The 72,089-nt window shown below is 35.5% G+C and overlaps 3 protein-coding genes across 3 annotated transcripts; all 3 read right to left on the bottom strand.

Annotated features, from left to right (window-relative positions):
* Positions 1–15,214: 15,214 nt before the first annotated feature.
* On the bottom strand, positions 15,215–26,036 carry LOC117317935. Its single transcript, XM_033872904.1, has 5 exons — positions 25,951–26,036; positions 23,791–23,871; positions 22,738–22,875; positions 16,429–16,623; positions 15,215–15,354 (listed from the first exon to the last, which is right to left on the bottom strand). The coding sequence occupies exons 1-5, from the start codon at positions 26,006–26,008 to the stop codon at positions 15,260–15,262; spliced, it is 567 nt and encodes a 188-aa protein (XP_033728795.1). The 5' UTR covers positions 26,009–26,036; the 3' UTR covers positions 15,215–15,259.
* A 2,087-nt stretch (positions 26,037–28,123) lies between these two features.
* On the bottom strand, positions 28,124–35,457 carry LOC117317967. The gene is made up of 6 exons (XM_033872937.1): positions 35,315–35,457; positions 34,978–35,146; positions 32,557–33,014; positions 32,115–32,252; positions 31,777–31,883; positions 28,124–28,395 (listed from the first exon to the last, which is right to left on the bottom strand). Exons 1-6 carry the CDS (start codon positions 35,418–35,420, stop codon positions 28,216–28,218), a joined length of 1,158 nt encoding a protein of 385 aa, XP_033728828.1. The 5' UTR covers positions 35,421–35,457; the 3' UTR covers positions 28,124–28,215.
* A 5,955-nt stretch (positions 35,458–41,412) lies between these two features.
* Positions 41,413–46,805, bottom strand: LOC117318161. Its single transcript, XM_033873179.1, has 6 exons — positions 46,640–46,805; positions 45,324–45,492; positions 44,540–44,994; positions 43,804–43,944; positions 42,178–42,284; positions 41,413–41,676 (listed from the first exon to the last, which is right to left on the bottom strand). The coding sequence occupies exons 1-6, from the start codon at positions 46,722–46,724 to the stop codon at positions 41,482–41,484; spliced, it is 1,152 nt and encodes a 383-aa protein (XP_033729070.1). The 5' UTR covers positions 46,725–46,805; the 3' UTR covers positions 41,413–41,481.
* Positions 46,806–72,089: the final 25,284 nt, after the last annotated feature.

Genomic DNA, 72,089 nt, shown 5'->3' with positions numbered 1-72,089 from the left:
GTTCTAAATTTACATATTATTATTCTAACTTTTTGTTTAAGCATACATGTAGTTAAATATTTTTCAATCTGGAACTGATGTTTAAATACTGCATATGTTTTACCACAGGAAGATTTATCAATATCAGCATACCACTGTTGTATAAATTGATATTGCAGGATGGTTTTTAAAGGTAATTTTTATTCATAGTGCAGATATTTTGATGTAACCAAACGTAACTTAGTCCTGTACTATTAAGTATATCCTTGATATAAGAAATCCATTTGAAATCAGCAAAATCATTTACTTGTAAATTCAACATAAGCTTGTACATTAAACTTGATAATTTATTTTCACCTGTAATTAATTTATACCAGAACATTATCATTTTAGACTTAATTTCAACATTTAGGGGATATCTACCCGTTTCACCATATACTATTATATTTTCTGTGGAACTACGAACATTTAAAACTTTTTTTACAGAATTGTACATGTACAGTAACTTCTCACACACATTAGCATTTTCAAACCCCCAAATCTCTGACGAGTATAAAAGTATGGGAGTGATTAAAGCATCAAACAATTTCAACTGAAGGTCTATTGGTAATATAATATTCCTAATTTTTCTGTATAATGCATATGTTGCTTTTTGAGCCTGCTCGACGATTTTTTCCTCGCTTTACAGAAACTGCCATTGCAATCAAACAGCCGTCCTAGAAAGGAATAACTGTCCTGGGTATCTAATACTTCACTAAAAAGGGTAAAACGAACATTTTTTACATTACTTTTTCTTTTTTTCACTTTTGTTTTATTAAGATTTACCTGAAGTTTCCAAATGTTACAATATATTTCGAATTCACGAAAAGCTTTCTGAAGACCTTCTGCTGTTTCAGAAATAACAACTGCGTCATCTGCATATAGCAGAATTAATAATATAACGAATATGCCCATGCGTTCCTGGAAGAGAGTATCGATATAGTGAAGTTGGTCAACATTATTATGCATAAAAAAATATTCCATGTCGTTTAGATATATCGAGAACAAAAATGGGGAGAGATTTTCCTCTTGTTTTACCCAGACATGACATGTGAAGAAATCGGTCATACCATTGCTAGTTTTTACACAAGATTTAGTGTTATCATAAAGACTAATTATAACATTAAAAATTTTCCCCGTGATATTGCTTTTTAACAATCTCTTCCATAATCCTACCCTCCATACAGTATCGAACGCTTTTCTAAAATCAATAAATGAACAAAATAGTTTTTTTATTTTTGGAAAGGTATAAAGATATCAAAGCGTGCAGGATAAATATGTTTTCAGTTGTAGAGTAACCTTTTCTAAAGCCAGCTTGGACATTTGAAATTAGATCGATTTTTTCCGAAAATTTGTTTAATCTTGAATTCAAATTAGCAGTACCGACACTTCATCACTAGCCCTCCATCACTGGGTTGCGAGTTCGAAACCTACGTGGGGCAGTTGCCAGGTACTGACCGTAGACCGATGTTTTTCTCCGGGTACTCCGGCTTTCCTCCACCTCCAAAACCTGGCACGTCCTTAAATGACCTGGCTGTTAATAGGACATTAAACAAAAACAAACAAACAAACAAACAAATCTCTGGGGCTATTTATTGCCCCGGGAACTATAGCCATCGGTCGAAAATTTTGCTGCTTTGCACCTTGTAAACAGATTTTTAGCCTCACTGTGCATTCATGGCTGTATGTTGTGATGCCAGATAATAGGTATTGTGAAGTTGTTGAGTTGATAACAATAACAATATTCGATATCAACTGGAATTCTTTTGATTTAGAAAATTTAATTTGTAATGTCTGTTTTTAGTAACAACTGTGAAGCATATTTATACCTATGTATGTACATGTACCATGTAAACTATACCTCCTACTAGACTTGTACACATGTATACATGGCCTTACTATTTCTCCCTTATCAACCACAATTAGGAGCGTACGCAGTGCGCCAGCTCAAATACGGGTCGTTTTGATTGTTGTTCCTCGCTATCTGATTGTTTTCTATAAAAGTAGTAAATATGAACTTATTTTGAATAATTTTAATTCCCTCAAATGTAAACATGCAGATACTCAAAATGTCCACTATAACTATAGTTTATAACATACAAATATTGACAACATTAACATCATTCGGACGACGACAGCTATAGAAATAAAAATAATCATAAATGGAACGAGGTTATAGGACTCTTGTTTATCATCAGAAAGTTCAACGTAAGAATATAGCGGGCACATAATTCACAAGGTAATACTGCGATACATGATAATAACCTTTTTAGCAATTGTTCAAAACAGATCATTCGTCGAAGATCAATTATTGATTTTCTTCAGTTATCGATTTTTGATTGATGATCAAATTTAATCAGTTATTCGGTTACAGATACATTGATGGTCGGTTGGTTGTTGATTTATGGTTGCCGACTGAGCGGAAAGTTTGAAATTTTAGCTGAGAAAGTCGTAAGAGCTGCACTGTAAAAGATCGTTTGCAGTTGAGATGTTGGTTCTGACAAACAAATTACAATTACCAAATGCAAGAAAATTGAAAACAATAAATAGAAAAATAATACTATGCCCAGAGAACTACGGGCCCGTTGACCTCTTGTTTTGTAATGCTGTCATATTTTAGCCTTTGGCAGCATAGTCATGTCCCAGTTGTTCAAAAAGGGATTAGGCTAGTCACAGTCTAACAATTTTAAAACCCTGATCAAATAATTTCTGGTAAAATTAACTTAACAAATTTTTATGAAACTATAACACTCGTCAGTTTCATCGTACCTGTCCATTTTAATGAATACATACACACAGGTCTTTAAGTGAACATGTTGTTTTCAATAATGAAATGATTAAGCTAATCACCTTTTGAATAACTGGGCCCTGACTGGAGGGTCAACAAGTCTGGTTCTTTCAAATAATATAATGACATGCAAAATATAGATCATCATATATCAATAGATAGGTCGGAATGGAACTGTTGTAAATATATATTGTATTTTAAAAACTTATTTGATGTACATATCCCTATTCTCCATTGAACTTGTATGTGAAAAAAGGGACTTATATTACCCCTAACATGCATATGGTAGTCACCTCTATTCAAACATAACAAAGGTGCCTTGATAGCTTATAAGGTTGGATGGTCGGGTGGCAGTGGTAACACACTTTCCTTTCACCTAGGCGGCCGGGGTTCGATTCCCCGATCGGATGTGAAAAGGTATGGGGTCACCTGCCCCGACCACGTGGGTTTTCCCAGGGTACTTCGGTTTCCTCCCACAGTAAGACCCCTCGCGCGCTTCCATCCGGGCCAACAAGCGTGATTAATATAAGCTGATATAACTTGTTTCGCAATTGTTGTGAAATAAATAAAGTTTACAAACATAACAAATTGGTACGATTCATGCATAATATGGTGATTTATGTTATAATACCCCCACGAGACACAAGTGTACACTTGCTTGTATTTACTATGTGCGGTTTATAATTTTTGGAGACAGAAATTTGGTCCATGTGACCTCGTTCCTGACAAGTATTTTGATATTACTGTACATTGTACATACGTGTGTAAGTTGATGGTTCCAACAAATAGATTGAAATGGTAAACTGGTAGGGAAGCAGTCCGTGGACATACATTATGCCTTATATCATTAACAGCACTCTGAAATGAACTACTGATTTGTGGTTGTATATTTTGTTTTTGACTTTATATGTAAATATTAAGTAAATAATTACTGAATCCTTGGCACCCCCATTTCACCTTCGTAGGGCCTGGGGGTTTGTTTAACCTTATAAGCTATCATAATCAAGGCACAAGTACTTAGACCGAACACCGAGTCCGCGATTTGAGAGTAGAAACTGATATAAAGAGCACCAGTCGTGTAAATATATTTCTAAAGCGATTTCTGACACGTTTATTTATGCATGGCATATTATAGTTTATGCATGGCATATTATAGTTTGTACCGCAGCATATTTACAACGTAGGGTCATTCAATCAATTCAATAATGCTATCCTATTTAAACCGTTGTTAATATAATTTGACTGCGTCCGGTTGTCAGCTATCCTACCATGATATTGCATTTCCGTGTGACAGCACTATAAAAGCGTCCGTCAGTAGCCGCAATCTCTATTACCGATTCCTTACGCTAGCTCATACACCTCTGTAAACGCCGCACGGACTTCAACACTTTACGACGAGGTCAAACGTAATTATATGGAATTGTAACCTCTGCGACAAATTATTGTAAACAGGAGTGATTTCATTTTGCTAGGACCTTAAATAAATCGCGGAATGTCAGAGAATGTCCAGGGGTGTTGATTCTGGCCAGGGGTGGTGATTCTGGTTTTGCATTATTTAAAGGTGCTACACCTGCGACAAATAGTATCTTTTTGCCCCGGATATGACGCAAAAGGTTGCGTTACTGGTCAAGATGAAGTATGTGATTGGTCAATGTAGCGGTAAATACAAAATGCAGATATGCAGTTAAAAATGAAACAAAGTTAAGAATGCAAGCTGAATAACTGGATGTATCTTTTCAAATGACACATTAATGAAATTATATTCCTGATTCAAATGCAGTGTTTTTATCACCAAATATGGTTCAAACTGATATAATTTTGTAATCCGTGCTGAAACGCATTAGTTCATTAATTCATTTCACCAGCAGTTTTACATTATAACTACCAGCATTAAAACTATGCCGTTTATCTTTTTTAAAAGATATTTCTTGTTATCAATTAAAAAAGCGAATTGACTGTTACCAATGGTCTGTCTCTAGATGTGTGGCTTATATATGTAATGAAATCATATGTACTTTGTAACACCAATTATAAAAAGTTAATGTGTGTTTGTTCATGTAAACGTTGTATTACTGGGGAATGTCTTTTGTAATTGTGATAATAAGTTAAAAATGGTAGTGCACTAATAACAAGGTTAGGTTAAAGCCCCCTAACTTTTCTTTTGTAATTTTTTATTTTTTGAAGTTTTTGATACATTGAAAAAACAAACTTTCACTCAGACACATGCACACGTGCATACACATAAGACATCAAGTATCATTCATCATCCTAAACCTTATTATCATAGAGTCATCCTGATCACACTCATCATTGTCACACTGCCATCATCATCATCACTCTGCCATCCTCATCACAGTCAAAATAATGTCATCATTATATTGTATCATTATAAAATTGCATGTAATATCAACCACGTCATACTGTCATCATCATCATATCATTATCATCTTCATATCATCATCATCATCATCATCATCATCATCATCATCATCATCATCATCAATGATCATTATCAAAACCTTGCCATCCTCATCACACTTTCCTCCTCATCATATCATTGTAAGACTACCATCCACATTCTGTCATCATAATCAAATCATAATGAGACTTTATCAACACATATTCATAGCATCTGTATTAAATTACTCTGTGCATGCACATCCTTACAAAACCCATCCATACCAAAAGGGTACACAACTGGATAATAAAGAGAGAGAGAGAAAAGAGAGAGAGAGAGAAAAGAGAGAGAGATTGTTGGGATGATACAGAATACAACGTTTAAGGTAATGTATATGAAAACTATTATATCGACAGAAACTGTGACAACCATTTCATAATATTACAATAAACACTGATACAAGAAAAACTAGAGATTAGATATTTTTCCCATTTTTTCCACTCTTTCTCGAATTTTTCCCGTACCCTTTCACCCTGACTGTAGGCAATACATTTTTGCAAATTATAGTAATCTTTTATAGTGCTGATCAGACTATTAATATTGAGGGATTTATGGAGGCATCTCATACTGTATATATATTGTTTGATAAGAAGAAGTATTTCGTTGTCAGCTTTGTAGGAAGTTGTCAGCTTTGTAGGAAATAGAATTTGGAGATAGCAATCCAAAAATAAAGGATTGTTTATTAAACGCAAATGGAATAAATAAAGCATCAAGTAAGATTGTGAAACCAACAAGTAAGGTTTGTACTTCTTGGCACTCCCACAAAGCATGTATTATTGTTTCCTTTTCTGCATTGCATAAAATACAGCGAGGAGTAATAGCAAGACGCGCCTTGAAAAGGAAAGAGTTTGTTGTTAAAATGTGGTGGTTAATCCTATACTGGATCCATTGTAGTTTGGTATTTTTAGTGACAACGAAAGGAGTTTTGTATATTTGAGCCCAAGTTGCATCATTCAGTTCAAACTCTTTATTCCACTTAACTTTCCCAGTAGGTATAATATTATTTTGTATTAAAATGTTATAGAAATCTCTGGATCCTTTTCTTTTCCTTAAAAATACTTCTATGTTCAAAGGTACCAAAGGATATTGAAGCTTTGATTTAGGAATTTCAACTGAGGATAAAAATTGTTTTACTGCTGATAAGATACTATGATAATGAAGGAAATTTGTAGTACCCGGTGTAATATTGTATATCTGAAGAAACTCATGAAAAGTGTAGAAATCCCCCAAACTATGATCTTTTATTAAGTCATTAACTGTAAGAACATTTTTCTCAAAAAGAGATTTAGTAAACACTGACTTCCTTCCAATAGTTATATTCCTGTTAAACCAAATGGGTGATTTCAGAATAGAATCTTCTCTAAAAGTATTTTTTTCATTCATAAATATTAGTCTATTCCAAGCTTTAAAAACATCAATCCAGAACTTATTTTTCATTTTTTTTTCCTGACAAATCTGTACATAATCATCACCACAATTGGCTAGCACATCTATGTTTAAAAAACTTTTAAGAATGACTTGCCATTTGGCTGTGGTCTGATAAAGTCTTCGTATCCAACATAATTTTAAAGAATCTACATAAGCATAAGCTTTCAAATTAATCATTTTCAGGCCACCACTTAAAAAATTTTGAACAACTACTTCTCTTTTGATTTTGTCTGTTTTGCTATTCCACAAAAATTCAAATAGAATGGTATTGAGTTTCATAAGAAAGGATTCATCTGGATTAGGTAGAGAGATAAATAGATGGTTAAGTTGTGAGATCAGAAGTGATTTAATAATATGTAATCTTCCAATAGGTGTTAAAGATCTCCTTTTCCAAATTTGTACTAAAGTTTTCAATTTTGTCAATCTTTTATCAACATTCATTTTCGGCATCTCATGTAAATTAACGTGAAACTCAATACCTAAAAGTGTAAATCTCTGTCTATCCCACTGTAAGTTTAGCTCTGGGAGATAAGTGTCATCAGAAAATTTCTTATTTCCAATCCAAATTACCTGTGTTTTAGAAACATTTACTTTCGAGCCAGACATTCGTGCATAAGAATTTAATACAGAGATAGATTCTTTAAGTGATTTCTCAGTGCCGTCTAAAGCCAAAGATGAATCGTCGGCATACTGTGAGAGTAGGATGGGACACTTGTCTATTTCAATACCTTTTATGTTCTTGTTATTTCTTAATTTCAGAGCTAAAATTTCAGCACACATGATAAAAATGTACGGTGCGACCGAGTCCCCCTGTCGGCAGCCTCTTTGTACCTCGAAGAAGGATGATAAATCCCCCCCCCCCCCCCCCCTGATTAATTGTTGCACTGACATTAGTGTGAAATTCCTTAATCCATTTTATTATACCTTCTCCAAAACCAAAAAAAAAACAAAACAAAAAAAAACCTTCTCAACAAAACCCCAAGAAACTGAGTCGAAAGCCTTCTCAAAATCAATCATCAAAAGCATCCCCGGAATATTATTTTCTTCAGAGTATTGCATCAAGTCGTACACTAACCTTGTATTTTCTCCAATAAAACGCCCCGCTAAAAACCCTGTTTGATCGTTATCTATAATTTTGTCTAATACAGTTTTAATTCTACGTGTTATAGTATCAGAAGCTATTTTATATATTACAGTTAGCAAAGTAATTGGTTTCCAGTTTTTTTTTTATAAAATGTCTTGATTTATCACCCTTAGGTATGCAAGTGATGATCCCACGTCTTTGAGAAATAGAAAGTTCATCGTCTTTGAAACGAGCATTTATAGATCTGACAATAAAATTACCTAGATATTTCCAAAAACAAGTAAAGAATTCAACTGTGAACCCATCTATACCAGGACTTTTGTTATTTTTCATATTCTTTAGTGTAATCCCTGCTTCCTCTAAAGTTATCAAACCATCTAGTTTTTCTGATTCTTGTCTATCAAGTTAGTGTACATCAAAATCATTAAATATTTCAAATAAATCAACATCATCTATATCACTATCAGAGCTATAAAGTTTTGCATAAAAGTTGTAAACCTCATGTAAAATTTCCTCTTGCTTACAAATAACCCTTCCATCATCTAATTGTAGTTTGGGTATTATCTTAGACGTGAAGTTTCTGTTTTCTAAATTAAAGAAATAGTTTGTTGGATTTTCACCTTCCTCAATCCATTTAGCTCTAGATCTTATTAAGCTCCCTTTAATTTTCTGGTGTCTAATCTTTTCTGAATCTTTCTTTTTGGATTCTAACTGAACTATATTTACATCATCTTGCTTCTCAAGTGTCTGAATATCTTTTTTAAGGTTATCTTCTAAGTTTTTCTGTTGTTTTTTTTTTAAATAAGAAGAGTATGAAATTGTTTTACCCCTTATATGTGCAAGCAAAGTTTCAAGAAAAGAAGGGTCACTACAGGAACATTGGAGCTCATTATCAGATATGTTAAATATATCATCAACGTTATATACTGGAAGACAGAAAATTTTCTTATATATTCTATTATACATTCTTTGACTAAGTTAAGATAATTGACATCCTGTAAGAGACTATTATTAAATTTCCAAACACCTCTCCCTGCTTTAAATTCTGTAAGTTTTATAGATATTGAAGGAAATGAATGGTCTGACCTATGACCAGGTTCAATATTTGATTTCGCAATACTAGAAAGAAAATTTTCAGAAATGAGAAAGAAATCAAGACGTGCCTGTTTTAGCGGATTACTTTTTCTCTAAGTGTATCTTTTTAAATTTTCATGGTGTTCCCTAAAAATATCAATAAGTGTAAAGTTTTCCATTAGGACCATACAAGTTAATGAGAGTGATTTTATGAGTATCTTTGAATTTCAATGGCTAAAAAACTACCGCCATGCTTTCCATCCTTCCTCTCTCTAAGTACCTTAAATTCAAAATTGTTCCTAAATAGAATAGCTACACCCCTGGAATTGGATCTCTACGTTTAGATATATCCCCTAAACCACGACGGTTTGCCGATATAACTGAGATGCCGTTATCTACGTCAGAACCTTAGCATAACTGATCCAAATGTAAACGTACAAGTACCATCCCAAGGAGATAAAGAGAAGGCAAAAAGAATAGATAGATAAAAATAAGAAAATAACGTTAAAAGACATAAACAAGGTCAAAATACTAAAGAACACTGTTAACCGATACACTAACTCAAACATACCTACAGCATACACACGAGCCAGCTGCAGCAGTAGATGGACTGAGACCACAATTAAGTACTTCCGGGTTCAGGCCCCACGAATGAAGTCCCCTCAAAAATGTATGTATTTCAGGAAAACAAATCAAATGCCTCTTTGAACTTGATTTCTGTTGATGAATTTAATGTGGATTTATAGCAGAGATGTCAATCTAGGTTTTGTGATGTAAAATAATAATATTGATCATTTATCATGTGCTCCAGGACCCTGTGTGACCTCTACCCCTGACCCGGATGTATATAATCCACGTTGGTGACACATGTTGACAGCTATCTCCAGAAAATGCCGAACATGCTGGGTTGAAACTTTTATATTTTGCTTCCCAGATGTTAGTCTTGGCCAGGTGAGATGGAAAGTTGCATATGAGATGTTGGGAATTTATTATGAATTTTAATGTTACAATGAAACATATAGCGAAGTTAATTGTGGTCTCGGTCCTAATATTATACCGGAAGTAGTATGCTACACATCGACTAGAGTCGGACATGGCCGGAAACATTCTTTGAGGATTAATGGATTGGCGGACCCTTCTGATTCTGAAACTGTCGAGGAATGTGTTCAGAAAGTGGTCAAGTTTGTGAACGATAAGCTGCATGTTGAGCTGAGTGATAGTGATATCGATATAGCTCACAGACTGAGAAGATTCAACAGAGACAGACCTAAGAACACTATTGTAAAATTTGTTCGCCGTCGTAAGAGGAATGAAGTGATCGGAGCCCGGACCAAGTTGAAAAGAACCGAGTTTACTGTTTTTAGAGGACCTTTCCAGGGCTAATAAATCTTTTTTATTGAGTTTAATATCTGTTTGCATCAAAACGATTGTTAAATCATAATACAAGTCCGTTAATCAAGATTTTCAGAATGTTATCAATAATCACATAATCACAGAGAGACTGCTACATTACACATGTATAATTATAAGTATTATAAGTATACAACTATTGATGTCTTTTGTTTTAGTTTCATAGGCATATAAAAAAAGATTGCAGACTGTATGAATATATGTAGCGATATATACATTTCTTAATTTTCAAAATGGTCCATATAACACTTAACCATTCAGAATTATATAACGTTTTGGACTTTTTAAAGATTTTTGACCGAAAACCTAAAATATCAAATTCAAAAAGATTTTGGAGTTTTAAGATTTTTGACTAAAAACTCAAAACAGTTTTGAAAATTGATATTTTAAAATTTGGTCAAAAATCTAAAATTCAAATGTGTTTGAAAATTTGATACTTTTGAATTTTGATTACACAGACCCAAAATATTTTTTAAATTTTAGTTTAAAACAATTCTCGAATACTTACACAACAGTAATATGTAATATGCTCTACTAGTGTTTATCATATATAGACATACCAGACGTGTACATGTACATGACTTAATTGTCCCACTAACTTGTTGCCATGGGTACTAATCCCCCCTCCCCAGGGGCCGCGGTGGCCCGACACTTTAACACTAGCCCTCCACCTCTGGTTGCGAGTTCGAAACCTACGTGGGGCAGTTGCCAGGTACTGACCGTAGGCCGGTGTTTTTTTCTCCGGGCGCTCCGGCTTTACTCTACATCCAAAACCTGGCACGTCCTTAAATAACCCTGGTTGTTAATAGGACGTTAAACAAAAACAAACAAACCAAACACCCTCCCCACCACCATCAACTTCACATGATGGTCATGGATATACATTTGATTAGGAGTCATCGGGCTCATGTGTGTAAGTCATCACCACAACTGGTCAGTTTCTCCTTTTTAAAAATAGCCCTAAACGGGGTCTAATTCATAGCCTGATCAACTAAGGCAGTTTATCTGTGGTCAGATTTCAATTTTCAATATTCCTAATCTGTTTAACCTATACCTAAATTAATACTTCGATAAAACTTTTTCACTTCAATTCATTTATTACTTAAACCTTACGGTTTATCATTACAAATACAGTGAAAATAATAAATTTTCCTAAATTTGAAAAATCCTTATATAATCATATGACCTTAATATTTCCGGTTTCTAAAAGTTGTACTAATTTTTGCATACTTAGGTTTTCTGCAGTTGTACTATTCGATAAAACATTCTTCCATTTTTCAACACAATATTCACTCCATCAGCCCCCATCTCACTGTCGTTTTTATTTTCGTTTTCGTAATTGCATTGCGGGTAAACTGTTCGCTTCGTCAAGGATCCACTTTTTATTTTATAAAAACCAGACGTTTTATTCAGAAACGGTCGAATATTTGTGAGCGTCAACCGTAGAATTTCCGTAGCATTACCGTCGTAATACCGTACTATTTCCGTAGCATTTCCCTAGCATTACCGCACCATTTCCGCAGCACTTCCGTAGCACTACCCTAGCATTCCCGGACCATTACCGTAGAATTACCATACCATGTCCGTAGCATTTCCCTAGCACTTCCGTACCATTTTCGTAGCACTTCCGTACCATTTCCGTAGCATTTCCGTAGCATTACCGCACCATTACCCTAGCACTTCCGTAGCATTTGAGTTTAAGACGGAATTGCGAACGTACACGGGTCTCTAATTTGTATTTCTGAGCTTTGTTTTCCTCTATAGATATCTCATTGAAACTCGTCATCAGAATATTATGGCCCTTTCAACCAAAATTTCACATTTGCATCTGGTCCCTAACAATCCTGCGCTGGTTAACAATTTTGGAGTAGTCCAGACAAAATATTGTTCTTACTTTCCTATGGTTACCATGGCCTGACATCGATTGCTTTGTGACAGAAAACTATTTGTCATCCCTCAGACCCTCTACATACCAATTATCAGATTAATCGGACAATGTTTCAGTTTTGACCAATCAGAATTCTCCATCACGTGTCTTTTCATCGAAACAGTTCTGCATACGCATGATGTATTAAATATAAAAAAAGCCAAAGAGTTACTTGAAATCCAATCAAACGTAGGAACGTTCACATTGAGTACAGCAGATCGACGAGAGGCTCCTATCGTGTCTGTGTACAGGTCATACCGACACGACAAACTACTATTTATTAAGAAGCAAGATTCAACCTTATTGTCACGTTTGTAGGGAAGCCAGTTAGTGCCACATGAAGTAAACTTATTGTGTCGTAATTACGACTTAATTATGTCGTAATTATGACATAGTTATCTCGTAATTACGACTGATGGTATCTCCTATTTGCGGCCATGCTCTATATCGTAGACGCTCCCAATGACTGCGGTGCTCTCTAGGTACCTGGAACAGTTTTTCTCAATTAATTTTCCTGAATGTTGCTGTTGATAGACCGATTCTAACTAAACTTTTCAGTTGAAAGGGTTTGATTCATTAATTTCCGTTGCCTTTAACCAAACTATACTATGGTGAGCACATTAAGGAACACAGCGCCGTGGGAAATAACTTGTTGTTTAATTACTTCCAACATTGAATCTTGTAAATTACACGCGGAAACTATAAATGTTTCAAAATATCATTAAGACGGACTATACTGGGCATCGAAACGTTTGCGGCAACGTTTCGTGCGAAACTACGACGCGTAAAATGTTATGCATTTGATAAGTTATAGCAATGCGAACGATTTAGTTTACATCAACACTTGGAGATTTTTTTTCTGTGTCTCTAACCCAAATTAACTGATTGATAACTGCTAATCTATAGCAATATAACTTAGTCATCATTATGAAATTGCAACAAGTATACCGATGTCTATATATCCTGATACATCCTTATCACCGGAAGGACATTGCAAAAGAAAAAGACTAAACATTTCACTTAACCTAACGTTTTCGTCTATGATATTGAACACTGCTAACATTGTAAGTCGTAATAACGACATAACAAGAAATATCTTAAAAACAGCATAGTTTTTAGGCTGTTGGTTATTATGTAAAACTGCTGATGAAATAAATTAACGAACTAATGCGTTTCACCACGGCAACACAATTATATCAGTTTGAATCATTTTTGGTGACTGCATTTGAATCAGGAATATAATTTCATTAATGTGTCATTTGAAAAGATAACTCTATTTATTCAGCTTGAATTCAATCATAACTTTGTTTCGTTTTAACTGCATTTTGCGTTTGGGGCCGCGGTGGCTGAGTGGTTAAGATGTCCCGACACTTTATCACTATCCCTCCATCTCTGGGTTGCGAGTTCGAAACCTACGTGGGACAATTGCCAGGTACTGACCGTAGGCCGGTGGGTTTTCTCCGGGTACTCCGGCTTTCCTCCACCTTTAAAACCTGGCACGTCCTGACCAATCACATACTTCATCTTGACCAGTGACGACAGCTGTCGCGTCATATCCGGGGTCAAAAGAATATGATACGGTTATGCCGATAAAGTTTACTTCATGTGGCACTAACCGGCTTCCGTACGCTTGTGGTCTTCACATCTCGTGATTGAGTGTGCAGATATAGCGTTACTTCTAGGAAGAGTTAATTTGATACAGTTTCTCTGTCACTAATACCGTATATCGGTTTTTTTTAGCGAGTGTCTAATTTTCGCGACCAGACTCGGTCTCGAATTATAAGATATCGCTAAAATTGATCACATTTTACAGTAAGAGTTAGCTCCCTTGTAGGGGTGTTGTCATAAACCGATCACCTGTTTACACATGCCGTATACAGGTGTGCTTAATTGGCCGTGACTCGACTGAACGGTTTTATTCAATAAAAATGTACTCACAGTTGACCCTATGTTTTGTCCTTTGTATAGATATATTTGAAATCATAACGAGAGTGGCATTGCCAAGTGAAAGATGACCATGCTACGATTTGTAACCGTTACACGGAATGACAAAGAAAATCCTGTCAGTGACAGACCTGCGTTTGCTGAAGCAAACAAACGTGTAGATAAATTTTTATTACTGTACTTCTTCGTTTTGTTGTATATGAAACATATGTACGCTAAAATTTGAATTACATGTTGTGAAAACGCTAAAAATGAAATTCGCTAAAAATAAAACGTGTCAGTTTGTACAGAAAACGCGAAATTTGGCATACGCTAAAAACCCCGATATACGGTATTTGATAACCTACATGCAATAATTGTATTTTACCATAACATATTCAATTTGTTTATAACCATTAATTTGTATATTTTAATGATATGATTATACACTTTGATGTACTAATCAGATTTTTAACCATTAACTTATTTATGTTTGTCTAGTTTGGTGTATTGATTATTGTAAACATCTTTTTTTTCTGGTGTTGTTTGGCTGTTGATGACGTTGTCTGTCGATGATACAAAAACAAAACAGAAATATCGTTACGAACCATCTGATGACGGTTGCCTAATCAAATCGCCCCTGGTTCGTGGTCGTGGTATGTCCGTAAACTATATTGTTATCGGTATTCCTTGTGAAGTACCGAAACGGTCTTTCTCAAACGATACGTGTTGGTTCCCGTTGGGCCAAGCGGACATCTTAGTTTTGGCAATGAAGTTTGTTATTGACATTTCTAGAAGACTATTGGAGGGATATTTTTCAAACTTCGTTATTGCTATTTTTCTTCCCTAAGTTTCATATTCTGATTTCTCTGTTTATTAAATGATTAAAAAAGACCAATCTAACTTGAACATAGACCTCATAAAGATCTCCCAATGGTGGACAAGGTGGCAATGAAGAAAAGTCAATGGGAGTTGTTCTTCGCAATACATGAAACTGGAATTTGCTGTGGGCCGCTGTCAGCTTCCTTTGGTGAGAAAAATAGCTGTTATAGCTACCACTTCAAAGACCCTTGGTAAATCAGGCATAAACAAAAAGAATTGGTGTTTGTTTTTTTGCAAAATGCTTTTATGAATTTCATTCGGTATTCATTATTTCTTTCCCATATAAGGCATAATCAATCCTTGTGTCATGGTTGACTGAGTAAACTTAATCCAGTGAGGCGTCACTGTAGGGGATGGTGATACTGAAATGTCAAAATTCGTAAATATTAAAAAATACTAACATGAAAATGAAACGATATATTGGCAACAGTTTATCAGTAGAAGGTTAACAAAAGGTTAACAGAAGGTTAACAAAAGGTTAAGGTTAACAACAGGTTAACAGAAGGTTAACAAAAGGTTAACAAAAGGTTAACAGAAGGTTAACAAAAGGTTAACAAAAGGTTAATGTTAACAAAAGGTTAACAAAAGGTTAAGGTTAAAAAAGGTTAACAGAAGGTTAACAAAAGGTTCAGGTTAACAAAATGTTAACAAAAGGTTAACAGAGAGTTAACAAAAGGTTAACAAAAGGTTAAAAAAGGTGGCGAGTTTGTAAGTCTAGTCCTTTGGGAGAGGGCACAGGGACAATGTCTCGGGGATGTACCCCGTTACCTATATTACTCCTTCGTAAACCTCTAACAAAATAACAAAACTATTGTTTCTCACCTGGCATCATTGTTTTCAACTGATTATTTTCGGTAAAGATATTGAGGACACACGTATCTTCGCAATGTTGATATATGTATGAGTATACAATCAAAGTGTGTGTTTTACAATCACAACCATAAGTATTTACATAGACAGATCATAAAAACGTTTCTTTTAAATTATGATGAAATCAACCGATGTTAAAGAAATCATGATTTCAGTAGGAATTTGATTATTTGTCTGTTAACTGATTGCTGATGAACATTAACTTATTTGGATTCCAGGTCATGACTAGTTCGCCCGTTGTCAGTATAATGTGACCGGGTGGGGTGTCCTGCTGGGTGTCTTCGGCAGTATGCCTCAGTGAGGTAGCACTATAGATCGGCAAAAGTTCCGGCCTATCACAAGGAGACTTAACACGAACATACCGCAGCCTTCCAAAACACACATACGCAATCGCCACACGCATGCATGTCGCATGCACGGGAGGCCATCCTTAAATGACCTTAGCTGTTAATAGGACGTTTAACAAAATAAACCAAACCAAACCAAATCCAGGTCATGATTGAAAGACTGGAAATGTAAAAACTGATAAAGCTGCTAAAATATGTCAAGTACATTCATGACTTTACCTGTGGTCGATGTCGGTACGGTTGTCGTCGGTTTTGATGTGGTAACCGGTTGTTGGGTTATTGGAACAAAATGATGTCCGCTGCCAGGTGTAGAGGCATGTGCCGGCGTGTGATGGTGGTGGTGGTGGTTGTGAGGATGTGAAGTAGTAGGTACTTCAGTGTAACCATATGCTTTACCAATAAACTCTATAGCATCTGAAAGTGTCCAAATAAATCAATAAACGTCTACATTGTATTCTATACAAAACCATGTGAAACCCCGCATTTAATCATGAAAAACACTTCATTCAAAAAGTAAAAAAGTGATATATTACAGCGAAAACCGAACCTTCTAAAACCGAACACCTCTGAATACCGAACGAATTGCCATTGTACATAATTGGTCCTTCTTTATTATAGTATTAAAAAACTTCCAAATACCGAACCCTCTGAATTCCGAACACCGGACCGATTTCGTGTCCGGTTCCTGTTAAATATACCAAAAATAACTTCTGAAAACCGGCCTTACCTGAGCGATTATGACATATAGATTTGTCGCGATCTACAATAGACTAAATCTCTCCTGTATGGAAACCAGTGTTGTAACCTACAACGCACTTCTACAGATTCAGACTGGTTTTTGTTTTTTGTTTGTTTTTGTTTTTACATGTCATGGTCTCATGGCTTACCGACGATTAAATGCTTGAGAAAGATATATATACGATCATTGTAAATATTCCAATGAAATGTATGAATCTAAACATCTTATCAGGTACAGTGTACTTAATTATCCTTGACAGTAAGCTAAAACTTCAAATGGTTGAAGTGTCCTATAAGCTTTGAGCTCACGTTCAACATTGTATCCCGGCAGGACATATTTACATATCATTGACCATAACTTCGTCTGTTTAAAATCCACACTGAAAATTGTTACATTTAAAATTGTATTACATTTAGAATTTCATCACTCATATCAGAGACTTGCGGACTTTTCATAATTAATACTAAAAACTTATTTAACTCGCAAATATTAGAGTGTATAGTATGTGCTTTGATAAACACATTATCGTGAAGTGATTGAGATCCTTGTGATTTTACTTCCAGTCAAGTGACGCAAGTCATGACTTTTCTTCTCTTCTTGTACTCGAGTGTAAGTAGCTCGTCACACATGTCATAGCACCACATGTACTATTTCTAGATGCTAGATATATTATTCAAATGTTATACATGCTATATACGACCCGCTATAATAGAAAATTATTCAAATAAGAACATTCGTATGATGTTACAAGTTATATACGGCCGTTATAATAGAACACTACATGTCCCTGGTTTCGGAAGCACTTTCTATCAACTTATTTACAAATATAACAAAGTTGATTCAGCACTAACATCGATACCATTGTTGTCTAATTAACAATAATTTTAGGCATGTGTTCACGTTTCTTTATACCTGTTAAACCTGTGACGTCACAGGTGAGGAGTTGCGAAAACGAGGTCAACGGCTTTAATTGGGCTTCAGGTGTGTTTTCGAGAAAATCGATATTTATCTCAGCAATTTAATTTAACAGGAAGGTTTTGCAGCTCTGTTCATTCTCCACAAGCGCCGGCCTAAAGATTTGTTTACTTTTGAGGCAAGAAATCAGCTATTTGCTCTGTATTAAGTGGAAAAATAAACCACGCACTCATTAAATGTCTAGTTTCAATCGCTAAATTACGACACCGTATGCACTGTAACAAAAATGCCGATACTTGCACCCAAAGTATAAAACTATCTTATCAAAATGACATCATTGTCCTAATAATGATTGTTTTTAAGACTACATTTCATCAGGTGTGTATATGAAACAATCTAAAATGATGACAGCGTCTATAACATGTACATGTATATTGACGAATCAGTCGGGACAAAAAACATTGGTGAGTACAGTTAAGTGTATCGAGCGTGAATCCCGAGAATCATTGTTTTTTAAATATCTTTTCACAGTTATAAGATTTGTTGGTTAGCTGTTTATATGAGCCTTTTTGTGGGTATTTCCTTCTTTATCTTAATGTTTCCCTAACAATTTCACTTCAGGTTTATTCTCTTTCACAATGTTATATAAAGAGAACGTATATTTAGACTAGAACTGGTTGGCTAACATTTGACAGCTTTTCACCTACATTACACACCTAACCATAAAGGCTAATTACATTCGTACACAATTAAGCAGGAGTTGTTTCCCCTTGTCCATAAACAGTCCACAGGTTAACAGTACTACAGAATGCTCAGGGATAAACAGGTCACTTGCCTTTTGATTTTTCTTCAATATTTTTTCAAACAAATGTCTATACCCATTAAGTAAGGTGAATGCTGTATAGAAATAGGTAATATTCACAAAATCGTTAAAATATTTTAAAGCCCTTGTTCTTAATTAAAATCGATAAGGGTCATTCATATTAATACATTGCATGGACATATTTTCACTTGATATCATGATATTGGGTCGATTGGTTATTGAAATGCTTGTTTTAGAAAATTACACATTCGAACTTTGACCCCAACTGAATAGCGGATGTTTACATTTGATGGTCAGTCTTAATGATCTGATTGACAATCCATCATTCTAGAATATTATAGACCAATAAATCGATACCCTGGGAATTTCCGTTATTGATTGAGTCTCTTAAAGAATTTTACAAAATGACGCATTCGAACTATCACCCCTACCAAAATCTGCAAGTAGATGTTTGACAAAGTTATTTCGGGAAGCTAAAATCATAAGTATCTCGTTGATATTGTAAATAAATCAGTTTTAACAAATTTTCGGCATTTCCAAAAGATCAAAGGAAAACATGGCGTAATGTTCAAACGGGGAACGTCATAGAAAAAGTATACATTTAATGTTGAAAATATCTTTCAAATACGACAAAGAAAAAATAAAAGGTATCATTCTTAGAAACATAACAAAATATTACTAAAATACATCTAAGTGACTCGAACCCCACACTTTCGGGTTGATAAGCGATGGTTCTACCATATAGGCTATGCGGAATGTGAAGTTTATGTTATCATTTAATGTCAGTCTAGTTAATGCTCAGATTGAAATATTTTATCAACTATGTTTTTTCAATTTTTTGATACCAGCGCATCGGAGGACCACTTTTTAAGAATAGGATTTTAGTTGTCCTTTGGTATATAGAATAAAATTAGACATTGTAAAAGTTAGTCTTCCGATGCGCTCTATGTCAAAATATGATATGAATGCGGGAAAACCCCCCCCCCCCTCGAAAGTTGCAAATAGCCCGATGATGCAACTTTACGGTCCTTTTATGAAATATCCATTGCAATAAACAAATAAATTTTTCGCAAATAAGATTTTTTATATGTTATAGATTTAAGGTTTGTATTCAAAAACTCAGTTTTTAACATTTATTTTTTTTATTTTGAAAACGGTCACCGTTAGGACGAAACAGGCCAATATGCGCCATACCTCTTTGCACATACGTAAAGACCATATTACATTTATTTAATTTATGCTTTGTTTAAACTTTCACCAGCACCATATTTAAAACAGCAAATTGATGCATCTCGTACAAACCCTTGATCGCCGCCATATTTAAAACAACGTATTTCTGTATTGCGTACGAAGCCGTCATCGACACCTTATCTCTCTCTTACAATTATTTGTTTGATAATTGCAATTTAAATCGATGCCAATCAGGGTTTCGCATCAGGTTAGTCTACTGCTTTTTAATTTATATATATTTATCATCAATACAATAATAATCTAACAATATTGAAATAAAAAGTAACTGTCTAGTCTTCTATTCCATTTACAATGCAGGCGACAGGGTTCGGAAATTAGAATTTTACTTTATTTTTTTTTATTAAAACCAATAGTTACTCCACAAGTACTCTCTTATTACATGCCCTAGAACACTCGATAAAGAGTATCCAAACAGAGGGTCCTACTCTTACCACAGTAGGAGTCGCCTATGTTGGAACACATTTGCTGCGGCATAAGCGCTCCTTTAAAGAAGTATTCAAAATATAGTCTTGGTACAACTTATCAAACTACATTTGAAATAGGGAATGCATATTTGAAGGCCAATCAGGGCTTAGTGGACCTTTGATTACACTATGGTACATATTCGCACCTGTGCTTGAAATTAAAAGTATATTCACACGTCCAACACCATGCCACTTTATGCTAAGGAAAATAGGTTTTCCAAGCTTTTCATATTTTCTACAATTATCTATATATCGCTACAAACGTTTCCTGTTCCGTTAGTTGGATTACATACGTTTAATGATATTCTTATTGTTTACATATTAATTTCATTTTAAAAGTTTAAGGTAAAGTATTGAGATAGATAAAATTTAAATTAATTCCCAGACATGTTTGTAGGGGAGGTAACTCTTGATATGTCTCCTCAGGTAGATAGAGTAGTGTTCACCTTTCCCCAGGACAGTGAATTAATCCCTCAAGCCAGCAACTCTAATACTAATCCCAGCAATTATCGCCGTCGGTCATTCCTATCGCCCAGTCTGGTGAACGGTGACGAAATACGCTCAACAGCCGATATAGTATTGATGATTATCAGGACGTTAAACAACTCTAAAGAAAAAAACTTTTCTTTTTACCTTCAATTTCATATCAACGGACATTTTTTCGTTAATCATTACGAATACAATTAGACTAGACAGGGCACCATCTTTAAAATTACCAACGCTATGTACATGTACCAACGCTAAAAGCATAATTACAATTTTTTCACCGGCACCATATTTGAAACAACAAATTAATATAACTCGTACAAACCCTTTACCGGCACTATATTTGAAATAAAGAAATTGATGTATCTCGTTTGAACCCTTCATAGACACCGTCTCTTGTTCTTTTATAATTATATACGAGACAAATCCAATATAAATCAATGTCAGTCAGGTTTCGCATTAGGTAAATCCACTCTCATTAGCTTATAGACATTGATCATGAATATGTGGCAATATTGAGGAAAATTAAATATATATATTTATTACATTTTTACCAGTGAAATATCAAAAAATATTCATTCTATAAAATATCATATTTTTCATACTCTAGTCTTCTGTGATATTTCTAAATCATTCCACAGTGTCGCAGGGACCCGAAATAAGCCCCTTATTTTCCTCTCAATTTTACATTCTATTATTGCCTGCCCTCATTCTTACTGTTATATTTAATCACTCAAGCATTGGCACAGACAGACGAGATATCATAACGTCCACGGACATTGAAGTTTTAAATGTTCATTATGAACAAATGTTATTACATTTCATAACAATAACTAATTAATGTTATTCGACATATACGATAGAGCGTAACTATTTGTTTACATTTCAAAGATTTTGTTTGTTTTTCCCCATTTTACCTGTAATTGTAGGCACGTTGAGTGTGTGACACATGATCCATGTTTACTAAGCTCAATATTAGTTAAGTTCGACATTCGTTAGTTATGATTTTTTGTCAAGATATGCCAATGGTCGTTGTTGTCTTTCTAAAACGTCAATTACTTTACTTCGCGTGAAAGTACTCCTTTACTACATTTCTTCCTTCATACTTGACAGGCTTTGAACTCTTACTTAACAATGAAAAGATTCAGATGAAACATTAATTGCAAAAGGGCTTTTCACCAGTAGCAAACCAGACCAAACCTAATGTGTCTCGACACATCCTGACATTTAACCTCTAGTTAAGCATTCATCTCGGTATGCAGGAAAAGCTTTTGGTTTTGTACCCTCGCCGAGATACACAAGGCATCCTGAGGGATGTCGTCTGCAGTACGGTTGAATGAAGTAGCACCATAATATCGGTATCAGTTCCGCGGTGTCACAAGGAAAACACATACCTCGCCCTCCCAAAACACACACTTACCACAACGTATACAGGTAATAGTGTTTTGCAAATCATGTGAAATCGGCCAATTTCGTCCACTGGATGCGTTTTGGTGATTGATTTTTTTTTCATGGGATTAACGTCGCATAATTAGTCGCATTTTACAACATGCAGTGACGTTCAGCAGGCATATTTTTTCTGTACAGACAAAATGTATCAGTGACTTGAAAACCTGCATATACATAACTGGTTTTGGACAAGAAGTTTCATTGAACAAACTCGCGGAAGAGGGTATCATTTAAACGCTTTGTTTTTGCAACGAGCAAAATTTTCATTAGAGCAAGTGATGAGCAGACCTGAGAGTCGTTTTGATTTTTACCCACAACTTCTGGACCAATCATTTCCTCCTAACAGTATAAACAATGAGACATATATATATACCATGGTACTGTGTAAACACGTGACTTACATTTGTCTTCGGCTGTACAGTGCCTTTCGTCTTCACCGTTATAACAATTAAATCGGCCATCACATAATTCGCTGAGGAGGTACAAGCACACTCCAGTTGAAGGACAGGTGAACATCGGAAAGCCACATTCTCCCCTAGCTACAACATAGCATAACATCAACATCAAATGTACCACATTAGACAATTAAAAGGAAAACAAATATATATATATATATCGAAGTTTTGATTATTGTCTTTCATATTGATCGCAGAGACTAAAACCAGAATATTGTCGACATTCAGTAGCCAACATCATAGTTGTTTGGATAGAAATAGCAATCGATTATAAAAACGGGTTAAAATGGCGTTTAAGGTATTTCTATCACATAGACACAACACAAGAATTTAAGACCAAACACAGCATGTAGTTTCCAGTGTATTATATATATGAAGGTGAGACATGCTCTGGTGATGTGAGCGATGTCATCGTTAGGTGTTCGGATTGCTGACTTTTTATAGATAGAGCAATTAATCTTACCTTTGATGAAGAGGGAAGTTGTTTTTTTTGCCTCGAGTGTAAATTGTCCAAATAATATATGTGACTTATTTGTATTATCAGCAGGTAAATTGGTATATCCTTACAGGTTCACTTTATATGTATTATCAGCAGGTTAATTGGTATATCCTTACAGGTTCACTTTATATGTATTATCAGCAGGTATATTGGTATATCATTACAGGTTCACTTTATATGTATTATCAGCAGGTAAATTGGTATATCATTACAGGTTCACTTTATATATTTCCTCTAATTTACTTGGCTGTGGATAATTGGCAAGATAATCCTTTCGTCATTTTGCTTATGGGCCTCTAATAATTGTTAAACCGAGGTGATGCGGTCAGTAAAAGCCTATCGTTCAACGCTCACAGAGACTCTTAACAGTCTGGTTAGACATTCAGGTCATTGTGGAAATGGCGTCGATGTATTGTTTGGAAATATTTTTTAGCAGAGAATTGTTTCCTTTGGCATAGGAATATTAAGACAATGGCAGGCATGTTTATTGTGATAAATACCGATAATATTTTCCCATAACAGTATTTTTGAACTTCTAAGATGGGAAGTTGCGTCAGCATCCCGCGGCTCGGTCTGTATATCTGTAATGCAATGAACAAACACAAATTCACCTTTGGTCAAGCTTAACTTCATAGCGTGCAGTAACAGTTAGCATGTGAATTTCATTGAAATACATTGCAAACTATTGACATTATTTCAGTTATATGAACATAGATCGGCTAATCATAATCAATTGTGACTAATATGTAAGTAATATATTATTACTAGCGGAATAAAGAAACGCAAGCTTATTTTCGATAGTTATTCATTCTATATGATGTGTACATGGTGTGGGTTTCTCGATTATAACATCATTACTGAATACATTTTGATGATTGTTGTCCTATCACAGACGGTGTTTGCGTGAATACGGTTAAAACAAGGGTTCCCTACGCCGTTTCCTGACCAGACCTAAAATAAGTAGCGTGTGTGCGTGTCCCCCCTCCCCCTTTGCTATCAGTCACTGCTCTTAATCTCCTGATATTGACATTTGAGCAATGCTATTCAACTCCTGAATAAGGGCCTACGTGAGATGAGCGACATTATATGGATTGTTGAAGCGGCTCCTAACCCTCATTGCCCTACAAATACTGGGCCCTGCAGGTGGGGCGTAAAATTATACCTGCTTACCCCATTGCATAATCGTAAGAGGCATTTATTTAGGATCTTATATTTTCTCTTATTTCTTCTCCCTAATATATCCATTGACAGTGCCCCACTTTTGACCTTTGATTGAGTGTTCGCCCCAGTTAGGAAGGCTTTGGGTTCTGTCCCCTGGCTGAGACATACCGCAGTTTTGAAAAATGGTAGTCGCTACTCCTGCTAAGCGCTCAGTATTTTGGGAGTGGAATTACTAGTTTGCCCGTTGTGACCGGTTAGGGTGTCCTGCTTGGCATCTTCGGCAGTATGCTCAAGTGAGATAGTACTATAAATCGGCAAAAGTTCGGCACTATCACAAGGAGACTTAACACGAACATATCGCAGCCTCCCAAAACACATACGCACTCACCATACGCATGTATATCGCACGCACAGGAGGCCGTCCTTGAATGACCTCAGCTGTTGATAGGACGTTACTTAAACAAATCAAACCAAACCAACCCACAATTGCTCGATGAAATACGTATCTCGACTGTTTGGAGGCAAATCCAGAACTGGAACGTGGTTTTGAGCCAGAAAGACAACATACCCTAGCAACATGGGGCTTCGCGTTGTCCTGCTGCAACGTAAGGTTACATTGTTGGATAAGAAAAAAAACCCTGCGTAGTCTAAAGACCTTATCCCGATCTTACTACTGTAACTTATCACGAATAACCACGAGAGATGTTAACACGCCTTGATATATCCCTGTTCATACAGCAATAAACCGTTTCCCTAATTTGTTGCATGCGTCTCTAATATTCAAAACGAAATAGATTTGGTGCATATGGAAGCAGTCATTGCATTCGACGTTGACGTCGCCTTTGCGTATGTGGCGAACTAACATAGAGACGTCGTGGTCATAAAGGAAACTCCCACAACCGATCCCTAACCGTTCTCGAAAGCTCTGGCCGATCATGAATGCCGACAACTTGACGTGCCGTCTCCGTCGCCGTCTCAGGGGTTGCGAAAGAGGAATGCCTCCATCTTGGTGTCACGACGTAAGGCGCGAGCGTCCACTCTTGGGGCGTTCATCCAATCTCCCTGTGGCTCTGAGACGTCCAACTAAAATAAATATTGATGTCTCATGCATACCACATTTCTGGGCTACATGACGTTGCGCATGCCCCTGCAGTATCAGATCAGTGGTCCTACCCCTATCGACTTCACTCAATCGCGGCATTTCGCTTCGAAAAGAAAAGTTGTGTAACTGATCTGTACTGTTCCAATGTTGGATTTGTAATGATTTACCAACACATATGATGCAAGAGTATCCGGGATGCACGCTTTCATGAAATTTCTGCCGAATGCATGCAGCGTCGAGCGGGGTTTTAAATGGCCCCTCACGTGAAAGTGCACTGTAGTAGGTCAATGGGTTTTAATTAATAAGAATCGTTAATATATAAACAACCTATTCACAGAAGATATGTATCCCTACTTTACCTGTACTTATTTCCATACATATTGTTGTAATAACTCACCAGTTGTCTTTCCAGTAACCAAAAGAACACTATACACCAATGCTATAGCAAAAAGCATGTTTGACGAGTCAACAGTGTCCAAATGTGAAAACTGTAAGAAAAGTTGGATTTTGATAGCCACGTTTTATTAAGATGTTTGGCGTATGACTTAATCCCAATCTTTAATTGAATTATCGACAAATCTCTTCGGGAATCGTCAAGATTCAGTCCTAGTAGAGACAAATTTATTTACAAAAGATTACAACGGTATGAACAGACACCAAAATCATCATTGATTTATAAAGCCGTGAATGTAAACCTAGTCTCAGATTTATTGGAGATATACGATTCAAATGTAGCTTAGATTAGTAAAATATTCTCTGCGAATATAACAATTATATCGAAATTAATAATGCAGTTTAGGTCTGTATCAGAGCATGTTCATCAATCTCTTAACAGTTTAACTTCAAAGATACACCATAGGAAATTAATTGCATGTAATGATAGATTTAAATGTGAACTATACAAGCTACTCAGTATGTAAGAAGCATTACGAAGTTTACTTACCGATGTTATAATCCGAGTTAACATGCAGACAATTCTTATCAGGGAATCGAGAGTCTTCACATATTGACCACGAGTGTCATGTAATCGTGTCTCAAACAGTTGATAAGATCGACTTAATGTAATAAAAATCTATATATATATGTATGTGTGTATGAAGACAGTATAAGGGTCGTCTCGACAGTCCGATTTTGATAGTAACGCCACCTACTTTTAATAGCAATCGGTCAAAAAGTAGGATATATAAATCATAAGGAATACACATGGAAGCATACAATGAATGGAATTATAGAAAATGCTCAATATTGAATCAAAATAGAAGCGAAATTAAAAGCCGTGGAGTCAATTAAAAATGGATATCGGAAATCAATCACATGCTACGTCACTCCTCGTCGAAAGTGCGCAGCAGCAGCAGCCATGGAAAAACTTGTGTCAAATTCAGTAGGTAACTCCATACATCGGTACCTTCATCGTGATCGTGGAGTGATTTCTCAAACCGTCTAGTTTCCCGATGGTATATTTCACATAAAGGAATAAAACTCTACCACTTTTTTTTTTTTTTTTTTTATAGTTTTAGTGTGAATTAGGGTTCATTCGTTACCATCCTTTGTCTGGCTAAATGACACAAACTGTCGATGGGCCTTTAGCAATGAAATACAAAGTTACAGTTGTGGGATCGCACAACGCATCAAAAACATGGTGCTGACATCATGCACACAATTATGCGATTGAATCAAACATCTGTGCGGTTTCGAAACTTCGTACGATTAATATTGCATAATGACAATTATCTTAATAGACCTATTCATAAATATAATGCATATTTCCATGAATCTACTTTTTAGCTCACCATCATTACATAGTGGGCTATTCAAATCGCCCTGCGTCCGTCAATCAGTCCGTCTGTAAACAACTTCTTGTTATCGCTATTCCTCAAAAAGAACTGAAGGGATCTTTCTCAAATTTCATATGTATCTTCCCCCTGGTCCATAGATGTGCATATTGCTTTTTGGGACCAATCAGAAAACAACATGGCCAACAGGTACCCTATTGAGTTTTCACAATTGAAGTTTATTATCACTATTTCTCAGAAAGTACTAAAGGGATTTTTAATCGTAATTAGGAAAGCCGTTAGTCAAGTGCGATGCATTTACCACGTGCACGTGGTTCTAACGGGTGTTTGGAATAGCGAGATTGTGGGTACAGGGTATGTTCAAAGCGCCTGGTATGACAAGGAACTACGTACTAGAGATGCATAAAAAGACATATCCCGAATTAAGTCACCTTCTAGGAATATGAAAGTCTCGTTTTTTATCCGTTCTGTGTTTGTTCTTTTTTAATTTGTTTAACCTATCAACAGCTATTGTTGTTTAAGAACTGATCCTCTGTGTGCGATGTGCATGCGTGTGGTGAATGAGTGTGTTTTGGTAGGCTGAAGTATGTTAGTTTTTGTCTCTTTGTAATAGCGCGGACCTGATTAGTTAGTATTACCTATCATTAGTAGTATATTTATAATATTAATACACTTTTTTTTACAATAATTTAGAACTATACAATTAGATTACATTGCTTTAGATGATAAAGGTAGAATAATTGAAAACACAACACAAGGAATAAAATAACAATAGTGTATGCAAATGTACTGGTTTTTATTTTATACTGATCAATTTGATTTCGGTTGTCTTTCAAATGCACACACAAGTCTTTCATGATTTTTTCAGATTAAACTGTTTTTTGCCATTCAGCCCAGATCTTATTGGCCAGTTCTCCTGCTGTTTTTGGCATATTGAACACGTAGAAATCCGCATAGACCAATGTCGGTTTCCCTTGGATAGAGGCAGTAAATTTCGTGTTTGGAAATTTGATTTCTTGACCTTGTAAAGATTTTGTGGTATAAAACGCCTGGAATTAAAAGTAGGTATGATATAATCATGAATGCAATTTACTGATCAAACGAAAATGCGTGATTGTGATGTAATTGTGATCGACATCAACAGAAACACCTTTTTTTTCAATGCGGCTGTATAGGGGACAAGCATGGTATAACGTTTGTCGCTACAGATTAAACTTTATCAAAGACAAAATAATTATATATATATATTCAAAATAAAGATATTACATTGATACATATAGGAATTTCGTGATTGTGATCAGTAAAATATCTATTGTAAATTTTAAACAAATTCATTAGTGTTAACTTTTCTCCTCGATGCTTTTGTATTTTGTATGTACATTTGAATTTAAGTATTCGCAAGGAAATAATGCTATCAAATAGGTGATAAGATATTGCTATGAATTAAATCGCAATGCATATAACTTTATGGTTTCGTAAGAAATATTTCTCGGATGAATATTTTTATTCTCGCTACCGTCCCTCGATTTATGATATCGTTTTAGTAGTAGACTGTGAGTATCACATAAAGTTTCACTGTAAGCAAACAAGGGAACTCTGTGTCCAGAATGTTTTAAGTGTCAATTAACCATTTATATGTCAATTTCATATTGACGTTATGTATGTAATAGTTTTAACATGTAGTAAGGATTTAAAACATAATCAAATTCCTCTCAGTTTGAGTAAATAATCATAGTGAGGTATCCTTGATTATTTAGATATCACCGGGTTATAATAAATGTCATAAGCTTTGGTATGATTTTTGTTTGAGGTAGATCCCCTTGTACAACCCGTTTTGTCGTGCAAGTATTAACCAATGTGATACATGAAACCTGACGTATATTGGAACAGAAAACGAAGAAATATATGGAAACTGACGTCTATTGGAGCAGGAACCGAGGAAATATATGAAAACTGACGTCTATTGGAACAGGAATCGAGGAGATATATGGAAACTGACGTCTATTGGAGCAGAAACCGAAGAAATATATGGAAACTGACGTCTATTGGAGCAGGAACTGAGGAAATATATGAAAACTGACGTCTATTGGAGCAGGAACCGAGGAAATATATGAAAACTGACGTCTATTGGAACAGGAATCGAGGAGATATATGGAAACTGACGTCTATTGGAGCAGGAACCGAAGAAATATATGGAAACTGACATCTATTTGAACAGGAACCGAGGAGATATATGGAAACTGACGTCTATTGGAGCAGGAACCGAAGAAATATATGAAAACTGACGTCTATTGGAACAGGAACTGAGGAGATATATGGAAACTGACGTCTATTGGAACAGGAACCGAGGAAATATATGAAAACTGACGTCTATTGGAGCAGGAACCGAGGAAATATATGAAAACTGACGTCTATTGGAACAGGAACCGAGGAGATATATGGAAACTGACGTCTATTGGAGCAGGAACCGAAGAAATATATGAAAACTGACGTCTATTGGAACAGGAACTGAGGAGATATATGGAAACTGACGTCTATTGCAACAGGAACCGAGGAAATATATGAAAACTGACGTCTATTGGAGCAGAAACCGAGGAAATATATGAAAACTGACGTCTATTGGAGCAGGAACCGAGGAGATATATGGAAACTGACGTCTATTGGAGCAGGAACCGAAGAAATATATGGAAACTGACATCTATTTGAACAGGAACCGAGGAGATATATGGAAACTGACGTCTATTGGAGCAGGAACCGAAGAAATATATGGAAACTGACGTCTATTAGACAGAAAACGAAGAAATATATGAAAACTGACGTCTATTGGAGCAGGAACCGAAGAAATATATGGAAACTGACATATATTTGAACAGGAACCCAGGAGATATATGGAAACTGACGTCTATTGGAGCAGTAACCGAAGAAATATATGGAAACTTACGTCTATTGGTGTAAAAACCGAAGAAATATATGGAAACTGACGTCTATTGGAGCAGGAACCGAGGAAATATATGGAAACTTACGTCTATTGGTGTAAAAACCGAAGAAATATATGGAAACTGACGTCTAGTGGAGCAGGAACCGAGGAGATATATGGAAATTGACGTCTATTGGAACAGGGATCGAGGAGATATATGGGAACTGACGTCTATTTGAACAGGAACCGAGGAGATATATGGAAACTGACGTCTATTGGAGCAGAAACCGAAGAAATATATGGAAACTGACGTCTATTGGAGCAGGAACTGAAGAAATATATGGAAACTGACATATATTGGAGCAGGAACCGAGGAAATATATGGAAACTGACGTATATTGGAGCAGGAACCGAGGAAATATATGGAAACTGACGTCTATTGGAGTAAGAACCAAGGAAATGCACGAAAACCGACTTCTTTTTTATCTATTACAATTGCTGTACAGATAAGGAAAAACAAACGAATTCGGGAGAAACAGGACATCAAATAGTCCTTAAGGTTAATATGAAATGCATTGTCTGCTTCCTAATTAGTTATTAAAAAACGTATAAACACTAGTCTAAAAAAATTAAATAATCAGAAATTTTTGTTGCAACAAATTGAGTCTTAAATGACAAAATTAAAATACTTATTATTATTCCCAACTTCATGTAATATATCAACTGATTTGAATAACGAATAAGAAATACATAATTCATAAATATTCTGTTTAGAGATATTCTCTTAACATGATTATTATTTTATATGTTACTTATTTCAAGATCTGTTTGTTTAATGTTAAAACCTCCATTTGGTTGATGAGAATAACAATACATTAATTTCATTTGTTTTCAGTTTTGCTGTTATTTAAATTTTCCTTTGCCCATATCACCTACCAGATGATGTTCGGTTGCTTTTATTAGATACTTATCTATGATTATATTGGATTTATAATATGCAAACACGTTTATCCTTAGTCTAATTAGTATTCTCACGACTTACTTTTTGACGTGTGAGGACAAACCTCGATGCCTCTCATGCAGCGAACCATTTACCATTAATCATGTCTTACCAGATTGTACTGATTTACACCCCACACGGGTTAGTTTCAGCATAACAGGCCTAAAACATCTATTCAAGTTTTAAACTATGTATCAATATATTTTATAAAAGTCTTTTGCTTCATGTTGTCATTTTAAGCATTATTTTGTCCTATTGCCATAATGTAATAATACTAACTCTAACTTGGTTCCTAAAGAATCTCCGCTAAATTTTACTTTTTGAAAGCTTGTATCATTGAAGACACTCTGCGTATGTTTCAAAAACACTTTTACTCATAAAACCTGCCTTTCACTTAACGTTGAATTAAACAACAACATGAATTTAATATCGAAAGCTAAAGTAAACAATACAATTCGTCCGGATATCCGAATGATAATATAAATAAGAGAATGTATCAATCAAACGTCTTACCGACTGAACAAATCCAATCCGGGAGAGAACGTCTTCAAATATCTGCGTCGTTCTTGTCAATGAATCTACCAAACGCTTGGTGCTAGCTACATAGCCAACACCACACGCTGCAATGTATCAATGAACAATTAATGCTATAGTGTATTACATTTTATAGAACATGTTATGTAAAGATGTTTAAACACACAGGAAATACACTTTATTGCATTACATTTCATATATACTTTTTATCTGATGTAAAATTAGCGTTAGCATATATCCATGTCATATACATCTTAAAATTTGCAACTAAAATGATACGGCTGAAAAAGTTTAAGTATACTCAATATTATACGTACCAACATTCAACGAGTTAGAGGTCGGAGCTCTCATGCACGAACCGCAATTTTTACGAAAAAACAGACATGACGTCGACCCTGTGGCAAGTGTTTTACATGCAAGAGATCTTTTCTTTCTCCCAAGATTGAAATGCACGCCTAAAATTAAAACGGTGAAAAGCTATCAAGAACTTGATAACATGACTTCAAAAATTAACCACACCATTAACACTCGGACATATATCATATGATGTTTACTGCGTGGCATTAAAATGGATTCCAATAAATGCTAGCTTGAAGTTGCTCCAGTTAATTGATCAAAAAACAATATTGATTTTGTACGAAAAAAAAACAATGTTGCGAGCATTTTCCCGTCCGCATGCCTTCTTTATGCTTGATAAAAATGTGATTATCAAAGAAATTAATTTGCTTACTCAATAGCAATGAACAGCAACAAACTTACTAAGTAAATCAGCAAGGGTTCTTGAGAGGTCATACGAAAAAGATCCTGTGTTTGGTACACTGGCTCCAAGCTTATTCATGCCAAGGTTAATTGCTGATGCCATATCCCTCAAAATTTCTTCCTCTGGCGAAAGGAAATTTATATCAGACACCCAACGTTCATTTTCTATGTTATATCGAGTCTGAATCTGCTTTATAGCATTCTTAACAGCAAAGGCAGCATTCGAATTCCAACCGTTTGCATAGTTACCCATTTTTACAATAAACTTCTCCACCAGGGACCCCATGTCATAGATAGCATACCGCAGATTTGCTCCTAGTTTATTTTTTATATCTTTGACAACATTAAGCATGAATTTTTCAGTATTGACAGTCAATGAACATATCGCCCTCTGGTCATATTCCACGATGTCACACAAGTTGACTTTCTTCCTTGATTGAATCTTGCATTCGGTGTATCTGTTGAAATAAAGTACCATTACATACATAATGACATGTGAGCTATTTATAGGACGTTAAACAATACTAAACTAAACCATTAATCACCTATTACTAACTGTCAAAATCATCATAATTGATTTATTTGTAGTGCGATTGCTGCTTGTATTGGGATTTGTTATATAACTACAGTGAGGATTTGCCTTTCTTATTTCTTTTGATAGGAATATAATAAGGGATAAATTAAATTTCAATGGGGCTTACACAGCCTATATCCACACCGTTTGTCCACACTGTAAAAGCGTCAGTCTGTTATTTCATATACTGTAAATTTACATATTTTCGAGGTTTCATATAAGTTTTGTTATACTGTTTTTGATGGCAAATATTGTTCATGCGCCTATTGTTCTATTGTTCATGCGCCTATTGTTCTATTGTTCATGTGCCTATTCATGATTGCGCTTATCTGTTCTAATTTTAGTATTGCATTTAAAATAGGAGCATTCTTAAATATATTTACAGTACCATTGATAAAGACTTTGCTTCCCCTCACTATACTATTTTTCCGTTTGTAGTATGTGACATGAAAATGGTATTGCCTCAACAGGATATGAACAAGCTCAAATTTCGAAGTGAGTGGTCAATGGTCAAGCTGAATTCCGTAATTACAACATTTGCTATGACTGCCTTCACTCGAGCGACCGTACTGTTTTATTAAGAATTCTGACGACAGCGTTCTCCAATGTTTTGTCGATAACATAATGCACAATTTTGAATAAGTCAATGTTACTAAAAATGCACGTGTAACTTTTTCTTTGTACCGACATCATTTGATAATTGATATTTTATTCCATGATGTCCACACAACCGTTTGATTTCTGTTGTATAGGAATTTAACTAGGCAGGCTCGTTAAATTACGAATAGTTTCCCATAAATATATAAAATTAAAACAAATATGATATACGTTTTATCAGATAACTTCTATTTTGACAGGATTACAAAGGAGTAAAAAGGATACAATGATACGGTGGCAGTCATTTTAAATGATGATGTAATTGCCCTTCTGATAGAGCTAGGAATTGTGCCTGCTGCCCAAATAGATTTCTCCTCTTTCTTTAAAACTTTTTTTCTCCGTGATATCTCCATTGACACTGCTTCACTTTTTGTCCATGTAAAATGTAAACTTTATTTAATTAACTACAATTGCCAAACAGGTTATTTCAATTACAATATATATTACACTTGACCTGGATGAAAGCACGCGAGGGGTCTTTGTGTTTTGAAACAAAAGTACACGAATGAAACTCGCTGTGGTCAGGCGGGGACCCCGAACCTATAGTTGACCCTTCGTGTCAGTGATGAATGTTTTATGTTCTGTACCCAGGCCGAGGCCGAGAACACATACCAATGGTAGTTACTACTCCTGCTTAACTCTCGATACGTTGGGAATGGAACGACCGATTACCCCAGTATCAGTATAATATGACCAGGATAGGTGTCGTACAATATGTCTTCGACAGTTTGCTTTAATGAGACAGCACCATAAATTCGGCACCAGCTCCTCGCTATCACAAGGTGACAAAAACGAACAAATCGAAGTTTCCCAAAGCATAAGACTTAACTACTACGGCAATAAACAAGCGACAAAATGTAATAACAGTAAGCCATACAAAAAGAAAACTTCTTAATTTTGATACAGAATATCACGTCAACATATTCATATATGCATTGAGTTAAACATAATTGAAACATAAACTATTGTGTCAAAATAAGGAATTATAAGATGAAAAAGTGTTCAAACACAAAAGTGTTTGGTACGCTATTACTATTTGCCATGGTAACGCTCTCTAAACTTTTTCATAGAAACAAGTTCAAATTAATGTAAGATTTCTAGAGAAAAGGGCAATAACTATATTTGCATGCAATGTCTACAGCGTTAAAAGTCATTGTTTATACAGTATCGAGTTCCATTTGAAGACTTACCGACGAGCACATTGGTTTTCTATGCAATTGGCACATGGTGTATAGCTTCTTTTAATATTTTGTTTACAAGCCATTGTCGACGCTTGTACTCCCTTAATTGTAGTAAGGACATTCTCCAATTCAGGTATTACCTTCATGAATAACTTCTCTCTTACCAACCTGTTTAAAACTGAGTATTCACAAAAAATAAAATTAGCTTTTTTAAATAAAAGAAAATTGTGATGTGATATCGTTACAAGCAATTAAGGTAATATTGAGATACCGCCAATTCAGAAAAAAATATATTGAGTATAACCAGGTCATGATCCCTGCAAAAATTTTTGGATGATGTACTTACCATCAACATTCGATTTTGGTAGCATTGCGGATGAAGTAAACGATACACAAACTAAAATTGTGATTGTCCATCCTGCTAATATTCTTAGCGTACAAGGCGACATCATGGTGAATGAAAATGTAATCGTTGTCTAACGTTTTCTGCAAAGGTAAATGCTAGATTTTAATTAAATCCGTGATCATACATGCGTATCTAATCAGTTGCCATCGTGCATAAAATTTGTAATTCGTTATACATCTTTCAGAAAACCGCTCAAGAAATTAAGTTAAGTATTTTTCTGCAAATGCTTTTTTCGGCACATTTATAAATATGGTTGCGGTAAAACGACAAAGTGTAGCAATACTAACCTTTTACCTGAGTGTTAAGTTGACACATGACAATACGTGACAAGTTATATTTCAGCAGTAAATAAATTTCCATAATAATCAGATCATCAAAGGAATGGTATTCTATTTGGGCTGGTATTTAGTGTTACGGCCAGATGGAAAGTTATAATTTTGTCGCCTGGCCGAGACAAAACAAAATCTTTAATTTTGATGTATCCGTTTCCTGGTTAGGTCATTGCATGTGGGGCGGAACAATCACATTCGCTGTCCACATTGCATGGTTCCTAACAGGCGACTAATAGGATACTTTTGCCCTTCATTTTAAACGCTTTCTTTCTCAAGTCTCCCCATGATGCGAGTTCTCGTTATCACAGGTCTGCAGGTGGGACGTAGAAACTAAACCTGTAGCCTTAATCGAACGATTCATAAGATAGACTGAATTTGTCATCTTTTCTCTTCCTATTGTTTTTATTCTTCTCTGTGCCTCCTTTTACGCTTTTTATCTTTTTACCTTTAGTTCCATAGCCAAAAATTAGGTCATAGTGACCCATTTTTATACATGTCAAATTTATGATCTCTTTTGTACCTTGATAAACACAATATTACTTCTCTTGGCGATAACTTTCAACTATTGAAAATAGTGAAAAACCCAACTTGTAGATACCAATATCACCATTAAACATTGTGCAGTGCAATGTAATTAGTCATTTTGGCTTTTGTAATGTCAGCGGAAATAATTATTTTTAACATTCAAAGGTGTATGACAAGATGATGTCATTGGTCCCTCACTTTTTTTAAACTATTAAAGAGGAGACAGACGTTTTTGTTTTAAAAATTATCTAGTATGAAAATTGAATAAGTTTGGGGAATTTTACCTTATGAACATTGAAAGCGTCAACAACTGCTTTGGTCAGTATCAGACTGCCTGAGCGATAACAAAAATAAATATTTTCTATCTTAAGGCGTGTTTCACACAAAGAATACATAGAATACGTTATGCCTTGTTCTGCCGATTTTGAAGTATATTCGTGTCGGAATATACTGGTAGTTTCGTTCATTCAACATCACTCTCAGACAAGGCTGATCAATATATTGTTTTTACGCGTATAAGGCACAAAATAGAATACATAACATAATTAACATTTATAAAATTCGACCACTGTTACCTACCTTTTGACTATGAGCTATTATTTCAGTTGGTATTATTTTCAACATATCAAGGCATCATTATTATGAAAAGGAAAAATATCAAGTTTCGTCAAAATTGGGCCAATCTGGAAATTGACCATCCACTATACCTCCTTATAACTCGAAATGGTCTCTACCATGACACATAACCTCAAGGTAGGTATATATGATAAGCAAGATGACCATGGGCCTTAACGGTCACTTGAGACTTAAACTTACAATGTATTTATAAACAGTTTTTAAATGAAAAGTAGTATAGTATTGCCCTCATAATTCTAAAAACAAATTGAATCATTTCCATGAAAATGTGATTTTCCTGCATAAACTATGGCAAAGTTTAGCACCTCTTCAGGGAGAAACCTGAAACCTAGTGGCTATGAAATTTACAATTTGATAAATCACCTTAGGACCATTAAATCATTGAAGAATATATGACCCAAAACGTGAGTTTTACATCAAGAAATTATCTAAGATATGTTATCGATCTGATAGTCACATTCATATGTTATATTTATGTTTGATCTTTTGTTCCCCTTCACTTCCGTTCTTTAAACGGTCATTTGATTACTGTGACCTTTGGACTTTGTAGCTCAACCTCCACTATTTGCATAACTATTGCAGCCAGCATATCATGATGTAGATTTGCTAATTACGTATCTTTCACAGTAATCCAAAAACATAACAAAAACAAAATTTGAATTGCAATTTATGGAAAATTTTGAATTTGGCAGGAAAAAAATTCTCAAACGGCCATATGTGTTTCATTAAAATTTTTGAATTTTGGCAGGAATGTTTTTCCAAAGTGCCATTTCTGCGTCATTTTTGTGACCCAAACAAATCATTTTGAATTAATTTTTTTTTCATTATTTGACCCCTGTGACCTTAAATGAAGGTCAAGGTTAAAGATAAACATAACATTTTTATTTGCCAAACATCCAGCCTTCAGGTGTATGTAAAAGAGTAGAAACCTTTTATGTGCAGTTTTGGGTAATTTTTGAATTTTGGCGGGAAATGTTTTTTTTTTCAAAGAGCCATTTCTAGGTCAATTTTGATAATATGACCTAGAAACGTTGCACACATCTTCATATGAGCTGGTTCTTTAAAACAAGACTCAAAAATCATTTTGAACGAATATTTGAATATATTTATTTATGTTTTGATCATTTGACCTCTGTGATGTTGTTTGAAGCTCTAAGTTAAATATAAAAAAAAATGTACAATAATGTATCATTTACATGAATACACTAATGAGCAACGGAATAAACGACACCATTTAAAGTGATACGCACTACCCCAGTTCAATTTCTGGTTGTTCTGCTGTCAATATCCCGATTCAGTGTCCTGTGTCTGCTTTGACTCGGTTGTCAAAATGATTACTCTAGTACTGAGTTTCTTTACATAAAGTCCAGGAATAAGGTGGTGGAGGAGATAACATTGAGTTATCTCCCCCTGATCTTCATCTTTATCTTATTTGTTTATATGACCCAGTAGTACAATATCTACAAAGTCTGATCCAATTTTCACATCTTTTTCTCCGTTACAAATAGAAGACTAGAAAAGGTAAATTTGAAATCAGTGTAATATTATCTAGATTCTTAACGGGCCATCAACACTATAAATATCGATCATTTGAACCCGAAAATAGTGATAAAAATAGAAAACAGCGAACGTATTTGTACAGTCACGTATAATTTATAATGTAGTGACTATAGTTACTCAAAAATTATGATACACATCATCTTTTAGATATTTCATTGTTTAGACTTTATATGCTGTTGGAAGAGCAAAATGGTTCATTGCACTGAGGCTGGTCCTCAAGGCTTCAGTGAGTAGGAATGCGTTATATATCGTAGGACGAACAAGGACAACCTCGTCTCGGCGAACAACAAGGTCATTCTCCGACATTTGCTTTAATGGAGTGTAATTTATTGCTAACAGGTAAACGCTCAACACTTTTATCTGTCTGCGTTTTTCATCACATGCATCGCGGGATGACTGGTTTGCATAGCCGTAATTCTAATTTTGGAATTACTGACTTATGATGGGCACACTACAGGTGTTTCGAAGTTCGAAGGATTTCCTTATCCTTTTCAGCGAGCAGACATTCCCTTGAGTTAGCTTGACGGTTACCATCACAGATAGCACTACATCGGTTACCATCACAACCATCGTCTACTGAGCCGTCATCATATCGTAGAAATTGATCTAGTCAATTATTTCTAATTTAAATAGCGATTTATGTAGCCCCTACCCCTAAATTCTGAAGTATAAAATATACAATTTTTCGTTATTTTTGCTGGATTTAACGCTTAATATGAAAAGATCTGCTGAAAAACTTTTAAAGATATTTTGCAGATCAAAAATTTCTTTTTCTTTCTTTTCAAACGGATAAAAAGTGTGAGGTCAGTGTGTTTACTGTTTTGTCCTGGACTAATAGTTGATATTTTTCAGTTTTTCGGGTGCTACAGTTACATTAAAATGTGAAAATCAAATGCAAAACCTGTCATTTTCCTCTTGGTTGATTACTGTTTTCATTGTTTTGAAAATTTCAAATTTTACAGCAAAAATGAATTAGAAATGCAATGATGGTTTAAATAAATTCAGTTAAGTCCAAAAATGTGAAATTCGAGCCTTGCACAAAATTCAAGAAACAGCGATTTTCAAAATAACCGCCATATGGACCATGTTTTGAAATTTTTCTAAAAACAAATCCACTGATCTGATTTTTTGACAAATTTTTCAGATACAATCATGCTATAAAATTGCCAGTTTTTGTTACACATTACAAAACCCTTTTATGCAAGATCGAAACCAGACCTCCGAAGAGCAGATCCTTAAAACATCGAAGTGGATTGGAGTATAGACCTCCAAGACAACACTTTAAAACCCTTACTTTCACGATAGAGTTAGATGCTAAACAGTATTAGTATAACGGATGTTTCCACCTCTTTACACCCGTACATGAATGACTTCCTGTTCTTTCCCTAGAAAAAATTAAGGATGTTATCCTCACTCTCGGCCGGAAGAAATCGCATTTAGAACTGTTCAGGGTGGAATGAGGGACAACTTCACCGTTTCGGCCAAGAAACTTGCGAATCCCCATGATATTCTTTGCCTGTTGGTGACGGACAACCTCCAGCAACATTTCGACATATTTGAGTTTTTTTTACGCTCTTGGGAGAGATACAATTTGAACGAAAACTAAATAAATAGCTATGCTTATTAGATACAATATCCCTATCAATTATTTTAATTATTTATGGGCAACATTCCTTTTCTAAATTTTGTTTTGACATTTAATTTACAACATTTGATTAACAACTATTTTAATGTTGATTTACCGTAGTTTACTGTCGATGAACCATAAAAAAGAAAACAATGCTCATGGAATGGTGGGCTGTTATATAGCCTTTTTTCCATGGTCCTCTGTACACTGCCATTGTTTTCTGTTACAAATGTCGTTTCCCTTTGTCTAATTGTTAAGATAAACATACGGAATTCATATTCTTTGGGAATGATTTCAGTAAACATTCTCTATTTTTTTGGCTCGTTCCTATGGTTTAGATCGTTGACTCGTTGGATATTTACAATGATTGAAATTTATTTGTATATCTAAGAACAACAAAATGGTTGGCGGCAGAATCCCTTCGGAACTTTAGATGAAAAGACCCTTATTCGACATGATTGAGAGGTTCAATGGTCGTTAGTACATGTTGTTCAATAGTACCTATTTAATTATTGCTACTGTTCAGGAGCTAATAACAAATGCTAAAATTCAAAACTACCACATCCGGTATATACGTGTCTTAGTTTCAATTAAAAGGCACATGATTGCGGTCATCATTTGCTTTACATTTCTACACGTATTGTGATGATGTATACATAACAAGTGTTTGAATTATCTAAATTACGATAAATAGAAGCATTGCCCACATAGATATTACCATTTTTGGAGTTATTCTTCCCAATGATACGTCAGGCCTAATCTTGATCTTACGCTGTCAGTATTTGAATTTATTATATTTCCACTATCGCCCGCCCCTTCCCTGGTCAAAACTGAGCCATACTCTTCTGGAAAATTGATCTCCAGATTTGTTCCGCAACAAATTTTATCAAAATCCATTAAAAAACTATAGTATTTATTAATGCTGATATAAAGGATTGTCATATGTATTTCCCTCATTTTATTAGAATGCGTTCGGTCGTCTATCTGGACAGGTCTCTCTCGACTATTACCAACTCATTCCATTTGTACAACATTAAATCTCCTATATGCCCTTTTAGGCTACAGATCAAATATTATCAAGATCCTTGTAGTAGTTCAGAATTAGAAGCAATTAAAAGGATTTTCATATTTGTCCCTATTGGGCCCCTTCCCAGCGGAGCCACATCCTCTATTGATACATAATTTGATAATCACTGCCCAATAGCAATACCAAATACCAATACCATACCAATTTTTTCAAAAAATTTGTTAATAGCTATTTAAAGGAAGTGTTGACTTACGCCAGACGAAAGGAAGATGGACGATGCGCCATGGCATAAGCTCATCGATGAAGTGGAAAAAAACGAAGTGTCGACGGATTTATTAAATTAAGCCTTTATTACAATTACTGAACGATGTAAAGTTGACAGTGAAAATGCTTTTTTTTTTTATACGAGATTGATTTTTTTGACCCATTTTCCCCAAATTGCTTCAGCCATTTCAGATGCAGTCCGTGGAAGATTCAGGATTCGTAGTTGAAATTGTGCAGTAAAATCCAGGTTAATACCGCGAATAGCGGCGCTGTACTTGACAATATTGTATCCTAAGTTGTGTCTGTCCACCGCAACATTTTCGTAGTTGACCTAAAAATATAAACCATATCTAATCAAATGCTTGTTTATGACGCATACACGTATTTGGACTTCATGTAACATGGTACTGTAAACTTTGTAATTCCTGTGAGGATCTAATTTCTATTGTTAAACTTCTAGACAGGACTTTTTCAGGTAATTTTTCATTTAGACATCTTCCAAAAATACTTCATAAATTTATCGCGGCCACACCACAAGAATCTACTTATCATTAATATTGCAATATTTTGGTGGGTCTCACTTAAAGTGTCCTTCGATAGTTTTCATGTATATATTCACATGATTTTTCTGCCAAATGTCTAATTGTCCCTTGGTAAATGAATATTTTATAAGACAGCAGTTCATATGCACCCTTTTATTGTGTTGAAAAAAAAATAGTATAAAAAGAATCCAGGCATAATATTATCAATTTTTAAAGACTCATCCAAGTTATCGGATAAATACGTGTATTAAAAAACGACACAATACGTCTATATTTCATGTAAATCATACCTTTTGGATGAGATCTTCTTGGACGCAGATCCTATCGAAGATTTCATTCGCTGTTTGGATGGGTTTTGCGATAGCTGCTATTGAGCTCTGAAGGTGCGCCCCACAAACTGCAGAATAAAATAAAAATCAGTTACACTTAATTGTTATACAAATAGTGAAACATTTAATTAGTTTACATTCGCATGCTATCATTATTGTGTAGAAAAGGACGCAAATCAATTGAAAAAATAAACACACACAGTGCTAACTCTCAAATATGATACTCACCACTGTAGTTGGTTTATTTATAAATCGTTACAAAAACAAAAACACTTCCAATCAATTACTAGCCGCTAGAGGTCATCTACACTATCGCATATAAGACACACATTATCTCGGCATCGTACTGAACTTTACTTTTAAGTCAAGTGCACGGGTATATGACGCGCCATTAAAGGAGGTAACCACCTAACCAAATTTAGTTTTCTTTATGATTAAATTGATCCAACAGCATATTAATCGTTGTCTATATCCACATTTAAATTTCACGTGACGCTGGGATCCGAAAATGTCTACTTAGATAAATTTATATTGTAATCCCTGATAAATCCATGTAAATGAGGCTTCCATATAAGATTCTCCATCATATTATGCAGTGAAACAAGAAAACGGAGAAGCCTTCGTACTTGGTGCAGTTATAAGAAAGTCTACTCTTTTGAATGCTAAGTCCCGAATCATTTTCTTATACCAGCACTATGAACCTGACTATAACGGCTTAAAGTTACCATTGGACATTCGATCTTTGATGCAACCGTTGTTAAAATGGGAAAAGAAAGTCTTGGTATTTGAACTATGCTCGAGATCGGCATGCACATTTTAACCCCAAACTAATGATATTACTGTCGCCTAACTATAACTATTGCGTCACTCTCGCAAAAAAAAAAAACAACAAAAAACCCCAACCCTATCTTCCTTTCCTGGTCAGACTGGTCATAAGACTATCCAATAGTCAAAGAAGGAATATGTGTAAATTTTGATATTTCATTTCGTGGGCGATGACTTCCTTTAACATCTGATATTTTATTTCGTTGGCGACGACTACCTTCTACATCTAATATTTCATTTCGTGGGCGATGATTACCTTCAACATGCGATATTTTATTTGCCGGTGACAACTACCTTTAACATCGATATCGAACATTTGGGCATCCTCTAATTGACAAGAACTCCTTACAATTCCTATATTAATCAAAAGCCTTCAAAATATGCTCTGTGTATCAAAGAATTCATCGTTAACCATTTAAAAGTTCGAAAATATCAACAAATGTTACGGCCACTGTTGTTGAAAAAATGTTGGTTATAATTTAGATGCACACAGGAGTTTTTGACACTTTGATGCAATTATTCTCTCTGTTAAACTTATAATTGTTGCTATTGTTTTGAGCAGAATGTGTCAGGACAAGGTGTCTTGCTGAATGTCTTCGGCAGTATGCTTCAGTGGGTTACATGTTTAGCACCATCACAAAGAGGCTTATCGCTCATCAGGGAGGCCGTTCCTAAATGACTTTATCTATTGATGGGACGTTAATCGTCCTATTTGTATTAACAAAAGCCGGGTTAGAAAGCGTGACGTGTTGAAAGACTTACGATTCAATATTGCTGATGGCGAGTGTCCTGTGCAGGGACATTCGGTTTGAAATGCCGAGAAGCAATGGGCGGGGAAATTCCGTATTGTTGAACAGGTTGTTGCTTGCCGTTTTCTTCTTCCGAAAGTCGGATTATTTGTAGCTGAAATAAGAATCACACGATCAATAAGGATACATACTGTCGATCTTCACTTATGATGTCCTTGCTCGTCGTAGGTTGTGTCATACATGTATAACGCAATCTTACTTATTGAAGCACGAGGACAAACATCAGTTCATCCCATGCAATGAAACATTCTAACATTTTATTGGATTGCATTGACCTACAACCAACAGGAGAACGTTTCTAAAGCAGCATTGCAAGTCTAAAACATCTTTTCGAATTTGTTGACATATACACAATATACCATTAAAAAGCTGTCGATATCTACCAAATAATGTAGACATATTAATGATTCAAAGAATACGTAAATGCAGCAACATATTTTTAACATAGTTTACATATTCGTTTCTTAGTACCCATGGTTTTGGTCTTAGTTACCTATACAATGTTGAGACCACGAGACAGGGTCCTGTTTTGGAATTTGATTTTCTCGTTCAGAGCAGATTTCGTCTTGATTTGTTTTAACGCACGACTAGAGAAGAGAACCGTGCTGTATATAAATGAAAATGGCAGATAAAGAAATCAGCAAAATTTATTTGAACCAATCTAAGATTAATACTGGTATCGTACTCACCCAACATTCTTGCGAGATTAAATGCTAGTTCCGTCATAAAGTTTCCTGTAGCTGAACTCATTTGAACTCCGGCAGACTCCATTCCTTGCTTCATCACGTCGCTCATGCTATTCAAACTATTCTGGAGAGCAGCATTGTGGTGAATACCAGCATCAACAGCCGTTTTTACTGTTCCGTAATAGGTGATCAGTGATTCCAAAGATTTGCGAATAGGTCCAGATCCGGCAGATCTCAGTGAACTGTCCATAAAGGACTTAATATTTTTCAGGAATGTCAAGATGTGTGCTTCTTGGTCTTGTACCATTCTTCGCATCACTTTACGCATCTTTCCATCAAAGTCTGACGTCGCATCCAACGCGAGACTCTCACTGTTCATGATAGCCCGGCACACTTTGTAATTTGTTCCAGTTACATCACATAACGTCACTGGTTTTTTCTCGTGACAGTTTTGAAAGCTGAAAATAAAAGAAATGTTTATTATATTTCATTAGCTGCATAAATCATAGGGATACGAAATTAGGTATTTGATTTTTTGTTTAAATTTTGCAAACCAATATATATGCCGCATCCTCACTAAACACGCATACACTCGCCACACACGGGTATAACCCAAGGGTACAGGTCTTTAATGATCATAGCTGTTCTGTTGGTAGGAAGTGTAACATTGCAAAACAAGCAAATATCGCTCCTACATTCATTTCTACAGGACTCGGAATGGGTAATGCATGGATGTAAGTATCATTTGTTTAGATAATTTAATAATATTGTTTTCTTAACTACTTACTTATGATCACATGCATCTTTGACGCAGGCTGCACATGCATCAAATGCTCCGGAGAGTTGAGACTGGCAATTCTGTGTTTGTGAAGACTGATAATTCATCTGGTTATTCGCGGACGAAAGAGTATTCGATATTTTCTGTAACAGGGCCGTTCTCACATCACGATTCAGGGCTAAAATGATCAAATTACATCAAGGTTTTAGCGTATTTTATCAACAGACGAAAAGGTAATAGCAGCAGTTTCTTTTTATTGGATCATTGCAGCATACAGATAAATATCACATGACTATGTGGGGCAAAACTGCCTTGGAAAATGAGTTTACTGGAAATAAACTATTACGATACACTTACGCTCTCACGAGTTATCTCATTTAATGACATATAACTGTAAGAGTCGCAAGTGATACTTAATTCAGATATTGATTATGACCAAATATTGGTTGTGTCAGCTGATAACAGAAAATAACATTGTAGAGATTAGTGTGCTCTAAAGGTGCCCATCTATCCAGAACTAGTTCCATTCACGGTAACCGACCGTTTTCTCCCATCAGATGTCCCGTCTCTAATCACCAGACGGCCCTACTACTATTTGCACTAAGATATATTTCAAATGACTTTGTATAACTGTAAACGTACTTGCTTTTGCGTACTCCGATTCTAGCGAATTTACAAATTTAAACAGTTTGGCGCGTTGATGAATAGGCACTCAAAAAAAAAGTACAAAAAAAAATATTTAGCGTTGTCATAATTAAGCATAATGCTTCAATCGTGCAAAGCGATCAAATAAGCTAACCGTTAAAATAAGCACAGTAGATATGCCGTTATCGTTAACCTTAACGGAACGTGCTTCGTCTCTTAAAATGGTTGTAAAATTGGTATATTTCTATGGTTTTTCAGCTTTTTCTGTATATATCAACGTGAGTTTTCTCCCTTTGATCAATAATTGTAAAATTTGCATTTCATCTTGATCTATGGATTCAGACGACCGACGTCTTATATATTACGGCATGTCATTTTAATCGATTACCTCGTTAAATCAACACTGTATGGCCCGGTCAAAAATAATGGATAAAGTCGTAGGTTAATAACTATGCCATTTATGCAGTTGTTCATTACTTGTAAGTTTAAAATCGGTAATAAAAATAGTTTTAATAAAATGGTACCCGACTCAACATTCCAATTTTTAATTTGAATCGCCTGAATGGTCGCATGTTATTAATTGATAATTAACCGGATTTGACGGTAACGCATCAGACAATATTGTAGAAAACAACATATCATCCACATTTCCGTAACATGTTTATACAGCATTAACTTACCTTGAAGATTAGCGTCGTCCAACACCAACGAAGAACAGGGTAAAATCAAACAAAGCAGCACTAAAATAAATGATGTGTTCTCCATAGCTGATAAGTTAAGATCTCTATATCTGATAAAGAGCGGCAGTAAAATACTACATAAGGCGCCCGACACGCGTCAACAGTTCGTGAATATATTAGATAGACACTAGACGTAACGACGTACCTGTATGTAAATATTTCGAATGAAGTGTGATAGTTTTTTTCCACTGCTACTGTGTCGCTTATGTTTGATTATATATGTTCAATAAAGTTCGGTCAAATTATGTAACTTGGAATCGTTTGAACGGTTCGTAACTTACTTAATTTCGATATTATATATGAAAGTGTTACACAAAACTTACCAAGTCCGTTAAAAAAGATACTTGTTTCATTTGTTTTGTTTTTTTGTAACTGACGAAAGGTCATTGTGTACGAAAGCCGGTTGGGACCATTTATGTACTAGAAAATAAAAAAAAAATCGCGGTACATGGCGAAACTTTCGCGTTATAACGTTTATTTTTTATTTTTTTTATTTTCTTCTACATAAATGGTCCCAACCGGCTTTCGTAATTGTGTTCTGCTGGGAAAATATAACATTATGTACGCCATGTCTTGTTCGGCACCAGTGTCACATACCCGGGCTATGAGCGACCCCCCCCCCCCCCCCCCCCCCCCCCCCCCCCCCCTCCCCCATATGGGCCATACATATTTAACGCATTACTACTTATTGAAGTGTGAGGACACACCTCAGTACATCGCATGCAACGAGCATTTTTTTTTTATATTAAATTTCATTGATTTACAACATTTTTATTTAACAGCAGAGCAAGCCTAATAATTATTATCAAAACTGTTAACATAATTTTGATCTATATGGGTTTTGTTTATCACAAAATTTGAGTAACCACAGCCACCTTTCCCCACTGTAAATTGTACATGTGCCGATAACATTTTGACATGTTTCGTTTGTTTGATGTTATATTGATTTTGTCCCAGTTTTATTCGCCCCTCTTTTCGGCCCTTATGACTTTAATGGTGTTGATGGGACGTAAAAAAATCATAACTAACTGTTTCCATGGTAATATATATAAATAATCGCAAAGGATTTGGATTCGCAATTCACTCGGCTAGCTTATCATCATGGACATAAATTCAACGCAAGATGGACGTTAGTACAACACGATATATATTTATACATAACTAACAAAGTACCCTTTTGCTTGAAATAATAAATATATATATATTGAAACGTTCTTTTTTAAGAACGCCGATGTGGCGCAGCGGTATAAGCTGCGGGTATTTCTGGCTAGGCGATTGGGTGCCGTAGATCGTGAGTTCGAGGCCCAGTCAGGGCACGAGTCAAAAAGGTGTCTTCTTTCGTCATTTGTGTTGCTAAGTTATATATCTATTTATTAGCACAACGTATCATACACAGTATGTGTTGGTGACCCGAAGATATAGATTTGAATTTCCTGTCGTAGTTGTACCGAGAGAAATATTTGTAATATATATGCAATTCGTATCCATGTATGTAAATACATTGCGATCCAGGTATTCATATCATCTAATAGATGACCACAGTGATCAGGATATTGGGCCGACCACCACTGCGCCATTGAAACGTTCTTTTTTTAAGAACGCCGATGTGGCGCAGCGGTATAAGCTGCGGGTGTTTCTGGCTAGGCGATTGGGTGCTGTAGATCGTGAGTTCAAGACCCGGTCAGGGCACGAGTCAAAAAGTTGTCTTCCTTCGTCATTTGTGTTACTATGTTATACATATATACACACACATTACACGAGTAATATAAATCGATAAATCGATATAGATCAATATTTTTCACTCCTGCTTCACACTCGAGAAAATATCGATGTTCTGTCATACTCTTGAAAAATATGTTACATTCAACGGGAAACCATTAAATATCTTATGCATATTCTTGTATATTTTTTGTTGTTTATCCACTAAATTTGTTTTACTCTTCCATGCTCTATGTCTGTATGTGATCGTATGTAATTTACCTGTGTCTTGATAAAGGGACATATTGCCTCGAAAATTCGACAATTTACTTGTCTGTACTGTCGTTATTACTACTTGACAAATTATCTATTTCTGTTAATACGCATCCAGCGAACATCTGTTTGTTAGGATACAGTACCCATATTGGACATTAATAATACCGTGGTATTCTCCAGTCTCTACATTGATAATACCGTGGTATTGTCTAAACTGTACATTGATAATACCGTGGTATTCTCCAGTCTCTACATTGATAATACCGTGGTATTCTCCAGTCTCTACATTGATAATACCGTGTTATTATTCAATCTGTACATTAATGATACCCTGTCATTATTGTGTTAAAATTTAAAAGTATTACCCTAACATTTGCTCAACATACACAGGTACATTAGGGGTAATGCGTATGATATAGGTCTTTAAATATACTGCTGGCACTGAGTACATATGTACGTAGTGACAGGACCATGATTATTGTGTCTTTATCGAAAAATGAAATCGACAAACATCGCATCTCTTATGATAGTTTATGATTGTGTACGAAGCCATTTTTGTTTAAAAGTGAATGCTTGCGTGTGACACTTTGTTTTGATAAGTAACGATAGGACGGCCTTGATAATAAGTTTTACAAGGTTGTTTTGTGTAACGCTTCAGTAACTCGTCAATGTGTCTAACGTAGATGTAACGAACATTCGTACATTACGAAGCTTTGTGTGAAACTGCCCCTGTGGTGTTTTTTTTATATTTACGTTCTAACATTTAAGTTTCTTTTTTGCATGTCCTTCTTGTCTAGTTCTGTTTGGCCTTTGATGACTTCAGTTGTTGACAGACGGACCGTAAACAGTGCAATTAAAGCAATTAATTAATTGGCTAGTTCCTGTTACTTTACTCACGGGGCTAAAAACTTGACTAAATGTGTTGGAAACACGTTAAAATGTAACCAACCCAATATCCATGGACATCATATAACTTCAGGACCAAACATCTGGTGTAATAATCTTAACCGTTATTAGTGGCTCTTGATAGATATGCAAGGGAATCAATTTCTCAACGGCCAAGTTACCATTAATATATTAAGCAGTATGTTAACATGTACGTAATGATAAATTGTTAATACATAAATTAAACATTTTAAAATTGTTGCACATGCGGTAAAATATTGAATTTGGAGTGTTGATATGAGAGCATGCTTTATACATGCAGTGTAATTATGTCGGTGATGAATTGAGTTTATGATGGGTTTTATAAACACTTGAAGTATGGCGGTGTTTTGTGATCGACAGTGAGTTTCTGTTAGTGCGTGTCAACTTCTCAATCTATAAACAATGCCATACGGCACAATAGATGTGGCATCTTGGACACATAAATATTAACATACTGCATTTTCCTATTAAAGTTCGATGATGATGTGTTGTTGAAACAATGAGTTTATTTCGTTAATCAGCTTAGGATAGCAAAAGGAATAGGTTTGTCGGATAATCTCGCTTCAGGATCGTGTAACTTCCTCGTCATAATGCTGTCATAAAAAGGTATTTAATGCAAGGAACTGCAGCGTTCGTAAGTGTTTTAAGGCATAATACTTCGGCATAAACGTTTGCTCATAACACGCCTCAACTTGAACAAATCAAAATCGTACATGTATGTTACCGTTATGCTGTTGGTGATACATAACTCTTGGAGAATCCTATGTAACATCAAAGTGTAACCGTAGCAGCTGTTCGAATGCTGTAGGTACAGTAACATAAATCGTCATGTGTTCGCATCTGACGAAGTAGACAACAACTGTTTCTGTTAAATTTGTTTAAATGTGGTCTTAATGTGAAAGTTCTGAATAAAACCAGTGTCCGTCATTCTGACATTATATTAGATAGCTGAGTAGTACTAAGGTTACCATACAGTGACACGTGTGAGGTCTCTATAGAGAACTCATCGTAACGGCTAGGACGGGCATTGTAAATGCTCAGCAGGTAGGGCGTAAGAATTGTATCTGGTGCCTCATTGCATGATCGTAAGAGGCGACTAAATTTGGGATCTTTTTTTTTCTCTTTTTTCTGAAAAAACTTTCGTCCTAATGTCTCCCTTGACAATGCCTCAATTTTGGCCTTTAGTTGAGCGTTCGCCGCTGTGAGGAAGGCTTTAGGTTCTGTCCCCTAGCAGAGGCATACCAGAGTCTTTAAAAATGGTAATTGTTACTCCTGCTTAGCGCTCAGCATATTTGGAATGGAACGACTGGTTCGCTCGTTGTCAGTATAATGCGACCGGGTGGGTGGAGTGTCCTGCTTGGTGTCTTCGGCAGTATGCTTCAGTTTCAGTTTCATCGTATGTAACCCTGGTAAATACTAGCCGCAAAAGGGAGATCTTCTCTTTAGCTCGATCGGTTGAGCGTAAGACTAGTAAGCCAGACGTCGTCCCAGGCTCGATCCCTAGCGGAGGCATTTATTTAAATTAATTTAATTTATCCTGGGCTCTGTTATATTGGCGCCCATGTAGGGACCCGGGAATGATACTCATCGTTGCTTGCAAAAGCATCGCTGTTACCCCTGGAAACTTGAGGACGAGTTCTTTCCCGGAGGGGGAGTATGTAACCCTGGTAAATACTAGCCGCAATATACCGCTCGGCTAGGGAGATCGGTTGAGCGTAAGACTAGTAAGCCAGAGGTCCCGGGTTCGATCCCTAGCGGAGGCAGTGATTTAAATTAAATTAATCCTGCGCTCTGTTACACGTATAAGGAAGAAAATGGTTTTATTTTATTTGTGATTTACATTATCGAACACGGTAGCATGACACAAAAACAAGTCCGATAATACTCTTTACCTAAAACACGGATCTTTGGGCCAATAATCATATGATTATGATATACATGTATATATGATATATGAGTTTGATTTCGTATTCGTCTCTAAGTCTTTAAATTACTTGTTCTTTCGGAATATGGTATATGAAAAAGATTTTTCATGATTATCTCCCAAAACTGAACATGTTCGACAAGAGACAAAATGACCTTCCAGATAAACTTTTGGAAAAGACAAACATGGCTGTTGCCGAGCTGTTACATCTATAGTCCGAACGAATGTATGACGTAACTTGATTCTGCATTTAGCTTTTTCCTCCCACATTCTTACCCCTCTTAGTACGCTATCGTGATAAATATACGTTATACAAGCTGTTTCATTATTAGCGGTTAATAATAAAAGTTTGTTTACTACGTCAACTAAAATGAAAATATCTGAAAAATATCAAAATGGTAATTTAAAAAAAAAAAAAAAAAAAAACCGGTTTAAAATATGAACAAAAAGGACAAATTTGCGTCAAAGAAAGCCGAGTTGGTTATATAAACATGATATACGATTTCAATATTATGAACATTCCTGATTCTTGGGAGGAGAGAACACTGATCCTTATTTCAAAACAAAACAAAGGATTCAATCAATAATTAAAATGATCGTCCTTTATCATTAACTAGCTGTCAATGCAAAACCTTCGAAATCAATAGAGTACCTGGAATCTAATAAAATATCTATCTATTAGAGGGCGGCTTTAAACAACAAATGGGCAAATCTGATCAATGAAAGATTTGCGAAAAAGGAACACTTAGATGTTGTCTTTAAGTTTCTATATCATTTTAGTCTAGTGTTGTATGGCCCTAGATGACTTAAATTCACAAAAACCGGAGTAATATATTTCAATTTATTGGATATATTGTATTATCTATTACATTTTTAACCATATTTAGTATTTAAAGCGAAATCACAAACTCCAATGAAAGTCAGGTGACCATTAGATCCCTTGGGTCCCTTGCTAGTAACACTGATACCAAATTTGTCCTAAAGAGGTTGAAACACAAGCTTGTATAAGAGATGATTGTAGGTAAGTATATGAGATTTCAGGAAAATACATCATTAAATAAGGGGATGAGCGAGGACGTCGGAAAGGTATTAAATGAATTCATTTTTGACCTAATGTGGCTGAAACATAAGCTTGTACAAGAAATGATGGTTTTGAGTTAAGTGTACGCAGTCGTAGGACAATTGAATAAGTCAGTGAAGAAAGGTCGTCGAAAATCTATTTATAGTAACAGTGACCTCATATTGACCCAGGTGGTTGAAACGCAACTCGCACATGATGATGGTTGTATGAAGAATCAGGAAGTTTGGATCGATAATAAACTTGATAGAGTAAGGAATTCGTTGGTTTTTGTACATTAATTTGTAGGTACAAGCTTTAGTCGGCGAGGGAACACAACGCCCTACCTGAAAGGCACGTACTTATACGAAAAAATACCCCTACCTATTATAAATTGTTGTTTGTTCCTACAATTAGCTTCAGTTACTTGTTGGTTTCAATCCTTATTTTTCTATTTCTTTGTGTGTTTGTTTGTCTGATTTTGTGTGTGTGTGTGTGTGTGTTTTTTTTTTCTTTTTCGTTGGTTTATTTATTTCAGTAAAATTGTTCGGTCGACAACATTATATAACTTTATGACGTAATGTTTCCATATGAAAATATTGTAAGACTTCCCAGGTATTGCAGTGTGTCAGCTTTTTCCTGATGTGATATCCGAAAAAGCTAATTTACATTGTGTTACTTCTCTAATAGATGGAATATGCCACACCTGATATGCTGCAATATTTCATTGCCTCTAAAACATGTGTAAGTAATCGGTAGTCTCGCGCCGGTCATGTGCGCATTATCGCCAATTATTTTCGTGATATAAACTTCAAACAATGAAAAGTATACTGCCACACCTCCAATTAATAAGCGAGCGCATTGCATGTGTCTGACATATTCCGACACGATAACAGAATATGTAACATCACAGACACGTGTTAGGCTTACTCATAGTGTGATTAACCAAGCAAATGTGTGAGGAATATTTATTGGCCATCGATGGCAATACACGCCTGGCACTACAACTTTGAGATTAAAAACCTTTTCAACATTGCTGACATATAAATAAAATGGCACCGTTAATATAACTACACTTGTATAACTACATTAACTGGGAGTTTTGTCGAAATTTTTGCAAGTCTGAATTTGTACTTTTGATAAACAGACTCTTGCATTTGTTTCCATTGTGTAATGTAATCATTGAATTCCTTGGATATCGTTTTTTTTTTTTTTTTTTTTTTTAAATTAGTTTGGTTTTGACTGGTTAATAAATACTGAATATAAAGAAATTTCATTGAACATTATCTATATCAACGATGTGTTGTTTATATCCGTGAAAGCAATTGTTAGATTTGTGCATTGTAGTCTGATATATGTACATTTCTACACCAAACATACATTAGACATTTGTTACATTTATTTCACGCTATCTAAGCTCAGTTAATTCCTTTCTTACTTTCCTCATTACTCTGATTTTCTGTCTCCCTTGAAGTAAGGGTGTTAGAATAATACCTGTTGCCCCCATTGCATGATCATAAGAGGCGATTTGATTTAGGATCTTTTCTCTTCTTTCTAAACAATTTTCTTCTTCCCTGATGTCTTCCTTGACACATCTTCACTTTTGGCCATTAGTTGAGCTATCGCCCTTTGAAGAAGGCTTTGAGTTCTGTCCTCTGTACGACACACCAGCCTCTCTGAAAATATTAGTTTCCACTCCTGCTTAGCGCTCAGTCATATGGAAGTGACTAGTTCGTCTGTTGTCAGTATAATGTGATCATGTTTGGCGTCCTGTTAGGTGTTTCCGACAGTATGCTTCAGTGAGGTCGCACTATAAACTCGGCATCAGTCCCGCGCTATAACAACATAACTTGTAGAACACAAAACCAAACCAAACCCACACAGGGGAGACCGTTTTTAAATGACTGACGCTGTAGATAGGACGTTAAACAATACCAAACAAAGCCATATCCACACAGGTGAGGTCGTCCTTAAAAGACCATAGCTGTCAACTGATAGCACCTTAAACATGACAAAAGTAAAACATCATGTATCTTATGATTTTGTGATAGGTACTGATATTTATACTCAACATTAGTATGAAAATATTGAGTTGTATTGCCTACACATGTAATTTTCGCGATTTTGTTTTTTTGTTTTATTTTTTTCTGAAGCATTATTTTGTGAATGAAATAAATGATATTTTAAAGGAAGGGATATATTTGCAGTCAGGGATTTGCTTTATATGTCTTTCATTATCCTGATAACGTTTGCCAATTACTTAAGGGTATTACATCCATTTGCATTGTATCTGTTTTCACGAGCGTATACCGTTGATAATGAAGAAAAATACATTGCGGCTTTGTGTTGAACTTATATTTAAATGTGTATACCAGGTCCACTTGAGAAATGCACTTACATTTTAATGTATCGTTTAAAAGTATTATTCATCTGTTGATCTCCTAATACTATCACAACGACTATTCTTTTCGTTTTAGCGTGTGTATTTTGAAAAGGATAAATTCGAAAAGGGTGAATTGTAGTCCAAATATGAAATTTATTCAAGATGTATCTAGGTCGGCGGGCGTTTTCTAGTATTCAAATTTACACGTACGGACCAAATCCCAGCTCCTTACTGACTACAAAACATGTTATATAGCGACACATTGGTGATTAACACAGTAAAACATGTTATATAGCGACACATTGGTGATTAACACAGTAAAGTTTATTCTATTGACCGTAGTCTCTGATACATCTATCTCTATTCCGACCAGTGAAGCTAACTCACCTGTCCTTTGTCCGAGACTTAAGTGTCAAACATGTTAAGACAAGTTAATATCCAACTTAAAAAAGTATAAAATGTACGATGGACGCAAATAATACGAGTTAATACGACCACAATGAATTAATGGAATGTATATACGACATCAAAAGTAACACATTTACACATAGTTTCCTTAAATGGCACAGACTTAGATAGCTTTGAGGTATGACATTGTTACTGCACATATAATGGTGAAAATTTGCAGAAGGAACTCGGAATTAATGAGTAAGATGAGATTTTAAATTGTCATAAATATCACTATTACATAAAAAAGAGATACGGAATGGTGCAATCCCGATTAACGGTCGGCTGTACTGTTTCCCGTTAACAAGTATTTAAGGTTCCTTCAGCACTTCCAGTAATCTGTGTTTTACGACCAGCAACAAATGCATATCTTTGATGTTCGTGTGGTCTTGTGAACCTTTAAAATCGCAAGTGATCCTGCAATGTTAGCTGATGACTGTCTCCCCCTCAACGGCAGTTAGCATCATCTGGGTTGCACGTGTTCAATTTCGGATTTAACTTTGTGTATTGGTGTTATAGACATTAGCCTTCTAGATCGTTTCAGTTTTTTGTTTTTTTAAATTAATCATTATTTTTCATAGAGAAATTGTTAAATATATAGAATATCTTACTTCAGTGGAAGTAAGTTTATAAAACGAGCTTGATCACTTGATATACCACAAACCTCCAGCCTAGTGGCATATGAAATTATTGCAGGTACATCGTAAGAATTGTGCCTGCTACATCAACTTCATGATCGTAAGAGCCGACTAAATTGTGTTTCTAAAAAGTTTATTCTTCCTAATATAGCCCTTGACGCTGCCTGATTTTGGCCTTTTGATGAGCGTTCGAAGCTGCGGGGAAGGCTTTTGGTACTGTCCACTGGCCGGGGCATACCTTACTCTCTTAAAAAGGTAGTTGCTACTCCTGCTAAGGGGCCGCGGTGGCCGAGTGGTTAAGGTGTCCCGACACTTTATCACTAGCCCTCCACCTCTGGGTTGCGAGTTCGAAACCTACGTGGGGCAGTTGCCAGGTACTGACTGTAGGCCGGTGGTTTTTCTCCAGGTACTCCGGCTGTCCTCCATCTCCAAACCTGGCACGTCCTTAAATGACCCTGGCTGTTAATAGGACGCTAAACAAAAACAAACAAACCAAATGCTACTCCTGCTAAACGCTTCGTATTGTAGAAGTAGGACGGCTGGTTCACCTGCTGTTAGTAGAATGTGACGGGTGTCCTACTAGATGTCGTCAGTATTCTTAACGCACTACAAAATCGACACCAGATTCGCGCTGTCACAGCAAATTAAACACGAACATACTGAAGCCTCCCAAAACACACACATGCATCTCCCATACAGTTGTTGATATCACGTTAAATAATTAAAAACGTAAAACCTATTAATTGGGAAGAACTTTTGATACCGTTAGATAGATTTTGACTGTATTACCCAAATGTCCTTTTATTATAATATGAATGTTGAACAACCAATTCGTTTTCAATGAATTGTAGATTTTTAGGAACATAGCAAGAATTAAAGTATTGATTTTTTTTTTACTTCAGAGTGGTGAATTCCTTTAAAAAATCAGCAATGTTCGGCCCTTAATGACTCCAACTGTCGACTTGGCCGTAAAACGATACAAAACAAAACGGAACAAGCGTTGCAACCCCACGCAAGTCTGAGACAGGTAAAAAACGCATTTTAAAACTAGACAAAAAACTACCCCGTTTGTCTTCTATCTATATTACAGGATGAGATTAACAAACCTAGCCATATGGGATTTATAGCGATATATATGTTCAATAAATCTAAACGTAAAAGATACATGTAGGTGCAGATCGCCCGTTTGGTGTGTATCCAAAGAATGCAGACAAAGTAATTGCTTTAAAAAGTCGTTTTACATGTGCAGTTATTTTGCAAAGCATGAGCTATTGTTCAGCCCACGGTAAGTTAGTGAAATGCTACATCAAGTCATTATCCTGCCGACTGTTTCACAAATTGTGTAGACAAGACCATGTAAGAAATAGACGCAATCTTTTGATCACGTTTTCTTAGTTGTCATTAACGATTGGCATATGTAGTAACAATACACGTAAGTCGGGGGTGAATGACTTCTCGGAACCCCTCTATACTTTATGTTTGCCTAAACCAAAAATATGCTAATGGAATAACCAAAGCATTCATTATTATAAAAGATAATGGACATATACATAGAATGTAAATATTCAAACTAACCAGGATAACAATTATCAGACAACTATTGGTTGGAAAGCGTGGAATAAGGTAGATTACTTACATTGTGAAACAAACATAATTGTCCATTTCATTTAGGAAGAAATAGGTTATGTCATTGTGTGTGGTGTCTGTACTTGTCTACACCTGTCCACCAGAGGGAAACATATAACCATGCCGATTCCTTTGTCTTAAACTGCAACTTGTGTGCAAACAGGGCAATGGAGGGCATCAGAATAATGCCATCTGTTTCCCACTGATCGTAGAAATCGACTAACGGGTCGGGGATTTTCGTTCGTATATTTAGTTTAGAGTACATTTATGAGAATCGGAAATGATATTCGCCATCGCAAAATTTTGGTATTTTTTTTCCGTTAGACACCAGTACCTGTATCAGGATGTTCAGTATAACACTAACAGATAACACTAAGAGATCATCCCCAAAAATGAGGTAGGCTCCTATGACCTTGTATGACAGATAGATATAACTACTTTTATTGAACAAAATGACGCAAAAACAACTGAACACAAGAAAAGTCCAACCGCAATATGGAGTGCCGTTTAAATATTTATCTGCAAAATACGATATTAATTCGGATTATTGATATCTTTAATTCGAGTTATTGATATCAATGAATGAATTGATTAAATCAATTTGAATTTTTGATACCATAAATATCTATTATCATTCGAATTAACTAAACCAATAAACATTTAATGATACCAAACAATACAAATTATTGATATCATCAATTCATTTATTGATATCAATTATTCGAATAAATGACATCTCTAATTCGAATTGGTGATATAAAATAAACTCTTGTTTATTGATATCATTTATTATTCGAATTATTGATATCACTTAATCGAAATATTGACATATTTTATTCCTTTTTTGATACCAATAATTCGAATAAATGATAAAATCATTTCCTTAAACTTTGGGGAAGATGTCTTAACACTGTCCAAAATGGCGGTTCTCGTGGAATGTAGCAATTTTCAAAAAGAAAATGGTATTATTTATGGGTATTTTTTTTTATCATTATATACTTTCTCATTAAATGATAAGAGTAATATGGATCATTTCTTGATCTAATTTGAAAGAAGGTAAATAATGAATATTAAGTGCGGAACTACATTCGGAACGGCGGGAAGATACACATGACAACTTGTAATGAAGGCGATGATCTCCGTTTCAACGTTGCCCCTGAATTTGATTTTGTCTGACATCAAGCAACATTTGCTGTCTATTGTCTTGTCTTTAAGGGTAATCCCGCTCAAACTGAGGAGAAATAATTATTTACAGTGGTTCCACACACGAATTTATGGTAAAAATAATTCGTTGTCATGATATCCTTGATGAGGTATATGTAGTGATATAAATAATTGATTTAGTGATATCAATGAATTAATGATATCACTAATTCGATTTATTGATATCATCAATTCCTGGAATGAGTGATATCATTCATTCCAATTAGCGGATATCATTAATTCGAAATAGTGATATCATTAATTTGATTAATTGGTATCATTAGTGCATTAAATAAAAATACATCATGAAATCGAAAAAAAATGATATCACAATTTACAGATAAATTCTAAGACGGCGCCCCTTACCGCGAATCTTAAACGATATTTTACATGTATATGCTAATGCTTAGTCAGACTTAATGTAGATCAAATTACAATCGCCCACCTCACATTTTCGTTCCAAATCAAAGAGGAGATTGTAACTTAATTCTGACAAATGATTTGGCACAACTATCTACTGCCGTGACAATCCAGCTTCAGACAAGAGCCAACGATTGTGTATTATTTGCCAACATTGATACTGTTCATTACACTAATTAATCGTTTGATTAAAATGGTAAAATTGCGCAAATGTGTACTGTTAGACAGCAAAAGTACATACCGTATGTCAACTATGTGCATACCATATGATATATTGCAAGAATGAATGAAACGAAAAATAAAAAAAGGAGGGAAAGGTTGTTGATCGGCTTTGGTGTGTTCAATATTTCCTACATAGACCACTGTGACAACAAAAGAGCTATATGTTCAACATGAAGTGAGATAACACAGACTTTGTTCATGGATTCTCCAATGCCAACCTCTTGTGTTTCGTTGTGAGATATGAAGACAGGCGTGTTCGATGAGAGCTAATATACCTAGTGGTTCCGTAGTCATGACCCCAGTTCTCATTTTGAGCATGTGACTTAACCGAGAATTAACATAGATTTGTATGGAAGGTGTCGCTGTGACCTAGATTTGTATGGCGGGTGTCGTTGTAACCTAGATTTGTATGGCTGGTGTCGTCGATGAATCAGAAGACGCTAATTCTTTCGGAACACCTGGTATTCTGCTTTGAGACAGACTTACAATATGGTTATTTTGTCGGTATTTAATGTTGTTTCGAGACACAAATTTAAATACTACAGGCTTTACGATGTTTAATTTTGGTTAAGACGATCAAACCATTTATTACCTCTTTGGCCATTAATGACTCAAATTGTCGATTGGCTGTAAAGCGATACAATACAAACTTACCACTTATCAAAATACCCGAACGTATGCATGCTATTTTAGACAAATCCTATTCAAGTCATTTTCACTTGTATGTTTCATTGTACGTCAAGATAACGCCTGGATTTTAAATCAAGAAAATGTTTTACGGGGAAAAACAGACCTCATCAAACTGTCAGTGATTGATCAAATTTTATTTCCACTTTTAAACAATTATCAAATTGTATCGGAAGACGCTGGTCCAAATCCTGCTTACACATATGTGTATCTCTGTGCTGCGGTTGCATTAATGGTAACACATTAGATAGACAGAGGTTGTTTGATGTGGCTTAGATCTCTAGCACTGTTTTCAATTTTAGACACATGTTACTTAGTATGCTATTTTAACTTCTGCCTACAGACACTTTTGGGCAAAGTTCAACCCCATTAGCAAATCCATGTACTTGGTTCAATGACAACATGCTCGGAAATTACCAGACACCAAGAACTCCTCGTCTTTGTGTTACGTAACTAATACATAATGATCCTAGTTTACAAGGTCATGGATTTATTTGAGAACAATGCAAATCACAGTTGATGACAAATTATTTCGCCAGATGGAAATGATATAAACGAATTTTCTGGTTTCAGTTTTTTTTATTCAATGTCATAATCGGACATTTTAAAAAAAAGTTGTTATAATTACAATTGAGGGATTGCACAACAAACCAAAACCACCGCAAAAACGTCCGATTGCATCACACGATTGCGCGGTATAACGATCGGGCGATGAATATTGCAAAAAAACACAAAGATACATAATGTGTATATCAAAGATGTTTATATATATATAGATATTGCGACCACAATTTAGATCGTGTCCCGTAAATCGGCATTCGTATGAAGTAATGTTTCCATACATATACATTAATTAACGTAGATATACTAAGCAGCTGTAATTGGTCTTCAACGTCGCTAAGTCTGATATATTTTAATGTTTTCTTCCTGAAAACCCATTCGCCGTCTGTCATATTTTCCCAGTGGCACATGAAAAAAACTGAAGCGTCCACCTACTGTGGTCTTGCAAATATTGTTTCTGATTCTGGTTTTGTGAACGAAAAGAACTTCATACGATTTGCCTCTTGAACCTCGCATGCCCGGCCTCCTCTGCTCTAGGTAGATCTACTTTCAGGGACAGAATTTGTAACTTAAGCTTGGTTATAACCAATTTGCTCTTGTATGTGGATCTGTCCAAATCAAACCTAGGCTTTCCCCCTCCTAGTCCTTGCTCAATCTGCTGAGACGGCCTTTTGAACAGAAGTTTTTATGCAGACTTAACCAGTAACCTCTTCTAATTGTTTGTATTTTCCGCAAAGTTTATCAAAATTCCTCTCCTAACATACCTTAACTAGTAAGGGGAAATATGCTGAATAACAATCCCTGATGAAATGTCCCTGTCCCTTCAATCTGAACTACCGATTTTATAGTCATGACAAAACGTCCAGGTCAATCTGAATAGCCAAGATTTTGTACTTTTTTTCGTAGTGTGTCTTTAAACACCCGAATATGTTTGTGTAGAGCAATGTGCTACTAGTCCAGTTCCAGCTGTCATCTGTGCTTAATAGGCAAGTTTTTCCACACATCTCATAGTCCTCAAAGACTTGTCTTACAAACACTTCAGTTTTAATCATTTTTCTGAGTTTCCTTTTTTTAGAATTTGGTTCTAGATAACTTCATTATTTCGACGAGCCATTTAATGAACAAAAACAAAAACATTATGACTCGGGATTGCGCCTTACCTCGTGCTCCATACGACCAATTTCGTCGTTATATTTAAACCTATAATATCGGGAGAAAAAGTAAGCCCCTCGGCATTCCGATGGCCAAACATGATGGACATATTATCGTCCTTCTCGCGAATGGTAGGAGAATTCACAGATATTCGAGGCGCATATCAGGACATGATTAGGAAATGCTGCAGATTCGAGATTTCTTATATGATGAAATCTACAAAACGACAACCTGGTGTGTTGGACTGCCGTTAACCTTAATATACTTTCAATTTTTTTCGTCTGTACTGATTAAGTTTGAATATCTTTCGTTCTAGTATAACATTGACTGTTTCGAGAACGTAAAAATGCAGACCTGTTTTCCGGGAGCCTAGATGCCGCTTTGCCCATCCGTCTTTCCGCGTGTCCATTTCTTGTCATCGTGGACTTATGTATTCTTCAATTTACTTAAAGCTAATTTTCTCATATCTTCTGAATGTCCGTATTTCGTTCCCAAACCGAATAAGGACGAAACAACTGTATACAGTTCAAGCTATATTCATTATTCGGCATAAACTGTTCCCATTTTAAAATATATATCTCCGATCACGCGTGTGCCTGGTACAGTTTAAGTCTTTGTTTGATACACACATAGAAAATTGTTAGCAACGGAGTCAAAGAAACCATAGAAAAAAATTCCAATAAAGCAGATGGTGAGTAGGTAATAATTTGGATGCACATTTGCTGCTAGTCTAGTGATTTTATATTAGCATTTAGACCGGTTTTATTTTTGTAAACAATATGTTATTAACTTCAGCTGACTCAGACTTGGAAATCGTGTTAAATATCTTGGAATCAGCGGTAGGAGTATGTATGTGTATAATTTCGTCTAATATCATGCCAATGATTCCCTTGTTTTTGGCATTTAAATTCAGTATATTATAAATGCAAGGATTCGCACCTATGACAAATATTCATATTCTGTTATACAAAAAATAGTCAATGTTTAACTATTTACAATGTCGTGTTAACAAGGTGACATGTATATGTTTGCTTATTTATTATGTACACTTTACTTTCCCTTTTGTTTTGACGTTTTGACGGGCGTGCTAGACACATTAACATGTTTTCCGGTGCCATATCTTTGTATGTTTAAGTTATGTAAATGTCTCTACAATAGTGTATAACTTGTGCATGCAGCATTAAAAAGTCATACGCTAATTGACTGCAGTACACGGCACTTGACATGACATTGCCATTTAAGGTGTAAGGTTATGGAATGTAATGTAACAATCCTCAACTATCATGTTTTATATCGTCTTTCGTTCGTGTTCCTACGCCAGTCGGTCCTGCGTAAACAATACTTGTTGTAACTATTTCTCAGAAAATTCCTAATGAAGTTTTTTCAGAGGTAGATTTTTCCCCTGGTCCCTATTGGTGCCCGCTCTATTTTGAGACTGATCAACAAACAAGATGGCCGACATACGGTCATTTTGAAATTTGACAGATGAGGTTTGTTATTGATATTTCTCAGAGCGTTCTTCATCGATATTTTTTGAATTTCAAATTCCGTATGGTTCTTTCTCAAATTGTAACTGTAAGTTTGCCTTGGTCAATAGCTATGCAAGTTTGATTTTGATGCTGATCTGAAAACAAGATGGCCGACGGAAGGTCATTTTTAATTGTGTAAGTAAAAGTTTGTTATCGCTATTTCTCAGAGCATTTTTCATCGATGTTTTTCAGAATTTCATTGCAATTCCTCTTGTATCAATGGAAGTTTGATAACTATTTCTCTTGATGGAGATTTCTCAGACTTAATATTTAAGTTCTTTCAAAAGAGGAAAAGCAGTGAAAAAATCAGTCACACAGAGAACCAATACAGTTCAGTTGATGGTGGACGCCTAAATCCTTCTGGGATCTCTTGTTAATTTAGCCATATTAAAATATACACTAATGCGCTGTTGGTTTGTTGTAATTGTATTTTATTATTATTTCATCTTTTAGCAACACACCTTTTTTTCTAAAAATTAATTCAGTTTTGATGTAATTAATTTGAAACCGTTTCCAAAAGTTTTTTTGGCTGAAATGATTACCACGTCAATGACCGAGAGAACATTAAAAACACAAACAAGCTTAAGTCCTATTCTTGGGTTGTGCTTAAGGCTCTTTAGCTAAAGGTTTGGGAGGTTTTATCGACTGAGCGTGTAATTTGAGGATTAAGACGATAATACATATGTCCATTAACATAACCGCGGAAACAAAACCGCAGGGAAATAAAGAAAGAAAACAAATAGCAACCCCCGGCCAAACAAAACAACCCGAAAACAGGAACAGTGATGTTAGTTGGTGCAGGAAAATCACGATTCAGCATGGCAGAGGGTTCCACATTTGTTTTCTTCTCGCTTTACAACAGGCAAATTTTTTTTTTCAAACATGAAATTTCTTTCATTCTAATTTGTTATAGTATGACAGTTTAAAACGTTCGTAAATTTATATAACAAGTTCAGGATACAACTTTTGTAAAGGGTTTTATTTCTTCTGGACATTTGGTTATACGAGGACAATGCCAATGGTTCATAGGGACTGTCGCTTTGATACAGTATACATGGATTGGTTTTGTTTAGTAGTTTAACGTCCTATCAACATATACAAAACTGTATGGTTATTTATGGACCACAAGTATATCAAGAAGATGATATAATGATAGAATACAATATAGTGTACATTGGGAAAATTAAATCCTACATTTTGAAAATTATTTCAAATTCAGAATGTTTTCTTTTTATTTCATTAACCAATTATCTTGCTTTCAGGAATTTTATTGTTGATCACGATAATATTCCACAGAAATCAATTCAAACAGTTTATCTCTGCTTTCTGGACGACCTATCCTATTAATCAAATTATATGTGTGTTTTTTCAACCCAATGGAATATACATTGATAATATTTGTGGGAAATAGGAAGCGACGAAATATATTCATATTGAAGTCATATTGAAGGCATTTCGCTGGACGACAGCTAAAGTATGTTTGTGTTGGCATGCGTACACAGAAAAACGTTTATACAGATTGAAGGGGATTTCAGAAGTCATAAATCATGTCAGTTTATTATACAGATAGTAACGTATTCAAATAAACAATAAATGCGGATGGGTCTAATTACGTGGGAAAGCAAGCATCATTATTCATACTGATGACACACAATATGCCACAACCGACAATAGCGATTTTTTCCATCTAGTAAGTATATCTCCCTTATCTACAATCATATCGATTGCAGTAAATCAATGCATTTCTGATTTACACTACATGTAGAACATGTATCGTTACCTATGTATTATCTATCTCGGTAAATGAAGCAAGTATTGTGTCACTTTTGAGCGCTAAGGGATCGGTAAGTATACCTGCATATATCGATAAAAAATAAAACTAAAAACAATCATTTTGATTTTGATGTTAATGCTTTAATGAAATGTTTGTATTTCTCGATAGGATTTCCTGAAAATACCTTGATAAACACGGAAGTTCTTAAAAGGATTTTACGTCAACGAATATCCAAATTTTCACTTAATTTAATGTTTCTGTACTCTAGTACATTAAAGTGTTATTTGTATACTCGACCCCGATCTCCTAGTGTTATTTGTATACTCGAACTCGATCTCCTAGAGTGTTTCTTGTATACTCGAACCCGATCTCTTAGAGTGTTTCTTGTATACTTGAACCCGATCTCTTAGAGTGTTTCTTGTATACTTGAACCCGGTCTCTTAGAGTGTTTCTTGTATACTTGAACCCGGTCTATTAGAGTGTTTCTTGTATACTTGAACCCGGTCTATTAGAGTGTTTCTTGTATACTCGAACCCGGTCTCTTAGAGTGTTTCTTGTATACTTGAACCCGGTCTCTTAGAGTGTTTCTTGTATACTTGAACCCGGTCTCTTAGAGTGTTTCTTGTATACTTGAACCCGGTCTCTTAGAGTGTTTCTTGTATACTTGAACCCGGTCTCTTAGAGTGTTTCTTGTATACTTGAACCCGGTCTCTTAGAGTGTTTCTTGTATACTTGAACCCGGTCTCTTAGAGTGTTTCTTGTATACTCGAACTCGATCTCCTAGTGTTATTTGTATACTCGACCCCGATCTCCTAGTGTTATTTGTACCCTCGAACCCGATCTCTTATAGTGTTTCTTGTATACTTGAACCTGGTCTCTTAGAGTGTTTCTTGTATACTTGAACCCGGTCTCTTAGAGTGTTTCTTGTATGCTTGAACCCGGTCTCTTAGAGTGTTTCTTGTATACCGAAACCCGAGATGCTTCAAAAGTCTAACCCAATCTCCTAAAGTGTTGTTTGTATTCTTGGATCCCCTTCTCCTAAAATAGTGTTTATTATTTCGAACCCGATCTCCTAGAGTGTTGTTTGTAAAATTTAACATGATCTCCTAAAGTTGTGTTTGTATAATCGAACCCGATCTCATAGAGTGTTGTCTTTATACTCGAACCCGATCTCCTAAAATGTTGTTATCGAACTCGATCTCTTAGTGTTGTTTGTAATCTCGAACACGATCTCCTTGAGTGTTGTTTGTATTAATGGACCAATTCTCATAAAGTGTTGTTTATAATTTCAAACCCGATCTCCTAAAGTGATTTTGTAAACTCTCACCCATTCTCCCAAAGTGTTTTTTTGTATAATCGAACCCGATCTCCCACAGTGTTGTTTGAATACTCGAACTCGATCTCCTCGAGTGTTGTTTGTATACTACGAACCCGATCTTGGTTGGTTCTCCAATGTGGTAATCATTATAGATCAAGTATGTTATGGCGTAACTTAAGTTTTTTAGCGTTGATCGTAGACTTCTTCATCAGTCCCTTGAGAAGATCCTTGTTGTAGATGGACACATGTGTCGCATCGTGTATCTTCGCACATTGAAACTCGACTTGCGCTAATCGTATGCTTTGTTTGTCTTTCAATAAAGTGTTCAAGTAATTAGCAATATGACTGATATTCCGATTCCGTGAATAATGAGTTGTAACTGACAGTACTATAGATTATTCTGGATTTTAAACCTCCTCTATTAGTCATGTTGTGTAATGTTGAGACTTGAGGTAAGTTCTTACTCATCGAAAGATTTATTTTTTCAGGATGCCACTCTCACTTACAATTGGAAAGTGAATAAAAATTATTTGATAAATGAGTGAATGTTATGTCAGGGATCCCTATATGAGTTATCTTAATTATTCATGAGATAGGATGTATCTATCAACCACGCCTGACCAGACCTCGCTAGTACAATGAATAACAGCTAATTCAGCCAATCAGGTGTTGTTTCACCCAAACTAAGACCAGCAAGGAAAAGGGGTTTTTGATGACATAAGCTATTATTTTGATTAGTTGACATATGCGACAGGCACTTCCTGTATATAATGTACGAAAGTAAAAGGTTTTGTCTTCAGATTAAAAAAAAGAGAAGAAAATCATATGCATTCCTACTGAAAATAGAATGATGTGTGTGTATGTGTTAAAAGTCATACATATGTTTCCGAAACAATACCATACCCCTTCCCTTGGTGAAAGTACGAAGATGACTGTTACACCAACTGTCGGTAAGGTGCTGCCAGCGGTCTTGATTTCTCGCCTGATATTGAGAGTTAGTAATTAAATCATCAGCAAAAGGGGTAGCTAAATAATCACAAAGGTAGTCTGTTAAGATGGCTACGTAACACACCACTCAAGTCGATCAAAACAACGTAACAGTTACCTCAATATGTCTTGGTTCACAGGTACATGACAGTATTCAGAAGAACAATAATTCTAGTTCTTTAAAGAGAGCTAAGACTTTATATTCCTATTACTCATTGCTCCGTCATAGATAGAGCAACCGAATCGACCTACTGCCCGTACTCTATGATTTCAGAAGACTAAGTTTGGAAACGTAAATTTTCTCTTTGTTTTCTAAATAACTAATGCTAACCCTGTGCTTTTCCCATACCGAAACAAATAAAAGCGTATTCATGATTTCATGAGTTTTATTCACTCAGGACACACAAAGTGTGTAACAAGAGGTCAATATGACAGAACAATGTACATGGCTTACAGGGTAGTAACGTGAAAATACAAGAGTGTATCTACTAACGTAGTAATGAGCAATGCTATATCACTATACATATAATAACTACAATTCAATATAGGAAGTAATATCCGTATCTATTATCTACTTGAAATACAAAGTTTTTCTACATTTTTCAGGAAATGACTCACTCTAGATTATAATGACTTGTTAAATATTTCAAACATACCTTCTATTTTAGTTAAACTTGGATTTATATATTAATAATTTGGAATATATTTGTGTCTTAACTCTGTTATTTAAATTTGATATTCTAAATTTGTTTAGATTATATTAGATTGACGTATGGGTACACATTTCTCTCCTATTTATGTCTGACTTTAGAGTTTGCGACAAGGACTAAATCCAAGCTTGTCAGTATGATACATATATAACCCTAGCTTTATCATTTAAGTCATATGGCACTATAAAGACACCTAGCAGTGGCCCCACCATTTGTGGACATCATCGTCCTTTATCGTATCAATAAGATGTACCAAACCTAGATAAACTATACTCCAGGCCATGACATTAAATAAGAAACCGCTTGTAGACGGTTCTTGATGATTCCTGTCTGACATTCAGAATTAAAAGCGATACATTGCTAACCTATGTGACCCTGTCCTTAAATGCCTAAAAAGCGGTTATAGGAGGTTAAGCAGTAACAACCAACCAATTAGGAGGTGTTGCTATAACAAGAACAGTATACCGAAAGTATGACACTAAACTATCTACCACAACCAAATATCGTCTGAACTACAGCCAGTATAGTTAAGCTGAGAATTAGCGTCAAGATGACTTCTGGGATTTCTTCCGCCAGTCTAAACTATTTGGGTAAATGTCAATACACATGCATCCGAAATAGTTTATTCGTTATTCTGCGGATATGTTTTTCGAAACATTAATAATTTTATTTCGTTGTTTGTCATCCTAACGTATTCAGCAACTACAGGAATAAAATTCCAGAAATAAACATTAGAGAGTTGTATAAATAATATAACTAAGATGTACTAATTCCGAGTATGCTTTACGAAATAAAACATTAAGGTAAAAAGATATAAGATCGTGGCGATGAAAGAGGTCTTCCCCCATTTTAATACCCTATATTAGTAAGCACATACCTTTGGACACGAGCTAAATCTCTGAACAAGTCGTTAATTTGCTCGAAGAAGACAGATGATCTGCAGTAGAAAAACGCAGAATGAATCACAATCTTGTTGCCAAAATGGTCTTAAATTCTCTATCAACACATCAGGGGGTCGGATAATGAAGTCTGTATAATCAGCATGCGTTCAATAACGAAATTGTTTACTATCTAATATATTTCTTTATAATTAAAACCATTTCGTTATCGTCCGACTTGGTTTCCTTTTTTTCTTCTCAGCTTAAGATCGGTCCACATAAAACAAACGGCGTCTTTCGTATGGCATGAATATATACAAACGCTGATCGAAATCAAACTGCAAATACAAAAGAATATTTTGTGAATGTATCCAGACGTAATTTCAATGTTATGATATGACAAATAAAAACAAGTTCTGTATCAAGCTAGCGCATTTTTTTTGTAGTTTTGGAGCGGCTGTGTGAATGTTACTCAATACTGTGTTGCCATAATTGCACTTGATATTATTGATGTAGATATGACCTAATCCTTCAGGCAATATTTGTTCATTAAATTTTACATTAAGTGAATATTTTGTAGCTTCTGTAGAATTGCAGAGAGATCAATAGCCAATATCCTACTGCTTAGTATGGATAGGATTCACGTCAGTGAATATTTAAACTTACGAAAAAGATATTTCTTACAATCCATTCGTATTATGATATGTTTATCATAACGTAGTATTTCGTAATTTTGCATCCCATTGGAATAAATGCCTGAAAAACCTAGGAATATGATGGGGAACAAGCGAGTGCATCTAAAGATCAAATAAATATATAATATACATTATAAGGTTTACGTCATTGTAAGTATCCATGGACACCAGGACACTGTAGGCCGACTTGGGCCTTTGCAGTGTTTTAACACTGTATATTTACAATCTTCAAAGATGGTTACTAATCACATACACGATTATTCGTAAAACTCAACTTTCATATATATATACAGTTTTTGCTTTCATATGTCCAATCCTACTATGTCTGACTTTATTGGACGGTGTGGCATCTAGCTTAATCAGGAAAATTCTTGCCTTAATTAGCCCGGTCTTCAAGTTTATTTTGGCACAGGGATGGTATATATTGAGGTGACGTCAACATATCGCAGAGAAGAGTAATGATAAGTTTGACATGAGAAGCTTTTGACTCATTTCTTCGGTTGTTGTTTATTCCTTAATTGTTTTCTTTCTGAACACGTTTGTAAGTGAGCACATTCCAGCACTGATTTAGTGGATTCAGACTCTAATGGGAGCTTCGATTTACATATTTAAGCTAATGTAAATAATGGAATTACGATAGGCTTTTGGACAATTTCAAATTTGTACTTTGGAAAATTTATCAAAAATGTATCACTTACTTCCGAGATGACCATATTCAATATAAAATCGTTTAACTGACTGGAAACATATACTCAGCAATGATTTGTATCTATTGAATTGGGCGTAAAATTTTCCATCGCGATGTCGGTGTATTGGACTGTCACGGTTGTGATATTGATGTACATGTATTTAAGTAACAAAGTTCTATAAATGTCACCTTAGTTGTCGTCACGCGAGAGGGAATTATTATATTACCTGTATAAATCGGAAATGAAATAACATTTCATATAAATTCGCAAATGCTATTAGTATACGGGATACAGTGTCTCTGTTCCTGATATAAAAAAGGCAATTCATTTTAGTTATATGAATGTTTAATGTACTGAATGGAACTGTTACCTTTTGATCTCTTGCCTTTAGATATTCGAACTCTTTTGTGTGAATGTCTTTTTTTCCGTAGCTGGTGAACATGAATCACTTCAAAAGGTAGGGCGTAAGAATTGTATCTGCTGTCCCTTTTTACGATCATACACTGAATTTGGGATCTGATCTGTTTTTATTAGCTCACCTGGTCCGAAGGACCAAGGTGAGCTTATGCCATACCGTAGCGTCCGTCGTCCGTCCGTCGTCCGTCCGTCAACAATTGACTTCTTCTTCATAACCACCAATTAAAATTCGACCAAATTTGGTCAGAAGCATCCCTATTGGGTGGGGACTCAAAATTGTACAAATGCTGGGGCTGACCCTCCAGGGGCCTGAGGGGCGGGGCCAAAAGGGGTCAATATAGCTATATTGATATAAACGACTTCTCTGAAATCAAGCAATGGATATTGCTCATATTTGCCTAGTAGCATTCCTTTGGGGTTGGGATTCAAACTTGTACAAATTGTGGGGCCAACCTCCCTGGGGGCTCAGGGGCGGCGCCAAAAGGGGCCAATTTGGTCAAACTGATATAAACAACTTCTTCTCTGAAACTAAGCAATGGATATCACTCACATTTGTATGGTAGCATGGTCAAGGGTCGGGGATTCAAAATTGTACAAATTTTGGGGTTGACCCCCAGGGGGCAGAGGGGTGGGGCCAAAAGGGGTCAATTTGGCTAATTTGATATGAACAACTTCTGTCTGAAACAGCTCATATTTGACTGGTAGCATCCTTTTGGGTAGGGATTCAAAATTTTATAAAGGAAGGAACTGACCCCCCCCCCCCCCCCTCCAGGTGCAGAGGGCGGGGTCAAAAGTTGTCAATTTCTTAATTTCTTTTAAACAACTTCTTTCCTGAAACTAAGCAATGGATATCACTCACATATGCTTGGTAGCATCCCTATAGGGTTGCACCAAAATTCAATTTCATTTCATGGATTAATGCATTTTTTTGGCATAAAAACCTCGCATACCCATATAAAATGCCTATGATATATTGACATAGCAATACCGGTGACAAATGTATTTAATCATCATTCTTGTTTCATATCTCATGAAATCCAGGTGAGCGATACAGGCCCTCTGGGCCTCTTGTTCTTATTAACACAGATTCTTCTTTTTAATGTATCCTTGACACTGCATCACTTAGTGTTCTGTTCCTGTTTCAAAGAAAGCCTAAACATTCTTTTCAAAAC

This window comes from Pecten maximus, chromosome 19, assembly GCF_902652985.1.
Source record: "Pecten maximus chromosome 19, xPecMax1.1, whole genome shotgun sequence".
NCBI classification, from domain to species: Eukaryota; Metazoa; Mollusca; class Bivalvia; order Pectinida; family Pectinidae; genus Pecten; species Pecten maximus.
The sequence above is the reverse complement of the archived record's forward strand: the minus strand, read 5'-3'. Positions and strand labels throughout refer to the sequence as shown.

Bases quoted from the DNA above. Each gene is read 5' to 3' on its own strand.
- LOC117317935 (XM_033872904.1), bottom strand. From the start codon at position 26,008: ATGCTTTTTGCTATAGCATTGGTGTATAGTGTTCTTTTGGTTACTGGA. The intron at 22,876-23,790 runs GTATTTATCACA...GCTATGTTGTAG, and splicing joins GTTATGGGAAAATATTATCG to CTAGGGGAGAATGTGGCTTT. The intron at 15,355-16,428 runs GTAAAGTCATGA...TTGACATTTCAG, and splicing joins CGTACCGACATCGACCACAG to TATCACCATCCCCTACAGTG.
- LOC117317967 (XM_033872937.1), bottom strand. From the start codon at position 35,420: ATGATGTCGCCTTGTACGCTAAGAATATTAGCAGGATGGACAATCACA. The intron at 35,147-35,314 runs GTAAGTACATCA...GTGAATACTCAG, and splicing joins ACCAAAATCGAATGTTGATG to TTTTAAACAGGTTGGTAAGA. The intron at 31,884-32,114 runs GTACGTATAATA...GATACATTGCAG, and splicing joins CTCTAACTCGTTGAATGTTG to CGTGTGGTGTTGGCTATGTA.
- LOC117318161 (XM_033873179.1), bottom strand. From the start codon at position 46,724: ATGGAGAACACATCATTTATTTTAGTGCTGCTTTGTTTGATTTTACCC. The intron at 45,493-46,639 runs GTAAGTTAATGC...TGATCATTTTAG, and splicing joins GGACGACGCTAATCTTCAAG to CCCTGAATCGTGATGTGAGA. The intron at 44,995-45,323 runs GTAAGTAGTTAA...TTTTATTTTCAG, and splicing joins AAAGATGCATGTGATCATAA to CTTTCAAAACTGTCACGAGA.